General features: G+C 52.5%; 3 protein-coding genes across 3 annotated transcripts; all 3 read left to right on the top strand.

Moving 5' to 3' along the window:
• The first annotated feature begins 30,099 nt into the window (after nt 1-30,099).
• On the top strand, nt 30,100-33,831 carry KRT19 (keratin 19). The gene is made up of 6 exons (XM_068978156.1): nt 30,100-30,543; nt 32,194-32,276; nt 32,500-32,656; nt 32,960-33,121; nt 33,233-33,358; nt 33,490-33,831. Exons 1-6 carry the CDS (start codon nt 30,127-30,129, stop codon nt 33,742-33,744), a joined length of 1,200 nt encoding a protein of 399 aa, XP_068834257.1. The 5' UTR covers nt 30,100-30,126; the 3' UTR covers nt 33,745-33,831.
• A 5,727-nt stretch (nt 33,832-39,558) lies between these two features.
• Nucleotides 39,559-43,752, top strand: KRT15 (keratin 15). Its single transcript, XM_068978155.1, has 8 exons — nt 39,559-40,050; nt 40,840-40,922; nt 41,006-41,162; nt 41,648-41,809; nt 41,895-42,020; nt 42,223-42,443; nt 42,872-42,897; nt 43,658-43,752. Exons 1-8 carry the CDS (start codon nt 39,559-39,561, stop codon nt 43,750-43,752), a joined length of 1,362 nt encoding a protein of 453 aa, XP_068834256.1.
• An 8,738-nt stretch (nt 43,753-52,490) lies between these two features.
• Nucleotides 52,491-55,662, top strand: KRT13 (keratin 13). The gene is made up of 6 exons (XM_068976569.1): nt 52,491-52,973; nt 54,221-54,303; nt 54,622-54,778; nt 54,967-55,128; nt 55,218-55,343; nt 55,438-55,662. Exons 1-6 carry the CDS (start codon nt 52,491-52,493, stop codon nt 55,660-55,662), a joined length of 1,236 nt encoding a protein of 411 aa, XP_068832670.1.
• The last annotated feature ends 13,665 nt before the right edge of the window (nt 55,663-69,327 follow it).

The raw sequence follows: 69,327 nt of genomic DNA, 5'->3' as shown, positions 1-69,327 counted from the left end.
TTGTGTCTCGGCTTCAACTACTCCACATGTGCACCATTGCACCCACTGTTGGTGAGGACCCCCCCCCCCCCCCCAGCTTGCAGCTGTGCCTGAGTTGGGTCCCGTCCTCTCCCTCCAAGGTTGCGCGCCATTGGTAACAACTATAATTCTCCTGGTCACTGTCTTCTTCCTCCACCCCGTCCTCATCTCCTCATCATGATTGCAGCTGGCCCTCTTCTGTGGCAGGCCTTTCTGTAAGTCATCTACCTAATTTCCCACAACCGCTCAACTGCACGGATGGGAAACTGCGGTGCAGAGAGATGACGTAGGATCTGGGTTGGTCATGGGGTGGGAGTGCTTACAGCAATCAGCAAACGTTGTGTGCTCACCGTTGCCCACAGCTGTGCTCTATTACAGTCTCCTGCTGCCTGAAATGATCTCAAGGCACCTACTAAGTGCAGAGAGGGACACCTCCCATGAGCAGGAAATCTTTGGAAATTCTCCTCTTTGGAAGCAAGCAGCCACAAATGAACAACGAGTCCTTGTCTCAGCTATTTCTTGTCTCTGGGCCTCTGTTTCCCCACTATAGGCCTCAGTGTGCGGCACAAATGGAGCTGTGATAGAGTGCAGCTGGGTGCAGCCTTTAGCACATGGCCATTGCTGTGTTCCATTACCGCCTCCCCCTACCAGGCAATGGTTACCACCCCCAACTCCCCCAATGCCCCTTCCAGGCAACGGTTCCTATTGGACCATTAGTGGTCCTGCTCAGCTATTGGCTGGGCCTGCAGTAGGTCCTGCCCACAAGTGAGCAACTATTAATGAAGGACCACCTTAGCTGGGGATTCAGCCAAAGGTCATCAGGGGGAGAGTGAGGTAAGAGGCAGATCCCGGCCTTCTCCCTGGGGCCCTCCAGCTCACTCAGCCCTTGGCCAGCAGGTGAGCTGGAGGGAATAGGCTGAGGGCTCTGTCCTGCAGGCTCCAGAATCCTCACCAAGGCCACCCACTGGCCTTAGCTCAGGCTTTGGGCAGCGGTGAGCCTCTTCCCCTTCCGTGTCTCTGACCCAAGAGCAGTAGCTGTTGCTCCGGGTCCCAGTCGGTGGGACCTGCTCCACCCTTGTTTGGGCGGCCTGAGGAGCCTGAGGGTTGGGTGGGTTGGATGCCTGGCTCCCTCAGTGAGGACAGCTGGGCAGGGTTTAGGGGCCTGGCCCTCAGGGAGTTGCCTACTGAGATCTACTTCCTCTTAGCCAGGATCTTGACCTCAGAGGGAAAAAGTTGTGCCTTGGGACCTTGCCCTTTCTTGTGAGAAGAGAGAAAAACATTCGCTTGGCAGAGATTTACAGGGACACTGTTACCTGTGACTTGACTCCAACAACAAAGGGTCTGACACCAAGAAGTCTGCAACAGCTAACCACACCCCTCCCTCGTCTTTCCTATAAAAGGGATTTTCTGAAAACTTTCGGGGATTTTGGGGTTTTGAAGGCATTAGCCACCCATCTCCTTGCAAGGACCTGTACTAAACCTTTCTCTGTTCCACACTCTGACGCATTTGGTGATGTTTGGCCTCAGTGTGTGTTGGTCACGTGGACTTGCATTTCGGTAAGACAGTGACAATGAAGGAACGAGGGCACTGGGGTGAGTGGTCTCCACGGACTTGCTGAACCAGGGAAACCCATGATTCATAATCTCTGAAGTTTCTATGCTCCTGGGGCCTTCTAACCATCTGCGTTGCTGCTGCTCTGTCAGCCTCAGGGCCATACCATCTTCTTTCTTTCAGGTCTAAACATGAACCAAACCAAATCCCTTCCTTTGGTTCCCTTTGACATGACATGCTGGGGTTTTCCAAGAGAACTTCTGTCAGCCCTGGCAGATCTTAGATAAATACAAAGGAAACAGACAATTCAAAATTCATTGCAGATAGCATTGTCTGAAGTGCCCAAAGTATGTATGTGTGTTGGGGTGAGCTTGCTCAAAGCATCTGCTTCATAATGATTCCTAACAGGAGTCCCTTCCTAAATTCTTTGGGCCTCTCTATTGTCTAACGTATTTTTCCCCTGGGGTGTTAACAAATATAAAATATGACCCCCCCCCACCCAAAACTCTTGAGATCAAATCCAGTGGGAAACATGGAAGTAAACACTCAAATGGTTTTCTGTATTTGCAGGACTTTTTAAAGTCTTTGCTTTCTTGGAGTGCTTTGTGAGTTTCCAAGAGGAAGTGACAGTACCTAGAACCCCCTGATCAATTTGCTGAGTCCAGGGTGGGAAGAGCAGGTGATCTCTAAAGAATGCTTATGGGGTGGTTGGGGTCCTCCAAGCCACCTTCCTCAGCTGGGCAGAGGGCTTCTAGGAGGGGCCCCCACTGAAGAGGGACACAAGTCATCTCAGAGTTTCTGAGAAACTCCAGCTCTATGGCAGATGGGATGAGGGAAAACAGTTGTATCTCCACTTTAGTCTGCAGACGAGGAGCATGGGGGACGGTTGGAAGGTTCCCTGTCTCCACCACCACCTCCTGGAATCTCTCTCCTTCCAGCAACTATCAAGGCAGAGCCTTGTCATTGTTCCAACAGATGTCTGTGTCAGTTCATCACAAGATGTTTTCCTTGTTTTCACTGATGTATTCACCATCACACAAAGTAAGCCCCTGAGCTGGGGACCTTCCCTCTTGCAACATGTGCCACAAGAACCATATTACTACTAAAAACAGACAAAACTAAGTAACACTCATTGGTCGAGCTTCTGCTAGGTCCCAGCACTCTCCCAGGCAGGTTAAGTATGTTATTTCATGAATTTCCACCACGATTTGAAGAAGGTTTTGCTGTCTCAAGATCCTGAGTCTTTGAGGTTCACCAACTTGCCCACAGTCACTTAGCATATAAGTAACAAGGTCTGGCCTGGCTCCAAAGTGGCAGGGAAGACTTCCTACCAATTCTCACATGAGAGTGGCTCATATAGGTGAGTCAGCTGTGCTGGCTTCTAAACCAGCCCCCTCTCTGTGGAGAGGCTGAGGTCTGTGCTTGCTGAACACATGTGGAAGTGTGACTGGTGGAAAAATGGGGGCCAGGGCAGGGGACCCTCTGGCTCCACTGATTTATGATTCTGAAACTCATCAGTCTCAAAGAAAATCTGCATTCTTCAAGCTTTTGCCTCCCTGTGGGGGCCTCTCATCTCTCTCTCTCTCTCCAGTGTCAAGGCTCCTGGTCAGCTGCAGGGGAAACTTGTTTTAAGTTTTCTCCTAGGTCCAGACATGAACCAAAAAAACACATCTTTTCTCTTCTCTTGGCTTTCTTCCTTTTCCTGTCTCCTCTTGGTTATGTCTGAGATGCTATGGAATTTTCAGAGGAAAGGTTGGGAGGCCCAGGGAAGACTTTATGGGAATGAACAAGGAGTATTCAGAGCCTCCAAACCCAGTGAGGTGGAGTGAAGCTGTTGGGACTAAGGGTAAAGGAAAACATGAGAGGCTGTGTCCAAAGCTGCTCCCACTGGTAAATCCACACTGGGCCCTCAATCCCCTCCCCAGGACACCCATGCAGTTAGCAAATTTCCACGAGCACTGAGCCCCCAATCCCATGGACCTCACCATCCACCGGGGACATACAGGTAGAATACAGGCTGGGGAACTCAGAGCAGGGCCTCCCAGTGCAGATGTAGGGAATGATCAGGGAGAGGCTGAGGGAGACACAGGTGGAAGAGGGCAGAGTGCAAGTGCTGGTGGTGGTGGACTGCGTGGAGGCGAGGGCATATAAAGAGGCCTGGAGGGAAGGGCCAGCCTGGCACATTCAAGGAGCCAGAGTAGGACTGAAATGGTGGGCGGGAGAGAGTGATAAGGGTTGAAGGTGGAGAAGTAGGCTGGGCTGGATCACAGAGGATTTTGAAAGCCATGCTAGGGAGGGGTGATCCATGGAGATTCCTGGGTTTAGGCTGTGGAAACATTTCTTAAAAAATTCTTTTCTATTATGGTTTATTATGGGATATGGAATACAGTTTCCTGAGCTACACAATATATCCATATATACATTGTTGAGTATCCATTCTATATATAACCATTGGCATTGGCTAATCCAGAACTCCCATTTCAGCCCTCCCCTGCCCCTTCCTCCTTGGTAAGCACAAGCCTGTTCTCTATGTCTGTGAGTTTGTTTCTGTTTCATAGTTCGTTTGTGCCATATTTTAGATTCCATATATGTGATATCATATGACATTTGTCTTTGTCCGGCTTCACTTAGTATAATAATGTCTAGGTCCACTCATGTTGCTGCAAATGGCACCAGTTCATTCATTTTTATGGCCGCGTAGTATTCCAGTGTATACACGCACCACGTCTTCTTTATCCATCCCTCTACTGATGGGCATTCAGCTGGTTCCCATGTCTTGGCTATTGTAAATAGTGCTGAAGAGAAAACCGGGGTTACAATTTTGTCCAGATATATGCCCAGGAGTAGGATTACTGGCTCATATGGCAACTCTACTTTAAGATTTTTGAGTGGTTTCCATACTATGATCTCCATAGTGGCTGCATCAATTTACATTTCCACCCACAGCATAGGAGGTTAAGGCTGAGGAATGTTCTGATGTTAGATTTCTAGAGTGATCTCAGTGGCGGCTCTGAGGCTGCTCTGAACCCCTTGCCTATGTCCACATTTTCTATTTGTGCAGGGCACCTGCTGGGGGTGAGGGGAGCTCAGTGGTGCCCCCCTTCAAATACTGACCCCCACACCTACAGTGTTTCCTCCTATCAGGTGGTTCTGGGAGGGAATCAAAGTTTAGAGAGGTTTAGTGGCTTGTCTAAGGACCAACAGCTACTTGGGGACTCTCTACCCTCCTGGATTTGAGCCCACATACATGGGATTCTATCGCTGATAGGATTTCCTTTTGGGAATTTGTCTCAGCCCTTTGCAAGGAATCCAATCCCACTGAATATACGCTTCAAGTTTGCCCAGCTTTCTGTAGTTTCATCTCCTAAGAATCCTACTAAGCTCCGCACCCAATAGAACTAGGAATTGACGGGACGATCGTATTCTGGTAAGGTTGTAAATATTTGGGTTACACTGTGATTTCAGCTGGGTTTTCTAGGTGGCTCGGCTGTAAAAGAATCCGCCTGCAATGCAGGAGACGTAGCAGACGCAAGAGACCGCGGGTTCAATCCCTGGGTTGAGTAGGTTCCCTGCAGTAAGAAATCTTCTCCAGTATTCTTGCCTGGAAAATCTTATGGATAGAGGAGCGTGGCCGGCTACAGCCCATGGAGCTGCAAAGAGTCAGACACGACTGAGTATACACACGTGATTCCATCAGGGATGGTACTGGGAGGAGGATGGCTGGGCTGACCGCCCTCCGGGGCGTGGTGGGGGCGTGCAGTTCACTTGCGAAAGCGCAGGCAGTGTCCGTCAGCGCCAACTTCCTTTACAGCCGAGGCTGTAGCGGCCCCTTGTGGCCATTTTGCTCTTGAGGCAACCGAAAGGAAAGGAAATCGAAGTCGTTCTGCTGCGGCTGCTGCTAAGTCGCTTCAGTCGTGTCCGACTCTGTGCGACCCCATAGACGGCAGCCCACCAGGCTCCCCCGTCCCTGGGATTCTCCAGGCAAGAACACTGGAGTGGGTTGCCATTTCCTTCTCCAATGCATGAAAGTGAAAAATGAAAGTGAAGTCGCTCGGTCGTGTTTGACTCTTAGCAACCCCATGGACTGCAGCCTACCAGACTCCTCCGTCCATGGGATTTTCCAGACAAGAGTACTGGAGTGGGGTGCCATTAAGTTGTTCAGTCGTGTCCAACTCTTAGCGACTCCGTGGACTGTAGCCTGCTAGGCTTCTCCATCCATGGGATTTTCCAGGCAAGAATACTGGAGTGGGTTGCCATTTCCTTCTCCAAGAGATCTTCCCGACCCCGGGATCGAACCCGAGTCTACGGCATCGCAGGAAGACTCTTTACCATATGAGCCACCAGGGAAGCCAAGGAAACGGAGTGTCAGACAAATTACAGTTTCAGAACTGGGAGGAGAGGTACCTTTTCTTAGATGGCCTCCCCGACTCCTTTGTTGTCCAGAGAGGGATAGACACACGCCCAGGGTCACACAGCTAAAACCGTGGTGTTTGGATTTCCAGCCCTTCTGCGGCTCTTCTTCCTCTGCTGTTCTCAGCTCAGTGGCCGTTTGCTCTCCACAGGGAGGCCAGGGAGTAGCCTGGAGAGTCTGGCCTGCCCTTGCTCAGACAGACCTTTCCTTCCCTCTCCGAACTAAGTGCAGGGATGCAGAAAGGGGAGGGCCCTATCTGGTGACAGAGCGGCGAGTCCCCATGCGGCCTCCAGGGGGCGCTGTGACACCGAGTTGGCCTGGTCCTGGGCGTTGGCGCAGGCGGAGCCAGCTCAGCCTCCTGAGGACAAAGAGAGCTGCCCGCTCTAGGAGTTTGTTAAGTTAGCCCGGTGGCAGGCAGCCTATTTTGTAGGAAGCCAGTGGCTGGCTCCAGGGTGGACACCTCCTCCTTTTGCTGCTCAGATGCCAACTTCTGCTCTGCCTTGCAATCCCCTCTTCTCTTTGAACCTCTGCATAGCCTGGGGTAGGTGGGGAGGGGTGGGGGCGTAGTAGGTAGGATCAATGGCTCTGGTAGACAGACTGGGAAACAGAGGGGCTGAGGGATTGCCCAAGACCAGCCGGCTGCGGAAGGACAGTGCTGGGACTCCATCCAGTGCTTTGGATGTTCCATTCAGCGCCCTTTTCTACATACTTGTGACTTCCCCTGAGTTTGGCTCATGGAAGGATGTTGTGGCACCAGGCATGGGGTTTTGGAGACAGCTCCACTGCCACCTGCCTCTGTGGCCCTCAGCAAGTCTCTTCCCTCTCTGTGCCTCAGTATCTTCTGTGAAATGCGTGTAATGACCTCCCTGGGATGTTGGAGATGTGGGTGCTGCTGGGTCCAAGCTGGCACATCAGAGCCCTACTGTGTTTTGAAGCAGGAGCAACCTTCCCTGGACTCTGGGGTGCAGAGTGTGGTCCAGCGTCACTCTGGCTGCTGGAGCCAGCGCAGAGATGGAGCTGAGAAAGGCCAGGGCTGGAGGGGTCAGGGGTAGGGCAGGCTGTGAGGGATGCAGGGTGAGTCACTTAGCCCAGATGCTGGGGAGTGAAGGGGCAGGAGTGCTGGGCCAGCCAGGCCTGGTAGCACCAGGCACAAGGCCACCCTGCGGAAGGAGGCTGGGCCATGGCACTGTGCCAGCCCCACCCCACCAGCTCCCCAGGAGCAGGGGTGGAGCCCAAGGAGAAATGTGGCCTGGGACCTCTTGAAGTGTGGGAGAATGGGGGGAGTGGGGTCTGGAAACCCGACGGGGGTGAAGGTCAGTCTGCTTTCCTTCCCCTGCTGCCCACCCCCTTGTGCTAGCCCCCCTTGCTAAAGCTTTACTTCCTGCCTGTATGGCTAGGAGTGGAGGAGAATGCTCTGCGGGCCTCTCCTCCCAGGTGGGGTCACCATCTAAGACAGACAGACAGAGTCAGCGTCCACAAGAGCACCAGGCCCCTTGCAACTGACTTTCCTCTTGGGCTTCAGCCACTCCTGCACAGGTCAGGGTGCCCACAGGATACTATGGCTCTTGAGGTCAGCTGAATGGATTTTCCAGAAAGAACTATTTTCAGAGGTCTGGACAGGAACAGGGATGGAGTAGCAACCAGAGGGCAGCATGGGAGCTGGAGGGACAAGTGGAGGAGGGGGCAGTGTGATGGGAGCTGGTGGGGGGCTGCTCTTCAGAGACAGTGACCACAGCTGCCCGGTGGGGGAGTACATGCCTGGCCACTCTCTTCCCTCCTGTTCACCTCCTGCAGATGTCTCCCATTGGCTGATTCAACCTGGCAGGCAGACATCAGCCTTTGGAGCACAAGCAGGGCCAAACAGCTTGGAGAATAGATCTGGAAGGATGCAGAATCATCTCGCTGATGGGGACACAAATATTAACAGCCAGGCCCTGCCCTCAAGGAGCTCACCATCTAGTAGAGGGGATAAGAGCCCAACTACCCCTCAACAGAAGAACTATACAGAAAGATCTTAATGACCCAGATAACCAAGATGGTATGATCACTCACCTAGAGCCAGTCGTCCTGGAATGTGAAGTCAAGTGGGCCTTAGGAGACATCACTACAAACTAAGCTAGTGGAAGTGATGGAATTCCAGCTGAGCTCTTTCAAATCCTAAAAGATGATGCTATGAAAGTGCTGCACTCAATATGCCAGCAAATTTGGAAAACTCAGCAGTGGCCACAGGTCTGGAAAAGGTCAGTTTTCATTCCAATCCCAAAGAAAGGCAATGCCAAAGAATGTTCAAACTACCACACAATTGCACTCATTTCACATGCTAGCCAAGTAATGCTCAAAATCCTTCAAGCTAGGCTTCGACAGTATGTACAAGCTGGATTTTGAAAGGCTCAGGAACCAGAGATCAAATTGCCAACATCCATTGGATCATAGAAAAAGCTAGTGAATTTCAGAAAAACATCTACTTCTGCTTCATTGACTCTGCTAAAGCCCTTGACTATGTAGATCACAACAAATTGTGGAAAATTCTCAAAGAGATGGGAATACCAGACCACCTGACCTGCCTCCTCGGAAACCTGTATGCAGGTCAAGAAGCAACAGTTTTTTATTGCTTCTTGGAATAATGGACTGGTTCCAAATTGGGAAAGTAGTACGTCAAGGCTGTGTATTGTACTCTGCTTATTTAACTTATATGCAGAGTACATTATATGAAATGCCAGGCTGGATGACGCACAAGCTGGAATCAAAATTGCCAGGAGAAATATCAATAACCTCAGATATGCAGATGACACCACCATTATGGGAGAAAGTGAAGAAGAATTGAAGAGCCTCTTGATGAAGGTGAAAGAGGAGAATTGAAAAAGCTGGCTTAAAACTCAGCATTCGAAAAACGAAGATCATGGCATCTGGTCCCATCACTTCATGGAAAATAGATGGGAAAACACTGGAGACAGTGACAGACTTTATTTTTTGGGCTCCAGAATCACTGTGGACAGTGCCTGCAGCCACGAAACTAAAAGACACTTGCTCCTTGAAAGAAAAGCTATGACCAACCTAGACAGCATATTAAAAAGCAGAGACATTACTTTGCCTACAAAGGTCCATCTAGTCAAAGATATGGTTTTTCCAGTAGTCATGTACAGATATGAGAGCTGGACAATAAAAAAGGCTGAGCACCAAAGAATTTATGCCTTTGAGTTGTGGTGCTAGAGAAGACTCTTTGAGAGTCCCTTGGACTGCCAGGAGATCAAACCAGTCAGTCCTAAAGTAAATCAACCCTGAAAAATCATTAGAAGGACTGATGCTGAAGCTGAAGCTCCAGTACTTTGGCCAACTGATGTAAAGAGCTGACTCACTGGAAAAGACCCTGATGCTGAGGAAGATTGAAGGCAGGAGGAGAAGGGGATGACAGAGGATGAGATGGTTGGATGGCATCACCGACTTGACGGACATGAGTTTGAGCAAACTCTTGGAGATGGTGGACAGGGAAGCCTGGCATGGAGCAGTCCACAGGGTCAGAAAGAGTTGGATATGACTGAGTGACTGAACAACAACAACCGCTTGCCAGATGGGGAGAAGATAGCCCAGGGGAGGGTCAGATAAAGCACCAGACAGGCTCAGAGGAGGGAAGGAGTTGGGGTGGGGAGGATGCCAGGGGTCCCAGAGGCTTGAAAGAAGAAGTGGTATTTTGGTTTCCTATTGAAAAAGTTACCTCAAACTTAGTATCTTAATACAAACTCGATATCTTATAGTTCTAAAGGTGGGAAGTCTGAAATGGGTCCTATGGGCCAAAATCAAGGTGTTATCAGAACTGTGTTCATTCTGGAGGTTTTAGGGGAGGATCTGTTTCCTTGTCTTTTCTGGCTTAGAGGCTGTCTGTGTTCCTTGGCTCGTGGCCCCTTTCTCCTTCAGGGTGCATCTCTCCAACTTCTGTTTCCATGGTTACCTCTCCTGTCTCTGATTTTGACCACCTTGCTTCCCTCTTATAAGAACTCTTGTGATTGCACTGAGCCCATTTAGATGATCCGGGATACCCTGTCCATCTCCAGATCTTTAACTTAATCTCGTCTGCATGCCCCACTTTTGCAATGTGAGATGCATATTTGTAGCTCCTGGGGATTAGGACTTGCACATCTTTGGAGGGTCACAGTGGGCACTGGAGCAGGGGTAGGGTTAGATCTCTGATGGCAGAGGGTGAGGACACTGCAAGTGGAGAGACGGCCCGGCAGGGGCAGGGGCATGAGGACAAAAGCAGCTGCTGCTGGTGCCTTGTGCCTGATTGCAGAAACAGGGAGAACAGGCCTGGAAAGGCTGAAACTGCCTGCTCCGTTTCCAAACAAACATAGATGACCTCTGATTTGAAGGGGCAAAGATTGCCTCAGAGGGACGGAGGGGCTGGGGTGGGCCCTTTGGGTGCTGGTTAGCATCACTGTTAAGCATTCATTCCACTGCTTCCCTAGTGGCTCAGACAGTAAAGAATCTGTCTGTAATGTAGGAGATGCAGGTTCAGTCCCTGGGTCGGGAAGATCCCCTGGAGGAGGGTATGGCAACCCACTACAGTATTCTTGCCTGGAGAATCCCACGGACAGAGGAGGCTGGCAGGCTATGGCCCATAGGGTCAAACGGTGTTGGACACAGCTGAAGTGACATAGTACACACACATGTCCCACCGCTTCGCTGAGGGACTGCTGCTGCTGCTAAGTCTCTTCAGTCGTGTCCGGCTCTGAGCGACCCCATAGACGGCAGCCCACCAGGCTCCCCCGTCCCTGGGATTCTCCAGGCAAGAACACTGGAGTGGGGTGCCATTTCCTTCTCCAGTGCATGAAAGTGAAAAGTGAAAGTGAAGTCGTTCGGTCGTGTCCGACTCCTAGCGACCCCATGGACTGCAGCCCACCAGGCTCCTCCACCCATGGGATTTTCCAGGCAAGAGTACTGGAGTGGGGTGCCATTGCCTTCTTCGATTGAGGGGCTAGTCATGGCCAGTTTGGCCTGTATAATTGTCCCTCAGTGGCTGTTCTCAGCCCCACGGCTGAGAGCTTTAGAATCAGCAGTACTCTTTCCCCTGCAGAAGTGCAGGTCTGGGCTTGTCTTCCCTACGTGGCCTTCCCAGCCTCCACACCGCTGATTCCCTCCTTCTTTCCTCCAGCTGTACTCCCCAGCTGCACCTAACTGCTCCCAGCTCCAGAACGCCCTGCATTCACTGACAAAAATCTGCGTCGGCTGAGTGGCCTCCCATGCAGGGCTGGGGGTCATATCCCATTCCATCCTCTTACTGCTATTGTTACACCCATCAACTATAGAAGACTCTTCATGTGCCAGGCACTGTTCATTATCTTATATATGATTTTTATTTATCTCCCACAAACTCTGAGTTGGGTGCTATTAACCCCATTTCAGAGATGAGGAAACTGAGGTCCTGAAAGGTCAAGTAACTGGCCTTGGATGATGCGGCCTTAAATAGTGGATCTGGGAATCAAACCCAGGCCACATTTTATGGGAGAGGAAACTGAAGCTTGGGGAGGTGGAACAACTGGACCGGGCTAATAAGTAGCACTTAAGTCAAGGTGTGGCTCGTTTCAAAGGCCAGCTTGTCACTGTCCTGCCAGATAGTCACTGGTTAATCTTAACCGCTGCACTGCACTGCTTAGCCTCTGCCCTGGAGTATTTGCACAGAGCTTCCCTTCCCCCACCTCTACCTCGCCCACTATATGGGGAGCGGGCCAGGGAGCGGGCCTGGATCTCTTTCATCTCTGTATTCTGCAGCTGGTGCAGGGCCTGGCTCAGAGCACACACGCAGCAGATGAATAAGGCAATGAATGATGCTTTCTGGGCATGGCTCTGGACACGGGTCAGGGTGGCCACCTGCAGCCACCGAGGTCCAGAGGCGCTGCAGTCTTGAGGCCCTATGGGGCCCAGGCTTGGGTCTCAGGTCATCCAAATTTTTTAGCAGATCTGAAAGCCTAATTTTTTTTTTTTTAATGTACTTTATATGCAATTTTTGGAAGAGGTGTGTACATGTTCAGTCACTAAGTTGTGTTCAACTTTGCAACCCCATAGTACTACGTGCAAAATATAGTACACAATTTATTTTTAATTTTTAAGATATTTATTTATTTGGCCCAATATCAGGTCTTAGTTGCAGCATGTGGGATCTAGTTTCCTAACCAGGGATGGAATCTGGGCCTCCTGCATTGGGAGCGGAGAGTCTTATCCAGGGAAATCCCATACAGTACAAAACTTAAAAGTATGAGGATAGACAACAAAAACATTAGTCTTCCTGCATTCTTTGACTTCAGCCTCCCAGATCCCCTCCCAGGAAGCTTCCCTTGCTGTCCCTTTCATGGGTATTTTTCTGGAGCTGTCCTGTGCATACACAGGTATACGTGTGTCCAAGTTCTTCCCTGGAGCACGTATATCAAGGGTAGCAAATAATTTTCTTTGCTCTGCTATCTTAATTCTTTATCTAACAAAGTATTTGGAAGATCTTTCTATCAGTACCATATAGAGCTACCTCATTCTTACTCATGGTTGCACAGGTTTCTATTGTATCAAGGTATCATATAATGGGTATTTAGATGTTTCCCCTTTTACTATTATAAATAACACTGCAATGAATATGCTAGGATGTCGTGTCATTTTGCATGTGTGCAAAAATATACGCAAAAGGTAAGTACCTATAAGAGAAGTTGACAGGTCAAAGGATTATATTCAAAATTCTGATGGAAGTTGGAAATCACTGTTTATCGAGTTTATACTGATTTTCCTCCTACTAACAATGGGTGGATTTTTCAGTTCCCCATATGCCTAACAGGGCTTCCCTGGTGGCTCAGACAGTAAAGAATCTGCCTGCAATGTGGGAGACTTGGGTTCAGTTCCTGGGTTGGGAAGATCTCCTGAAGAAGGAACTGCCAAGTCACTCCAGTATTCTTGCCTGAAGAATCCTGTAGACAGAGGAGTCTGGTGGGCTACAGTCCATGGCGTTGCAAAGAGTAGGACCTGAGCAACTAGCACGTGCGCATGAAAACACACACACACACACACACACACACACACACACACACGCCTAACAAACAGGAAGTTATCCATCCTTTTCATCTTTACCAATCTGACATGTAAAAAATGAGAAATCATGATAGTCTAAATTTGTATTTGTCTTATTGGAGTGAGGTTGAATATTTTCATATGTCTAAATGCAATTTGTGTATCCTTTTCTGGGAACTGTTTGCTCACTTACTTGGCTCCATTTTTCTTCCTGGATTGCTGATCTCTTAGCTGTTTATTTGTATGAACTCTTTCAATGTCTTCAGGCTGTTGGCATGGGTTCAGGCTACAGCTCGCAAATACTTCCCCTTGGTTGTTCCCACAAGTTCTGTAGTGAAAGGCTTCCTGCTTATCAGTTTACACCTTTGACTCCAGTTATTGCCTGCTTATTTTATCTCCTCCATAATTATCCCTCATCTTCCAAGAAACTTTCACTCACATAACCAGATTTAAAGTTTATAATTTCCATGCAAAATGAAGTTTGATTTTCTCATTCGTATTGAGAGACAGTTCTCCACGGATTATTTGCGCTCATCTGCAACAGGGAGGCACTGACAGTTTTTGTTCTGGTCTGTTTTTTCAAGGGTATTTTAGTCATGAACTTTCGTCCACACACCTATGGTCAATTAATCTTTGACAAAGGAAGCAAGAATATACTGTACAGAAAAGACTCTCTCTTCAGCCAGTGGTGCTTGGAAAGCTGGATCAGTTCAGTTCAGTCACTCAGTCGTGTCCGACTCTTTGTGACCCCATGAATCATAGCACCCCAGGCCTCCCTGTCCATCACCAACTCCTGGAGTTCACTCACACTCACATCCATCGCGTTGGTGATGCCATCCAGCCGTCTCATCCTCTGTCGCCAAAGTATTGGAGTTTCAGCTTTAGCATCAGTCCTTCCAAAGAAACACCCAGGACTGATCTCCTTTAGAATGGACTGGTTGGATCTCCTTGCAGTTCAAGGGACTCTCAAAAGTCTTCTCCAACACCACAGTTCAAAAGCATCAATTCTTCAGCGCTCAGCTTTCTTCACAGTCCAACTCTCACATCCATACCTGACCACTGGAAAAACCATAGCTGGATAGCCACACTTAAATCAATGAAGTTAGAATACCCCCTCACACCACAAACAAAAATAAACTCAAGATGGTTTAAAGGCCTAAATATAAGACAAAATACATAAAACCCTTAGAAGAAGACATGGGCAAAATGTTCTCTGGCATAAATTGCAGCAGTGTTTTCTTAGGTCAGGCTCCCAAGGCAAAAGAGATGAAAACAAAAAGAAACAAACGGGACCTAAACTTAAAGGCTTTTGCACAGCAAAGGAAGCCATAAACAGAACGGAGAGACAGCTTCTGGACTGGGAGAAAATATTTGCAGTGTGGCCAACAAAGGCTTAATTTCAAAATTAAGCTCGTACAACTCAATATCGAAGAAACCAACAGCCCAATCAAAAAATGGGCAGAAGACCTATATAGACATTTCTCCAAAGAAGACAGACAGGTGGCCAACAGGCACACAGCTGTGAAACCCCAAGCTTTGGGAAACCAAACTTCTTTTAATGAGAAGATGCTCAATATTGCTAGTTACTAGAAAAATGCAAATCAAAACTACATCTCACATCTGTTAGAATGGCCGTCCTCAAAAAGTCTATAAACAATAAATGCTGGAGAGGGTGTAGAGAAAAGGGAACCCTCCTACACCCTTGGTGGGAATGTAAATTGATGCAGTCACTGTGGAAAACAGTACGGAGGTTCCCTAGAGAGCTAAAATTAAAATTGTCATATGATCCTGCAATCCCACTCTTGGGTATATATCTGGAAAGACAAAAACTCTAATTTGAAAAGATACACGCACCCCAATGTTCATAGCAGCACTATTTATCATAGTCAAAACATGGAAGCAAGCTAAGTATCTATCAGTGGATGAATGGATAAAGAAGATCAATAGATAATACATATATGAATATATATAGGTAGAAAAACAGTGAAATATTGCCATTTGTGGCAACATGGATGGACCTAGAAAATACCATACTGAGTGAAATAAGTCGTACAAAGATGAATATTATATGATATCACTTATATATCAAATGTGAAAAACATAAATGAATTCATTTACAAGGCAGAAACAGACACACAGAAAACAAACATGTTTATCAAAGGGCAGGAGTAGGGAGAGATAAATTAGGAGGATGGGATTAACAGATACATACCACTATATGTAAAATAGATCAATAGTAAGGATTTGCTAAATAGCACAGGGAACTATTGGGTTTCCCAGGTGGCTCAGTGATCAAAGAATCTGCCTGCCAATGCAGGAGATGTGGGTTCGACTCCTGGGCCTGGAAGATCCTCTGGAGGAGGAAATTGCAACCCACTCCAGTATTCTTGCCGGGAAAACCCACAGATAGAGGAGGCTGGCAGACTACAGGCCATGGGGTTGCAAAGAATCAGAAATGATTGATAGACTGAACAACACCCACCCCCACACACACACATAGAGGGAACTATATTCAATATCTTGTGATAACTTATAGTGGAAAAAAACCTGACAAAATATGTATAACTGAATCACTTTTGCTGTGCCTCTGAAACTAACTCAATATTGTAAATCTACCCTACTTCAGTTTTTTAAAAAAGCAGTAAACTTTCTTGGAAGATAGAGATAGCATTTCCGTCTTGAGCAGAGGCAAGTTTTTGTGTTTTGTTTTTTTAAAATTTAACTGCTCTGTATAAATTATTCTAGTTCCACTGGAGGAAAGATCAAATAGGTTTGCTTGTAGTTCGTTGTGAGAAGCTTGGTTTCCCAAAGCTTGGGGTTTCTCAGCTGTGATGCTAACCCATTGCATACGTAGCAGCTGGTTGGATTAAGCTTTGTGTTGTCCCCGTGGTACTTGAGATTGGGGGCAGGGCGAGAGGAATCAATGCAAACATGAAGCTTGAGTGGCTTGTTGTACTGCGAGTTATCAGGTCCTTTGTCTCTGACCTGGGAATCTCATGTCTTCTGCCAGAGTTCACAAAACTGTGGCAGGCTACCTTGTTAGATTGCAAAAAAGAGTAAATCTCAGACTCTTATGGTTCTTGACAGTTTGACAGCTGGGCAAAATGAGGCTTTGATCATCAGAGCCTCCCAAGGTCATCCAGTTAGCCAGCAGGAAAACTGGGCCTGGAACTGGGCCTCTTACTCCACACCCCAAGCTGCGGTCATGTTAGCAGAGCCTTCCTCTGCTGGCAGGTAAGTTGCCTATGGCTAGGCTTCTCCGGGCCGACTTATTTTTGTGTTTCCTGCATCTCCCAGGTCGTTTCAAAACAGGAGTTGGAGGGATCTCATTCTTGAGCTGCTGCTGCTGCTGCTGCTAAGTCGCTTCAGTCGTGTCTGACTCTGTGCGACCCCATAGACAGCAGCCCACCAGGCTCCCCCATCCCTGGGATTCTCCAGGCAAGAACACTGGAGTGGGTTGCCATTTCCTTCTCCCAGCATGAAAGTGAAAAGTGAAAGTGAAGTCGCTTAGTCGTGTCCGACTCTTACTCTTCACAATCCCATGGGCTGCAGCCTACCAGGCTCCTCCATCCATGGGATTTTCCAGGCAAGAGTGCTGGAGTGGGGTGCCATTGCCTTCTCCGCATTCTTGGGCTAGTGGTTCTCAAACTTCGGCAAGACTTAGAATTACCTGGAGGAGCATACTGAAAAAGGAGACTTATTAAAAAATGTATGGACCTATTAAATAAAAACCATATATAAAATTAAAAAAAAAAAAGAAAGTATATTCTACTGATAAAAAAAAAAAATGTATGGACTTTCCGGGTGGTCCAGTGGTTAAGAACCTGCCTTGTAATGCGGAGGACATGGGTTCAGCCCCTGACTGGGGAACTAAGATCCCACATTCCGAGCAACTGAATCTGCTGGCCACAACAACTGAGCTCTCACGCCACAACTAGACGGTCTATGTGCCGCAAAGAAAGATCCTGCAGCGAAGATCTTGTATGCCACAACGAAGACCTGATGCAGCCAGATAGATGAATAAATAAATAAAATTTAAAAAAAATGTAGGCTCACCTGTAGAGATTGGATTCAGCAACCCTGGGGCGGAAGCCAGGAATCAGTCCTTTAAAAAAGCTTCCCAGGTGATGCTGTCCCAGGGGATCTAAGAACTACTCTGAGGGTCACAGCTTTTGTTTGTGAACAGGCTGAAGGTCTGTGAGCAGTGTGACTTGATCAAAGCTGGCCTGAGACCAGTGAGCCTGGTGCTGGGCAGAGGTGCTGGCCATCCGCTCCGAGGGCAAGGCCATCGTTGTTTGGACTTGAAGGATGAGGCTAGGGTGATGGGGGCAGCAGAGGGAAGGAGTAAAGGAGGTGCTGGGACACCCACCTGGGGTGACAGCCCTGTGTTCCCAGCTTCAGGGACCCTGCTCCCAGCGGTCTGACTCATCCCTCACTTCGCGTGTGTAACCTCCTGACTCAAAAACCATTGTTGGCTTCTGCAGGAAAGAAAAAAAAAAAATCAAATTTAGTAGCCTGAGCTGCAAGGCTTTTCATTGTCTGAGTTTAGCCAGTTCTTCAGCCTCTGATTCTCTTTTGGCACAGAGGTTAGACTAGGAGGCACAAGGCCAGACCTCCTGGGTTCAAATCCCAGCTCTGCCGCTTACTAAACTTGAAGCTTAACCAAGTTGCTCTCGGTTTCCTGGTGGATGAAATGGGGATACTGCTGTTTGCAACAGTATCTACAGCCCAGGGGAGCTCTGATGGCTTAAAAAAGTCAGTGTTTGCTACATACTTGAAGAGAACCAGGCATGCAGTAAGGACTCAGTACATTTGGGCTGTTTTTACAGGCTCCTTTCTGGAACTTTCCACCCATCTGCCACCTTGGTGTCCTCACTCTATTTACCCAGGGGTTTGCTCATCCCAGGTCTCACTCAGGCTGCTCTCCTTCCCCAAGCTCCATCGGCCCTTCACACACGTCCCTCCTCTGTCCCCAGCCTGACACCTGCTCTTGTCAGGAGCCTGCAGTGTTTACCCCTGTCTTTTCCGTGAGCTCAGCTCTTCCCTGGGGGCAGACAGCCTGGATCCAGGGTAACTGCCTGCTGGTCTCAGTTTGGCGGGAAACCAGCTATGTGACCTCAGGCAGGCTGAGTCCATCTCCTGTCTTGTCTCCAGATCTGCAAACAGACAGAGTTGGGCGAAAGCGCCAGTTGTTGAGCTTTAGAAGAGGGTGAACCCTCGGCTCAAGCAAAACTTGATGGGAAGCTGAATGTGCGAAGCCAGTGAAAGCAGAGCTGCTTTGGGTGGAGGAGCGTGTGGGTAAGTGTGTCTGTATGTGTGAACACGTGAGTATGTGACTGTATGAGTTGGAGAGTATATGTACATGTGTGCACGTGTGAAGGTGTGTGCATATGTGGGTGAGTGAGTGAATGAGTGTGATAGTGAGCATGTGAGTGTGAGTGTATGTGTGAACATGTGATTGAGTGTGGAGTGTGTGAGAGCGTGTTTGAGTGTGTACGTGTGTGCCTATGTATGGGTGTGTGAGTGAGCCAGTGTGTACACACCTGTGTGACAGTAAGTGAATGGTGTATATATGTGTGTGATTGTGAGTGTGTGAGTGTGTATGGTCAGCAGCAGGTCTGCTCAGCTGGCACCTCTCATGTCAGCCTTGGAAACGAGATTTCTGCCCTCCTGTACCACTGGTGTAGGGGTTTCATCTGACTGATCTCGCCAGGCCTGTAGCAGAGATTGGCTGTATTTCTTAGAGGTCAAGATTACGGGAAAGAGCAGGTAACGGCAGGCAGGCCTGGCAGGAATGGCAAGTTCCGGATTCCGGAGCCTCCTGACTCCTCCCCCTCCCTGACTCGAATCCTTCTGAAACCCCAAGCACAGATCTGTGTGCCTGAAGATGTTGGTTTCTGTGTGCTGGGGGCCTCTCTGTGTGTTCACTGAGCTGGGACTCATATCTTCCCTGGGTGCTCTGGTCTCTATAGGCCCCTGCCCTAATCCTGGACCAAGCCTGCCGAGGAAGCCCCCACCCCCTTCCCAACCCCAGCACATTCCACTGGAGGGGGCTGGGGATCAGGCAGGGGTGCTGGGAGTGCTTCCTGGCCCTGTGGCTCCAGGGCTGATCCCCAGCCTCTCCTGGTGGCGGTTGGGAGGCCTCAGGCTGGTGTTCTGGTGCCCTGGTGAGGTCTGAGGCTGGCACCCCATAGTGCTGCCTAGAATGGCAGTGAGGTGCCCAAGGGAGCCAGTGAGGTTTTGTCCTCTGTTACTGGCCTGTGTATGTGTGTGTGTGGGGGTGTGGGTGTGGGTGTCTTTTCCACCCCAAATGACTGTCGGTTGATCAAAATGCCCCTTGGATACTAGGCTCCTGGCAGAGGATGGGGCCTCAGCTGTTTTCTCTCTGGGCAAAGGGCCTCTCCCCCAACTAACCCAGCACTCCTTCATTCCCAGCTTCTGTCTGGCAGCCCACCTTGTTATGGGATTCTCTGTGGTTTCTGTTTAATGAATGTTTATCCTGTAGCCAGCTGGAGCCAGGAAGAGCCAGGAAGAGTCCAGAGGAGGCAGGAGGGGTCAAGGCTCAGCGTTCTGTCTCCAGAGTGGCTCTCAATTCAGCTGCTCACAAGAATGTACCCCCCACCCCCAACCCACACCCTTCCACCATCCCTCCTCCAGGGAAGAAGCAGTTTTTCCAGGAACTCGGCTAACCTGGCCAACCCTCCCTCAATCTACTGGGTCCCACTTGCCAACTTGGGACTGGTGGAACCTGGAGCAAGTCAGAATTGAAAAAATAGAAACACCTCCACCCCCGATTATAGAGCTGACACACAATCTTTGTTGCTCTGTTGAAATATTGGGAAATGCATATTCTGGTTTTCCCAGAACCTCCCTACTCCCAGCCTTGACTGTGGGCTTTGTGGGGCCAGGACCAGCGTGGACACAGCCTGTCTTTCCCCTTCCGATAGTTGGCATCAGTGGGTGGTTGGTGAGTAGAACCCAATCAGAAACTAATTCCACCAGGACTTCTTCCAAAGCAGTTCCAGGGATGACCCTGGGGGCAGTGAGTGACCACTGACCTTCTGGAGAGGGGATCAGATAAGTCAGGCTCCAGACCAGTCTGCCGACTGTGGTGAAATCCCAGGCTCAGGCCCCAAGCTAGGCGCCCTCCGGGTTTCCCTTCCCTGTCTCGAGCTCCGTGTGACTCCATTAGCCCCACCTCTGGCCTCTGTCCTCAGGATACAACCCAGGTCAGACCACTTCTCACCAACCTTGCACATCTCCTGGGAACCAGCCCCCAGCTTCTCTGCCTGGCCTCTTAAGAATCTCTTATCAGATCTCCAGCTCCCTTCCTTGACTCCTGGTCTGGAGAGCCAGAGGGATCCCAGGTTTCCTCTCAACAGAGCCCCTTTACTGTCAGAATAAGAAAATAAGGATGCTCAGGGCTGGTGCACTGGGATGACCCTGAGGGAAGGGATGGGGAGGGAGGTGGGAGGAAGGGTCAGGATGGGGAACCCATGTACACCCACGGCTGACTCATGTGAATGTACGGCAAAACCCACCACGATATTCTAATTAGCCTCCAATTAAAGCAAACAAAAAAAGAAAACAGTGAAAGCGTTAGTCGTGTGCAAATCTTTGAGACCCCATGGACTGTAGCCCACCAGCCTCCTCTGTCCATGGGATTCTCCAGGCAAGAATACTGGAGTGGGTTGCCATTTTTTTCTGCAGGTTCAGAATTAAGCCCTCTTCCTGATAAGACTGCAGGCCTGTCTGCTGGCCTCTTGTGGGCCTTGCCTCCTGCATGCCAGCCCCTGGCACACGGCACATACCTCTCCACCCCGGGCATTCTTCCTCAGGGGGTCTGGCCTTGCTGTACACTCTGCCTGGTCCCCAGGGATCTGGAGGCTTCTCTGTCTCCCTCAGGTCTCTAACCACATGCCGTCTCCTCAGGGATCTTCTCTCCCCACCTTCCACGGCCCCCCCATCACCCTTCACCCCTTCCCTTCTTTGCTTCTTCCCATGAGCCCCTCACTCCTAGAATCACACTGTCTGCCCCACCCAGAATGAAACTTCAGGAGGGCAGGGAGCTTTAGACTGCTTTGTTCTAGAAGCACAGAGTCTACAGGGTAGTCCGTAATTATTGGTTGAATGAAAAAAAGAGGTCTCCCTTTTCTTCATCTTTTCCAGCAAACAATCATTAAGCATTTACTTGTGCTGGCGTCAGCCTGGGGCTAGATGCAGCCAGCAGGCTCTGTCTAGCTGCGGAGACAGAGCTGGGACATGTAATGGGGTTGAGTCCAGGGGTGAGTCCAGGGGACGAGTCTGGAGGCCAGGGGTAGGGGTGGCTGAGAAAAACTGGTCTGGCCTGAGTGCATCAGGTGGATGCCCCAGAGGAGATAATGCCCAGGCTGAGCGCTGAAAGAGGAACCAGAGTTACTGGCATCCAGGTAAAATGAGGAGGCCGGTGAGAAGGGACGACGCTCCAGGCCTGAGGAAGGGCCTGCTCCCCTCCTGGAGGGCAGGGATGTGGCCCCCACGTGTTAGCCTCTGGTGCACGGCAGTTGTTTGCTGAAAATGCCGAGATAGCTGGTGTCCAGAACCACAGCTGATTTTGGGGAAGACAGTTTCAGTTCCTGCACAGGAGTCTTGCCATGTGGAGCTCAGCTAGGGCTCTGTAGGGTTCACCTAGGGATTCTGAAATGAAAGAATCCCACCTCCCAGAGTCTCTGCCCCTAAGGAGGCAGCGCCGATTCCCTTGAGGATGTTGGTGCCAGGGAATTTAGCAGATGACCCACCCAGGAGACCACTGTGAACTCTGGGAAATCAGAGGCAATGTGGGACATTTTTCTTTCTCTCTGCCCTGTGTCTGGCTCTCCCCAGGCCCCAGTCTACATGGTACGGGCTGAGGTTTGGCACAGGGCTCCAAATGGGGCCCAGGTAGCCCAGGGCCAGGGAAGAGGCAGAGAGAAGCTAAGTGACCAGCCAGTGCCCTCCCTGTGTGGAGAGGAGCTGAACCTGGTCATGTACACTCAGCCCTGTGGGGGATGACAGGGCAGCGAGAGGCCACTCCTGTCTTCCTGAGTGTGGAATGTGGCACGTGGGGGGAGGCTGACCCTCTCCCTCCCCCACTGGCCTGGACCTCAGGCAGTTCCCTAACACTCAGCGCTCCTTGCCTTTCTCCATGCTTGGCCCTGGTTCCCGTCAGGCTGGTTTTTCCTCCCCTGGGGACTTCAAGAGGAACACCAGGGGTCATGCGGGCCCAGGCACCCATGACCCACCTTCCCTGGGTTCCCACCTGGGGGAAGTGACAGCGATGAGCTGCTGCAGACGGAGCTGGACCTGGGCTGGGGGGGAGCTCCCGCCCCCACTGTTGGCCTCAGTCCCCATGACATCAGCTACCTGGCCTGAGGAAGGCCTTGAGTTGCCCATAGTATGGCCGGTCATTTCTTGTCTCTGCGTTACTCTCCATCATCATTCCAGGATTGATGGATCTTCTTTGTCTCTAACGGGGACTATTTCAACAGGCCCTAACCTGGTCTCCCTACACTTGGCCATGCCTCGCTCATCCCACCAACCCATTCAACACACAGAACGCTTGGCAATTTCTAAAATATGAATTTGACCACATCACATCCCTGGTTAAAATGACTTTCCACTGTCTTCGGGATAAATCAACTCCCTGGCTGAGCTTACAGCACCTGGGACCTCTTCCCTGGTCTTCCCCTCCCCCGCATGTCCCCAACCAAACCAAACGACCACTGGCCCGGTAGCAGTGATCCCACTCTCCCAGGACCTCGTGCCTGACAAACACCAACAGGTGTTTCAGCCTCTTGCTCAAGGGCGGTGCCCTCTGTGAAGCATCTCACTCTCAGGCAGACATGATGGACCCCTCCCGCGGCTCCCACCTGCCCCTTCTCCAGAACAATTCTAAGCACCCATATACTCGATTATACCGATTTGTTTGAGATCCACATGCCTAGTGGCTCAACAGTTCTAGAATGGTGGCCCACATAGTGGCTGCTCACTCCAGCGCCCCTAGAAACCCCCTAGTTGTTTCAGAAAGTTGCCCCAAAATGCTTCCCATGTGCTCTCAAGGTGGCTGCTGGTTGCAGGCTCAGGTGAGGGTGGTCACTCCAGGTCCAGCCCACCTGTCCACATCACATGCAATACTCAGGGAGGCTGCCTGCTCATCGTGAGAACCTCTAGATCCCTGTCAGAGGATGACACCAGGGTGACCCTAAGGCTTCCCATCCTCGGGTACCCAGAACAGAAGGAGCTCCTTCCAGGTCCAAGCCATACCAACTGAAGAAGCCTTCCTGCACCCACACTCTTTCCAAGTCCCTCTTAAAAAGTTCTGTCTTAGGACTTCCCTGATGGTCCAGTGGATAAGACACCCAGCTTTCACTGCAGGGGGCAGGGGTTCGATTCCTGCTCAGGGAACTAAGATTCCACATGCCTCCCATTGTGGCCAAAAAAAAGAAAGAAGGAAAAGTTCTGATGCCTTCTCTTCCCTTTTCACTCCCTTGCCTCATAAAGAAGGAAAATCAAAGCAAAGGACCTGGGGTAAGGGCAGGAGCCTAGAAACCTTTTGTGAGGGGATCTCTTTTCCCCACATATGCTGTTACCCTTTCCAAAACTTCGCTCTCCTTTCCTAAGTCAAGATTAGAGTGTCACCATGCATGAGTGGGGACACAGAGGTCGGTGATGTGTGTACCGGGAGGGGAAGAGGCATTTACTATAATACATATATGTTAAGTTGCTTCAGTTGTGTCCAACTCTTTGTGACCCCATGGACTGTAGCCTGCCAGGCTCCTCTGTCCATGGGATTTCCCAGGAAAGAATACTGGGGTGGGTCGCCATGCCCTCCTCTAGGGGATCTTCCCATGCCAGGGATAAACCCATGCATCCTGTGGCCCCTGCATTGCAGGTGGAGTCTTCACTGCTGAGCCACTGGGGAAACCCACCTTACAAATACCCAGCTGTAAAAGTCCATCATGTAGTGTTTCCTAAGAAATTATTTTTCATTAGCCATTAATCATTTTAAATTAACAAATAATACATAGATACATTCTTGTTGTAAAAATTAGAATAGCAGACACAAGCTTGTGTTCCCCTGAATACTATCCTTCAATCAGCTTCTCTCCAGAGAAATCCTTGATGTCAGTCTGGTTTGTTTCCTGAGAGTTGGACCATAAAGAAAGCTGAGCACCGAAGAATTGATGCTTTTGAACTGTGGTGTTGGAGAAGACTCTGGAGAGTATCTTGGACTGCAAGGAGATCCAACCAGTCCATCCTAAAGGAGATCAGTCCTGGGTGCTCATTGGAAGGACTGATGTTGAAGCTGAAACTCCAATACTTTGGCCACCTGATGCAAAGAGCTGACTCATTGGAAAAGACCCTGATGCTGGGAAAGATTGAGGGCAGGAGGAGAAGGGGACAACAGAGGATGAGATGGTTGAATGGCATCACCGACTCAATGGACGTGGGTTTGGGTGGACTTCGGGAGTTGGTGATGGACAGGGAGGCCTGGCGTGCTGCGGTTCATGGAGTCGCAAAGAGTCAGACACGACTGAGAGACTGAACTGAACTGTTTATGTGCTTAGGTGCATACGCATATGTACCTGTAGAAATGTCCTCTTTTAAGTGCATGTCAGCGTTAATTATGTTATATGCATTGCTCTCCCGCTGCTTTTATTTTACCCAACAGCTGGTTCTTTGAGATTCTCGATATCACTAAGTATTGACATGACTCATTTGTTTAGTTTCTTCTTATACAATGTGAATGGTGCATAGTTTACTCAATGTCCCCCTACCTTTTTCTTTTTTTGGCTTTCCTTTATTATAAGCAATGCTTCAGAGCGTATCTTTCTATATACCTTCCTGAATATATGAACAAGGGGTTCTTTGGGAATATACATGGAAGAGTGGAACTGAGGCTTGCAGCGGATTTTTTTTTTTTTTAATGGAAAGTGTTAGTCACTCAGTCGTGTCCGACTCTTTGCAACCCATGGATTTCCCAGGACAGAGTGGGTTGCCATTTCCTTCTCCATCTCTTCTATTTTTTTAAATTATTTCTTTATGGTTAGCTTAACAGGGTTTTAAGAAGGAGCAAAAATTAATGTGGGTATTCAGTCTACCATATTTCATCAGAATGAATATCTCTATAATCCCCTGACAGACTGCCTTTCCCAATTTGATGACCCTTTCTCCAGACCAGTGGAAGAAAGCACCTTGACCCCCAACCCATGAGAGGGGGGACAGTGTTTGCGGTTGGGACTCTAGCTTTAGAGAGTTAAAGACTTGGGCTTAAATCCTGGGTCTGATGTAAGAGACAGATGGGCTCCAGCTTAGACATTGACAACTGGCCTCCTGTTTGCATTTCATGAGGTATGAAGAAGTGGGCTTCAGGCTGGATACTTAAAACTGTCAGCATTTCTTGAGACAATAGATAGGTGGGCTCCAGTTAAGGCATTGACAATCAGCTCCCTGTTTGCCCTCTGAAATGGAAGTAACAACAGGAACGGTAAATAGCCAGTAAACACTTTCAAGGCAATAGTCAATGGCAATAGTCAAGGTGACACTCATGGCAAGGATAGAGGGCAAAACCCTCGTTGAGTAAAGGATTAAGGGGTCTCACTCTTCCATCTTTGGGGACAAGGGAGAAACTACACATGCCGAGAAAGGCTCCTCATGAGTCAAAAGTTAAGGGATAACCCCAGGCTATAATGTGACTCCTCAGAAGCCTTTACTTCCAGATCCATCTAGGCTGAGGTGCACCCAGGGGAAAGTCCGAGGGTAGGTCAGGCACGGAAAAGAAACCAGATAACTGGCCTGAAGGAAGATAAAGACCCGGAAGAACTGCCCTATATAAATGACTTAGCTACCTTTTTACTGTGCTCCTCCTCACGGGGGGAAGGCTAACACCCTTTCTCTCTGGGTGTGCATCTCTGCCTTGCTTCTGTTTTAACTAAACAGTTTCTCTATATGCTCTCCCACTTGTTGTTATGCTACATCTCTAATAATAAATTTTAATACCTGCATGTACAGTTTCTGCCTCCGTGATAAATATATTTTTCACTGGGGGGAAAGATCAGGGGAAAAATAACTTCTAGCCTCTAGCCCTTGCTGGTCTGGTGGCTAGGATTACTGATTGTTATCCAGGCTTACCCAGGTTCAATTCCTGGGCAGGGAATTAAGATCTCATTTCATGCCACCACTCCCTGCTGCCTCACCAAGATTAGGGTCATTACTCATGTGACTGGTCAAGTTACTAACATTTTTTGAGCCTCAGTTTTCTTGGTCTGTAAAATGGGGATGATAACACTTTAATTCACAGGACTAGTTGAAATAATGTATACAAAGTGTTTAACCTAGTGGCTGGCACAGTAGACACTAGCTGTCATTGTTATCACTTTCATCATCATTAATCCTGTTGGCATTACGGTCATCGTTGTCACACCATTTCATTCTACCCAAGGACTAAGACTCTCACTTCTCTCCAGTGGTCCCAAACACTATTTTATTTCTTCAGGGATGATGAAAACTCCCCTACCTATAATTACTCCCGTCTGGGAGCTGAAATCTGCATTTGCTCCAGTGTTAGAAGCTTCTGTGTTAGTTGCTCAGTTGTGTTCAACTCTTTGCGACCCCATGGACTGTAACTGACCAGGCTCCTCTGTCCATGGAATTCTCCAGGTAAGAATGCTGGAGTGGGCTGCCATTCCCTTCTCCAGGGGATCTTTCTGACCCAGGGGTTGAACCTTTGTCTCTTCTGTCTCCTGCATTGGCAGGTGGGTTCTTTACCACTAGTGCCACCTGGGAAGCTTCCCTGGGCTCAGATGGTAAAGAATCTGCCTGGAATGCAGGAGACCTGGGTTTGATTCCTGGGTCAGGAAGATCCCATGGAGTAGGGAATGGCAACCTACTCCAGTTTCCTTGCCTGGAGAATTCCATGGACAGAGGAGCCTGGCAGACTACAGTCCATGGACTTACAGAGCTGGACTTGACTAAAGCAACTTATATAAAGAAAGCTGAGTGCCGAAGAATTGATGCTTTTGAACTGTGGTGTTGGAGAAGACTCTTGAGAGTCCCTTGGACTGTAAGGAGATCAGACCAGTCAATCCTAAAGGAAATCAGTCCCAAATATCCCTTGGAAGGACTGATGCTGAAGCTGAAACTCCAATACTTTTCCAATGAGCTGACTCATTGGAAAAGACCCTGATGCTGGGCAAGATTGAAGGCAGGAGGGGAAGGGGTCGACAGAATTAAATGGTTGGATGGCCATCACCGACTTTCTGGACATGAGTTTGAGCAAGCTCCGGGAGTTGGTGATGGACACGGAAGCCTGGAGTGCTGCAGTCCAGTGGGGGTCACAAAGAGTTGGACACAACTGAGTGATTGAACTGAACTGAAAGCAACTTAGCATGCGAGAAGCGTCTAGGGTAGGTCCAGGTAGAGAACCGTTGGCCTCAGGACTTGGACACAAGTTAGCCATGTGACCTCAGGTGAATCACTTTACTTCTCTGAGCTTCCTGGGACTAGATCATCTTTTCTTAGACCAGGGCCCTAGACCAGGGCTTGGGAAGGGATTTCGTCCAATCAGGTTCTGCAGGTTCTTGCCCTCCCACAGCCAGAGGCAGATCATGGACTCTGCTCGTGGGCAGTCTGTTTACCCAGTGGGAACTGCAGCTTGATTCCTCAGTTCCATCTCTTGGGAGGGCAGCCTTAACAGATTGTTCTCTTGAGTTCTGGATGTGCCAGAGAAATGTTTAAAAGTCACACAGCTCACAGTGGAAGGTGCTGGGCACTGTTCTGGCTAGAGAGTGGGAGCAGGGGATTCTCCCAGACTCCACTGTTCAGCTCAGACTGGGCCTGACTATCCTTGGAGTTAACCTAGGATTTTGGGGGAAAGAGATCCGAGGGAGTTGTTTTGGAGGTGGGACTTCCTTGGAAAGGAGAGCACAGCCTCAGTTGCACCCAGAAACTCAGGCCGTGGGGCAGAGGAGGGTTAAGAGGCCAGAAGCCAGAATCTGACACTCTTGGCTGCGGACCTCCTGCAAGTCATTGTCCCTCTCGAAGCGTCTGTTTCCTCATCTGTAAAATGGGGATCAGAATACCTTTTATACTGGGTGGCTGTGGGGATCCAATGAGATCTGAAAAGACTTTATAAAAGGTACTACCCTGCAGTCAATTGTTCTTATGGCTCTGGCGTAGGGGGCTGGGACTCTAAGCTCTTCTGAAGGATGGTGAACTTAATCTCTGGAGAACTCTTGGTCCCATTCTTTGTTTCCTAACGCAAAGTCCCGTCCTAAACCTTCCTATCAGGCTCAGAAGCAGAGACTTCAGCCAGGGCTTGGTATGCTAGCCACTATCTGGCCAATTTCCCCCTCCCCCGCCAGGAGCAGGCCTCCTTCTCAGGGCCAAATAGTGACTCACATCAGACCAGCTCTGGCGGCTACAACCTTTGTGAAGGCCCAGCCACACCCTGCTTTCAGGGCCGGCCTTGAGTCTTCTTTCCCCCTGGGAGCCCCAGGACCCACTTTGCAGGTCTGATTCACTGGTTTAAACAGCCTCAGACTGGCTTTCCTGGGGCTGCTCCTGGTGGGCGAGGGTGTGTACATACGTGCGCGTGTGTGTGCATGTGTATGTGTTGTTGCTACCCCTGATCTTGAATAAACTGGTGGCCAGAAGATAGTTTATCGGGGACAGGTTTCAGAGGCAGGGGACAAGTCTTCATTTACTCACAAGTGACCCAGGAGATCAAATGCAGGAGGAGGGCTAAGGTTTCACTGGAAAACGAGAGTAACTGGCCCATGTCCCTACCACCCTGTCCAAAGGGCATGGGGCCTCTGTCCTGAGACTGGGTGGCTGCTCTGGCATAAGGATGGGAAAGAACTGTGGGGACAACTGTGAGGAGGAGTGAGGTCCCTGGGGACAGGAACTGGGGTGAGGTTGCTTCAGGACCTTGCAGTGCCTGGCACGGGGGCCTCCAAGGCGACTGAAGAGGTGGGTGGAACAACTGAGCTGGGTGAACAGCGGGCTCGGGGCGGTGTGTGGGGTGGAGGGGCACCTTCCTCTATTACCCAAACTCTCCACGGTGAGCGTGAGTGCCCTCCCTGGCAATCCATCTATTCATCCGGGTACTAGGACAGGACAAACAGACCCGGGAGGATTCAGCCTTTGACACCCTGCTTGGAGATGCTCACAAGGACAGAGGGATGCTATCCTGTCTCCGGGCAGCAGGTGCTAAAAGACTCAGGAGTGTTACTTGACTCGCTTAGGCTCAGAAGGTATGCCTTTGGAGTTGGAGGTAGAGGGTTGTTCTGGTAGAGGGGTGGGTAGGAGGTGAGAGGCGCTGAATGGGGGATCAGCCCTCAGGTCGGGGGTCAGGGTAATTGTGCTTTTTTACAGTCCAGTTGCAGATACCCTCCCAACAGCTGTTCCCAGGAGCCTATTGTCACCCTGGGGCCCTGTGCAGCCATAACAGGCTGGGGTGGCTTTGTCTCAGGAGGCCTGGGAGGTTGCAGCTCAGAGTACCTCCATCTGGGGTATTTGAGGGGGGCCAGGGTGTGGGCGAGCCCCAAGGGACAGCTTCAGAGAGGTGGTAATTCCCAGGGGGATGTAGGAATCAGGAGAATGTACTTTTGGGGAGCTTAATTTTGCTCATAAGGGGCTCGGAGTATGATGGGGAGGGGTACTCTGAGTGAGTGATCTGTACTCTCAGAAGGACTGTAATTCCTGGGGGGTGTCAAACTCAGGGTGATCTTAATGGGGGGGGCAGCATGTGAACTGCGGGGATGTCCAAGGGTGAGTGTGCTAGCGGGGTGTGGAGCTGGGGCTCGGAGTGGGCTGGGGTGGGGCAGCTCTCGGGCGGGCAGGAACCTCTGGCCCCTGGGAGGGGAGAGGAAGAAGCTGAGCCGCCAGGAACTGACCAATGGGGAGAGCGCCCTTATTTGCAATCAGGAGCCTGCAAATTCCAGGGCGCTCAGATAGCCGCCTGACACCGTCCCCCCTCCCCCTCCCCCGCCCGCCCCGGGCATAAAAGGCGCCAGGTGAGGGCCTCTCGCCACTCCTCCTGCCGACCGCAGCCACTCCGACCAGTGCCGCCTCGTCCTCCTTCGCCATGACTTCCTACAGCTATCGCCAGTCCTCGTCCACCTCGTCCTTCGGGGGTATGGGCGGCGGCTCCGTGCGCTTCGGGGCTGGAGGCGCCTTCCGCGCGCCCAGCATCCATGGGGGCTCAGGTGGCCGCGGCGTGTCCGTGTCCTCCGCCCGCTTCGTGTCCTCGTCCTCCGGGGGCTACGGCGGCGGCTATGCGGGCGCCCTGGCCACGTCCGACGGGCTGCTGGCGGGCAACGAGAAGCTCACCATGCAGAACCTCAACGACCGCCTGGCCTCCTACCTGGAGAAGGTGCGCGCCCTGGAGGAGGCCAACGGCGACCTGGAGATGAAGATCCGCGACTGGTACCAGAAGCAGGGGCCCGGGCCCGCCCGCGACTACAGCCACTACTTCAAGACCATCGAGGACCTGCGGGACCAGGTGGGCGGTGGCCCGGCTGGGGGAAGTGCACCTGCCGCGGAAACCCAGCCCCGCGGGCCGGGCGAGGCCCGAGGCGGGGGCGGCGGGTGCCCGAGCCACCTCCGGGCGGGGAGGGAGCGAGCCCGTTAGGACGTGGGAGGCCGACAGGGTGGGGCTGAGCGGAGCGGGCAGGTGAGCAGGGGCAGGACAATGGGCCAGGAAGTGAAGCCTGGAGGGCGGGGCGGGTTAGTGTGGCAGGGCTGGAGGAGGAAGGCGCTCCGCTCCGCTAGGCCTGGGAAAGGGGATCGGAAGTAGCAGAAGGAGTTGGGGCACAATGTGGGCTGCCCTGAGGTCTAGGCCCGAGTCGCCGGGACAACAGGAATATGCAAGAGTTTGGCCAGGGAGAAATTCGGTCCACACCAGGCCAGCCCCGTCTCCTGCAGTCCCCGGTTGGGGCCCTCTGCATTCCTTTATTCCGGGCGGGAGCGGGGGGTCTGGTTTCCCTCACGCTCAGGCTGAAGGCCTCGTCTGCCCAGGGGGCCACCTGGGACTCTGAGGAGCTCTGGGAAGAATGGGAGAGGCCGACTCTGGGCCCTGGTCAAGGAGGGACATTCACTGTGGCCCTTGGACCGAGTGAGAGTGTAGAATGCAACCGGTGTGCGGAGGCCCAATGCTCTGTGGGTGGAGACAGGTCCCAGCTCCAGCCTCTTCCTGGGCGGTGCTCAGGGTCCTTCAGGGTAGGGCTTGATCTCCGCCCACCCTACCGGGAAGAGCAGGAGCTGGGAGCTCGTCCAGAAGAAATGTTTCAGGAGCCAGTGGGACATTTAACAGTCTCATATGCCATGCATGCTTGCGAGTATGCTCAGTTGTGCCCGACTCGTTGCGACCTCATGGACTGTAGCCCCAGGCTCCTCTGTCAATAGAATTTTCCAGGCAAGATTACTGGAGCTGGTTGCCATTTCCTTCTCCAGGGGATCTTCCCCACCCAGGGATGGAACCCAAGTTTCGTGTCTCCTGCATTGGCAGGCAGACATGTTGGATCTCCAAACACACAGCCCCCACAACATAGCCCAGGACTCATCTTGTGCCTGGCCTGGTGATGGGTGCCAGGTGCCTAGACCAGTCCCCCAGATGAGAGTTAGGATGTAAACAACTAGGGTAGTGCTTTCACACTTGTAAAACAGTGACCTACACTAGGAAATACAGTTTACCCAAAAGAGGAGGTGCGAAGTGCTGACACTTAACAGATACTCAAGAAATTCCCTTCCCTGAAGGCAGAATGTGCTTTGAGTAGGGGTGGGACAATGGGGTAACCCCTATTTTTGCTGCATCTGGTCTGCAGATCACTAGAGGCTGCCTCCCTAAGACCCTTAGGAGTTTCCCTGGGTACAGGTCTTGGAAACTTTTCCCTCTGAGGCTTACCGCTCTCCCCTGCCCCTGCCCATCTCCTGCCCCCTGGGTCAGCCTCCTTGGTAGTAATTTTCTCCTGTTCCAGCTCTCAGGCCTGGACTGATTTCAAGGCCGCCCAGAGAGCAGGCAGCCTGGGGTGGCTGGAGCTTTGGTCTCCAGGGACCCGGGGGCACGCGTGCTTCTTTGGTTCTCTGGGAAGAAAGTGGGTGGGCATTGCCCATATGCTGAACTGGTGCCAACCTCTTGCATTCTGCCTCGCAGATTCTCGGTGCCACCATTGAGAACTCCAAAATAGTCCTGCAGATCGACAATGCCCGTCTGGCTGCAGATGACTTCCGTACCAAGTGAGTGTCTCTACTTTTGGGGCTGCCGAAGCCAGAGCAGGGGAGGGGAGGCAGTCCCTTTGGGGGCTCAGAGCCATGGCGGGAAATGGATGCTTCCCTCACCTACCCTAGCTGGTCTAAAGCACTTTTCATCCCCCATGGGGCCTTGAGCCCAGGGGAGGTGGGGAAATCTTCAGAGGTGCAGAGGAAATGCTGGCCTGACTACGACTATTTCCTCTGAAAGGTTTGAGACGGAGCAAGCTTTGCGCCTGAGCGTGGAGACTGACATCAATGGCCTGCGCCGGGTGCTGGATGAGCTGACCCTGGCCAGGACTGACCTGGAGATGCAGATTGAAGGCCTGAAGGAGGAGCTGGCCTACCTGAAGAAGAACCACGAGGAGGTGGGTTTCATGCTGGGCATCCCATCCACCCTAACCCAGCTCCCCAGATAAGATTTTTAGCCTGTATCCTCTGCCTGTGGCCACATTTGCGGGCCTCTTGACCTGACCCTGAGTGTGGATTGTGGCTCTCAAGGGTTCTAACAGCAGATGGTGGTGACTCCGTCTGTCCCCCAGTGCTGGGTCCTAGGTCTGCACCTGAAAACCGGCCTCTCCCCACCATGGCCTGGGGTATCGGGGAGTGACCTGGCTCAGGCCCAGCAGGCTCTGGGCCCTGCCATGCCCATCTCTGCTGTATCTTTCCAGGAAATCAGTATGCTGAAGGGCCAGGTGGGTGGCCAGGTCAGTGTGGAGGTGGATTCTGCTCCGGGCATCGACCTAGCCAAGATCCTGAGTGACATGAGAAGCCAATATGAGGTCATGGCTGAGAAGAACCGGAAGGATGCTGAGGCCTGGTTCACCAGCAAGGTATGGAGGGGGAGGCAGGTGCTCCCTGGAGAGGTGGCAAGGAGAGGAGGCTTCATACTCCTGGGCGAGAGTCTGATTCAGTAATATTCCCTCTGCCTCCTTTCATTGCAGACTGAGGAGCTGAACAGGGAGGTCGCTGGCCACACGGAGCAGCTGCAGATCAGCAAGACGGAGGTCACTGACCTGCGGCGCACCCTCCAGGGTCTGGAGATTGAGCTGCAGTCTCAGCTCAGCATGGTAGGTGCCCTCTGCCCTGTGGGATTCACACTTATGTCCTTGTAGCCTTGGGCAGCCTGGGCGGTGCCTCTGCCTGGACCCTTCCTGGGCACCAGGCTCTGCTGAGCCCTCTTCCCTCTCTCTGCGTTCAGAAAGCTGCCCTGGAAGGCACACTGGAAGAGACAGAGGCTCGCTTCGGAGCCCAGCTGGCGCAGATCCAGGCGCTGATCAGTGGTATCGAGGCCCAGCTGAGTGATGTGCGAGCTGACACCGAGCGGCAGAACCAGGAGTACCAACACCTCATGGACATCAAGACCCGGCTGGAGCAGGAGATTGCCACCTACCGAAACCTGCTGGAGGGCCAGGATGCCTACTACAACGACCTGTCCCTTGCGAAGGCCCTCTGAGTCCGGTGGCCTCCTGGCTTTCCTGCTCTGCTGCAGAAGGAATTCCCCTGGGTAGAGGCATGGGAGGGGAGGGACCCTTACCCTTGTCTCTCCTCCTGACCTGCCAATAAAACTTTATGGCCCAAAGGAAGATGGACGTTGGGTTTCTTATTTCAGTCCATGGAGGTGGGCCTGGCCTTGGCACTGTTTAGGTTTTATTGTTTAGGTTTCATTTGAACCAGAGTACACCATGTCCCAGGAAAGGAAAGGGAGGGCTCCTACAAACTGTAGCTATTACCATAATTTCACTTTCCAGAGGTCTTCACTTATCTCACCAGTCCCCTAAAACAAGCTTGTGAAATAAGCATTGCTACCATTTTATGGAAGGATAGGGCTTCCTTGGTGACTCAGATGGTAAAGATTCCACCTGCAATGAAGGAGACCCAAGTATGATCCCCGGGTTGGGAAGATCCCTGGGTTGGGAAGATCCCCTGGAGAAGGGGATGGCTACCTACTGCAGTTTTCTTGCCTGGAGAATTCTATGCACAGAGGAACCTGGAGGGGTACAGTCCATGGGGTCACAGAGTCAGACTTGTATGTTTGTTGTGTATCTATACTGTTCTAAAGCAAGGCAAGGGTGGCAATTTGAAACTGTGGTTTTTGCTTCCAGATTTAGTGTTTTTTTTTTTCCCACTGAACTCCCCCCAAGGGTTGGTGTGTGTTTATCTGTAATTAATGTTTTTTGAGCACCTACTAAGTGCCATTTAATCAAAGTCCATAGGGTGCAAAGAGTCAGACATGACTGAAATGACTTAACAAGTTATATCCTATATAGAGCAGGAAACAGGCTCAGAGAGGTTAAATAACTTGACCAAGGCCTCACAGCAACTAATGGCAGAGCTAGGACCAGAATCCACATTTCCTGATTCTTAACCCAGGTGCCACCCCTGTACCCCTGATTCGGAGGATGATAACCCCTGTGCCATTTCCTCAATACATTCCAGTCTTGCTCTGTGTGAAGGCCTAGGACTGGGATCCCCTGAGGCAGGTCCTCCTGACACTCAAGGAGAAACAAGCTGAGACTTTGGGTCAGAGGGCAGGCATCAGCTCAGAGCCAGGCTGGAGAGGCTGCCCCGTCAAGGCGTGTACGTGCACGTGTACTGACAATATCCATCCCCTGGCAGCCTGTATAAACCTCTTACGGCCACCAGCCCATACCTGGGCCCAGAGCCTGGAATAGGACCCAGTTGTGACCTGGACCTCCCACACAGACCTCCAAAGTGGCTTGCCTGGGGTCAGTCCTGGGCCCACAAGGGAACGCACGTCCCAGCTTCCTGGTGCAACTCTGCCCTTGGGTGGGTATGGTCCTGCCCCTGTGGTTTATAGCTCAGCTGCCAAGAACAGAGGCCAATTAAAGGTAAATAAGTCACACTTTCCCCAGCCGAGAGGTTCAAGCTTAGCGGGTCTATTCAGGCCCGTGGGTCTGTCTGTAACAGCAGGCCGACCCTGTGAGGGAGGGGCCAAGTGAGGCAGGAACTCTCCTCTGGACACACTGACTCTTGCTGCTCCTTGTGCCCAGCACTGCCCTGAGGAGACCTCGGACCCCGCCACACTGGGTGTTCATCCGGAAGGAGGTGCTTTTCTTACCATTTCCCATGGGACTTGGTAGGCTCATTGCTGCTGCTAAGTCGCTTCAGTCGTGTCCAACTCTGTGCGACCCCATAGACGACAGCCCACCAGGCTCCCCCGTCCCTGGGATTCTCCAGGCAAGAACACTGGAGTGGGTTGCCATTTCCTTCTCCAATGCATGAAAGTGAAAAGTGAAAGTGAAGTCTCTCAGTCGTGTCTGACTCTTCACAATCCCATGGACTGCAGCCCACCAGGCTCCTCAGTCCATGGGATTTTCCGGGCAAGAGTACTGGAGTGGGGTGCCATTGCCTTCTCCAGGTAGTCTCATTAGCTTGCTTCAAATCACAGACTGGTGACCCCAGACCAGCACTTCCCGTCTCCCCTGCAGCAGCCAGGGGACAGGAGTCCCTTCTGCCACCTCCTCAGCTTTTCCCGCTCTGGACATCCTGGACATTGGCACCTACGGTCCCCTCCTCCCACCTCACTGTGGAGGCCTCGGAGCTAGAGACCAGAGGTCTGGCTGCACCCCGAGGCTGGGACTGCCCGGAGATATTTGTCCCCTGTTCATGAAAGCCTCTGTTGTCAGAGCTGAAACCCTCCCCTATGCCCCAGAGGCTCCAGGAATGTGGCTGTGGGGCGGGGTCTGGGCCCACGCAGGTGGGGCTGGTGACTGGGTCTCAGGTCTGGGTGACAGGAATAAAGCCTCCCTTTGTGTGTGGGGGGATGGGGTGGGGGGCACTTTCCCATCTCAGTCTGGGAGCTGAAACGAAGGGTACTGTGTTGACAGAAGAAGCTGGGGTAGAGCAGAGGGAGAGAGAGGAAGGAGGAGGGGATGTGGGGGAGGGGAGGGTCTTCCCAGCCTGCTGGTCATCACAATCACTTCAGTGTGCAAGCACTTCCGGTCCATCATCTCACTCAATCGTGAGTCAGATTGGACAGGAGTTATTTCCATTTTTCCAACTGGTAGACTGAGGCTCAGAGTGAGGAGGGTTGATTACCCACAGCCACATAACTAATAAAAGAGAAGTGAGGAATTCTCCAGGCCCCAGGGCATGCACTCTCTGTCCTGAGAATCTCCCTGGGGACCGGAGGCGGGGAGGGAGGATTCTAACGTCCATGGAGACCCCCCCACTCCCTCTGTGCCTCGAATGCTCACTGTGGATCGGTAGCTGGGGCCGGTGTTAATGAGGCGAGTGGGTTTTTTCCCTTTCTTTTTTTTATTGTTGCAAAATACTCATAACGAACTTCACCATCTCACCCATTTGTCACTGTACAGTTCTGTGGCATTAAACACACTCACATTGTTGTACAACCATCACCACCCTCCATCCTCATAACTCTTTCCATCTTGTAAAAATGAGACTTTATACCTATTAAACAGTAACACTCCGTTCTCCCTCCCCACCCCTGGCAACACCATTACACTTTCTGTCTTTATGCTTTTGACTCTTCCCTGTACCTCATGTAAGTGGGAAAATGATCCAATTTTAAGTTGTGAACCTGGCTCAGAGCTGTTTAGTCACACCCAGATGGAGTCCAGCCCAGGCTCTTTCCACTGGACTGCCCTGTCCCATTCCGAGGAGGGAAAGCTGGTTCTGGGGACTGCCTGTCTGTCTGGAGTGGGCCAAGGACAGAAACTGGCACAGCCTCCAGGGCCCCAGGCTGCAGTCTGTGCAGGAGCCAAATGGAGCTTGATCTCCACCCTCGCCTGGCCATCCCTTCCTGGTGCTAATGAGGAGGTCTCGGCTGCCCAGACCTTGAGCTCATAGGAACTGTTTGGATCGAAACAGGATTTGTGACTGGGGCAGCTCCACTCGGCCTGGGCCTGAGAGTGTGTAGAGAAAGCCCCCTTGAGGGGCTGCTGGAGGTGAGTCAGGGTGCAGAGAGAAGGTGGCTGGGGTCCAGCCCTCTCTCACCCCAGGGTGATGGCACGTAATTGTTCCCGTGGTAATTGCTGGGGCCGTCATGTCTGCAGAGGCTTTAATGAGCCATGGCTGATCTGAGTTTGATTATTTTTCTTTCAGAGGAAAAGACAATATCCTCTCATCCACGAGACAATACCACACTGTTCAGGCCCAGCACTCAGCAGCGGGCTCAGTATGATGCTGAGGAAGGAGACCCCTCCCCGTCCCCACCAGGACGTCCCCACCCCTCCATCAGCCCAGCCCAGGTGCAGGATTCTGAGGTCTGGCAGAGGAGGGGAGTACCTTCTTTTCCTGTCCCCTGTTTGACTGAAGTGTCAGAGGGTCCACTGAGTCCTGTTGATGCCCCCTTGCTAGCTGTGCCATCTTGTACAAACGGCTTCCCCTCTCTGAGCCCCGTTTTCATTCCTTCTGAAATGGGGCAGGGAATATCTTCTGAGTCATAAGGATTAGAGGAGGTATGGGTGTAGAAGTGCTTTGTAAATTATCAAGTGTGCAGTGGAAGCACACGATTACTGTTATTAGAGCAATGATGACAATGATCTGCATTGCCCCATAGGTGATGCTTATGGAAGAATATGGAAGAGTGAGATGCTCACTCACAGGCGGATCTAATGCTCAAGGGCAAAAAAAAAAAAAAAAAATGTCCCCCCAAGTGAGGGATACATGGGAGTCCTAAGTATTGGATGTGCATGCCCCTATCCGGCCCCTCAGAAGATGAGGAGCAGGATGGAGGCTCTTGGGTTTCAGGGCTTCTCCATTAGTGGGAGTTGAGAGGATCCATTGCCAGAAGGAAACTGAGACTTGAAAATTTCCAAGTCCAAGGTTCCCAAGCAGTGACGGACAGAGCCGGGCTTGAACCTGGGTTTGAGGGGTTCCAGAGCGCCGTCTGCTTCATGATGCCGCAGCTCTGGGCCAGGAAATCTCCTGGTGCTCTGGCCTGATCTGGCCCACTTCCCCACCCCTGGCTCTCTCTAAACCCCAGAGCCAAGGCCAGAGGGCCCGGCCACGCTTCCAGTGGCACTGCCCACAGGTCTCTGCGCACACAAGGCCCCCGAGCTGGTGGCAGACCAGAGGGCTCTCCTGAGCGCTAGACTACCCTTCCGGCTTCCGCAACTTGCTCTTTGAGGTGGTACTTTGACCTTCTAGATCTCAGAGGGGCCTTCCAGTCCGCGTGCCAGGCTTCCCCATCCCCGCCCTCCCGGCAGTGCTCAGGCATGTACAGCCCTCTGGGTTGAGCCCCTCCCCAGCCCCGCAGCGCTTCACAGGACAAACGGTTAATCTGGGCCCGCTGTGCAGCGACATGCCTCTCGCTGGTGAAGGCAGGGGCTTTCTGGAACTTGCTCCCATCTTATCTACAGAGGTTTGCCCCAACTCGTCCCAGGAGCAAGTAAAGGTTCAGTGACATGTAGTTGGCAGGTGGTGGGATTATCAATCAGCCCCTTGTCAGCCCTGAGCTGGCTGGCTTTTGTGGGAATGCCAGGGCAGTGGGACAGGGGGCCGGGGGGAGCTGGAGAAGTAGGAGGGGTCTGTAGATGGGGGAGGAGAGGAGGTGAAGGGTGGAGGAGAAGAGTCCATTTGTAGGGTCAGGGAGGTGACAGATGCTGGCCCCTCTGGTCACCTCAGCTGGTACCAGACTCAGGCTCCCTCTCCCGTCCTCAGTTTACGCCCATGGCCCCTACCTTCTTCCATGCACCTTGCCCACCAATCCCCAGAGCCTGGCAGGCTTAGACACAGGATCTGTGAAAGGCACCACATGCAGCAGCCCTGCGAAGTGAACTCCCAAACTGCGAGCCAGGAGCCAGCTGCCTGGGGGTGAGGGTCCCAGGCTGGAAGCAGCAGAGACGTCCAGGCGAGGGAGGAGTTGGCCTGAGCCACTAACAGGGCAGGCGGAGGCCTGGCAGACGTGATGCAAGGTTCCTACCTTCCTTCTCTTGGAGTGTAGAGATGAACCTGTAATCCAAGTGTTAAAATCATGGCCTGGGGCAAAACACCATTCATTCTGAATCATCTCCTTTGTTGCATTTAAAAGAAAAAAAAAAAGGAAGAAAAGAAAAACCCCACACCAGCCACGCTGAGGTGTGTAGGCAGCTGTGTTTGTCAGGAACGCAGAAGGAGTTGGCTTCCCTTTGGGGGAGGAGACGCAATCCCACACCCCCTGGGGAGGGATATATAAGGAGCCCCGGGGCTGGGGGTGGCAGGCGCAGCCCTCAGGTTTCAGCCCAGCCCGCGCCTCCTGCCAGCTTCTCTCGTGCTGCTGAGGCCTCAGCACTGCTGCTTGCCCATGGCCACCACGCTTTTGCAGACTTCTTCCTCCACTTTTGGGGGTGGCTCTACACGAGGGGGTTCCCTTCTGGCTGGGGGAGGAGGCTTTGGTGGGGGGAGTCTCTATGGGGGTGGTGGGAGCCGCACTATCTCAGCTTCTTCTGCCAGGTTTGTCTCCTCGGGGTCAGCAGGGGGCTATGGGGGTGGCTTTGGTGGAGGGCCCGGTAGTGGTTATGGGGGTGGCTTCGGAGGTGGCTTTGGTGGGGGTTTTGGCAGTGGCTTTGGTGACTTCGGTGGTGGAGATGGCGGCCTCCTCTCCGGCAACGAGAAGATCACCATGCAGAATCTCAACGACCGCTTGGCCTCCTACCTAGAGAAGGTGCGTGCGCTGGAGGAGGCCAACGCCGACCTGGAGGTGAAGATCCGAGACTGGTACCAGAGACAGAGCCCGACCAGCCCGGAGCGTGACTACAGCCCCTACTTCAAGACCACTTATGAACTCCGCGACAAGGTAAGGCCTCTGGTTTTAGGGAGAGGGGAGCAGGTAGCTGGTACCAGTTGCCCCGGGGGAAATCCTTTTCTGCCTAGGCAATGATGTGTAACCTTGGCAAGTGGGGAATGCGTTCCAGATGTGGATGGGGGCACACTTTGCTCAGCCTGGCAGTGCTGGGGATCCTGTGAATCTGGTCTGGACCAGTAGGGACTGAGATGAGAGCAGTGCTCACACCTGTGGGGCTCTGTCTAGAGCGTTCCTTTGCTTCTTTTGCAAGAATAAGAGTGCAGAGATGAAACTCTGGTCCTAGGAGTCCTGAACGCCAGGACTGCTTTCCTCACCCTCTGAATGTCTTGGGTGGCAAAAGCCTTAGGAGACCTGGGACTGGGCATGGACTCTGCCAGCTCCTCACTCACCCTTCACTCACTTGCACCAGTTTCCGCAGCTGCCCTCCAGGTTCCCACTGACTGGAATGTTCTATAGATGCAAGGCTGTGTTAAGGTGTGCAGGAGGCCAGCGACCATGAGTTGTCCACAGAGGAGGCTGGTGGAGCACCCCAAGAGGTCACCCTGCTCCTGGCCAGGCAGTTCCCACAGGGCATTCCCTGCCCCCCTCCTTGGTCTTTCCTGTCCCAGAGACCAGGAGGGTGGCATGGGATGGCTGGATTCTGCCTGGGGACCCTACAGCCTACTGTTGCTGGTATCCAAGGGGAGATGTCAGTGAGGGGTCCCATGTGAGGTGCACGGCAGGGGGAGCAGCAGGGAAGAGGGACGGGCCCTCTTGACACCAGCTCCCTTTATCCTGCAGATCCTGGCGGCTGCCATCGACAACTCTCGGGTCATTCTGGAGATTGACAATGCCAGGCTGGCTGCGGACGACTTCAGACTCAAGTACGCTCCTTCCGCGTTGTCCCCCAGCTCAAGTGGTCCAGACCCCTTAACCCTCCTCACTTGGGTTTCCTCTTCCTTTCCAGGTATGAGAACGAGATGGCCCTGCGCCAGAGCGTGGAGGCCGACATCAACGGCCTGCGCAGGGTGCTGGACGAGCTGACCCTGACCAAGACCGACCTGGAGATGCAGATCGAGAGCCTGAACGAGGAGCTGGCCTACCTGAAGAAGAACCATGAGGAGGTGAGGATCAGGCAGGGGGTGGGGCTGGTGGGAGGCAAAGTGGGGCCACTGGGGACTCTTCTTAGTTGGCTGAAGGGCTGAGTGGTTTTGATATGCACCCGCCAACACAGAGGTCGCCATGGAGGGAAGGATCACTGGTGACCCAGACTCCTTATCTTCTCTGATACATCGCCAGGCCAGGTGGCCGGTGGGTGCTTCTGTCCTGATCTGTTTCATGAGCTCATAGAAGGGCCCTACTGTCTGAGGTCCACCCTTGGCAGGACCAGAGACTAGAGAGGAGGAGAGACCCTCAGAGCTGAGAGGCCTGTGTGATCAAACCTCTTCATGTGGCATGGGAAACAGAGGCCAGGGTGGGTACGGGGCAGAACTGAGGTCATGTGATGTGTTAGTGATTAGTGATGGAGCCAGGATTGGCACGTGGGACCCCAGCCTTAGCTCTGGCTCCCGCCCTCTGTCTCTGAATGCCTACCCTCCCTCCCCTGAAGGAGATGAAGGAGTTCAGCAACCAGCTGGCTGGCCAGGTCAACGTGGAGATGGACGCAGCACCAGGCGTGGACCTGACCCGCGTGCTGTCAGAAATGAGGGAGCAGTACGAGGCCATGGCGGAGAAGAACCGCCGGGATGCCGAGGCCTGGTTCTTTAGCAAGGTGGGTCTGACTGGTGGGCCTCTCCTCAGCTTCCTGAGCCCCTGGGAGGCCCATGGAGCTCACTTCTCTTGTGTGTGACCTATAGACAGAGGAGCTGAATAAGGAGGTGGCCTCCAACACAGAGATGATCCAGACCAGCAAGTCGGAGATCACAGACCTGAGACGCACGATACAGGGGCTGGAGATCGAGCTGCAGTCCCAGCTCAGCATGGTCTGGCTCCCTGCTATGCCCCTCTTCCTCCTGCCAAGCCTCCCCCTCCCCACCTCTGCCATCCTTCATGGCTGCTTTAAGCATTGGAGTTCCCAAGCTCCATCCGTGGGAGGTTCCATGCAATCCATTTGGCCTGTCTCCCCAAGCCCTCGATGGCTTCCTGGCTAGCCTGATGTGGTGTCTCTGGTCTGCTGCCCACTAGAAAGCCGGGCTGGAGAGCACGCTGGCAGAGACGGAGTGCCGCTATGCCGCGCAGCTGCAGCAGATCCAGGGCCTCATCAGCAGCATCGAGGCCCAGCTGAGCGAGCTCCGCAGTGAGATGGAGGCGCAGAACCAGGAGTACAAGATGCTGCTGGACATCAAGACGCGACTGGAACAGGAGATCGCCACCTACCGCAGCCTGCTGGAGGGCCAGGATGCCAGGCAGGGGCTGGGGTGCAGAGGGGGAGTGAGGGGTTAGGGTGGAGAGTCATCTTAAGGGCACAGCAGTGTGTACAGTGAAAAGAGAGCAGAACATGGAGTCAGAGGTTCTGGACTCTGTGCTCTGGTCATCGGCTATTATCTTGGGCAGGTCATGTCACCTCTCTGGTCCTGTGTGCCTTCTGTAAATGATACAGCTGGGCTAGCTTGGATTTGATGCTGGTTCCACTTCCTAAAGGAAGTGGATGGGTGTTATTAAAGATTAGAATCTATCTGCTTAGGGGTGGCAGGTCTGGAGGGCTTGCAGGATGGCCCAGCCTTTAGAGAAGTCAGATATGGGGGTAGGGGTGGAGAAGCCTGCTTAGCTGTCTCCCTGTAGGCAGACCTGAGCTTCTGTCCTTTGCTTACATCTGCTTCCATCTCTCTTGCAGGATGGCTGGCATTGGTACCAGAGAAGGTAAGAGGCTTAACTCTTTCTGAGTTGAGCGGGGAGAGAAACTGTTGAAGTCACAAATACCCTTGGAATGGGGAGGAAGGAGAAAGAGACCAAGCATCCAAGTAGGGTGGGGAGATGCCCATTCCAATAGGTACTTCTTCCTCCAGTGGGACCTCTGTCAGTCCCTGGTAGGGCTGGGGTTGAATATTTATGGAGAATCTTCCAGGATGAGCAAACTTTATCCAGGGCATAGCCCCTGCCTAGGCCCCACCTTCATGTACTTTTGGATGCATGCACGCTAAGTCGTGTCAGTCATGTACGGCTCTTTGTGACCCTACGGACTGTAGCCCGCCAGGCTCTTCTTGTCCATAGGCAAGAATACTGGAGTGGGTTTCCATGCCCTCCTCCAAGGGATCTTCATGACCCAGGAATCAAACCCATGTCTTTTACGTCTCTTGCACTGGCAGGCATGTTCTTTACCACTAGTGCCACCTGGGAAGCCCCGTACTTGTGGATAGATGTCCATGATTGCTTCCTGTTTACGTGCAGCGTAAAAGCTCTGACATTCTTGCTCACTGCAGGGCATACCTGCCGCTGCTCCCGCCCATCTCTTTGATGAGTAATTCAGCATCAGTCGTCCTGGCAGCTCTGGAAGGATTGGCCGATGGCCATTCTCAGGGGTGCTGTCCAGTCTTCTCAGAGCTCAGACGAGGCCCTGGCCCCCTTGGGAAGGAGTACAGGGAGCGTCTCCCACTCTTAAACTTGCCCCTTCTTTCTACAGCCTCCCTGGGAGGTGGCGGTGGCGGCAAGGTCCGCATCAACGTTGAGGAGTCTGTGGACGGGAAGGTGGTTTCTTCCAGAAAGAGAGAAATCTAACACCCCAGTGCAGGGGAGATGCCCCTGCCACCCCTGCCCTCCCCAGGCTGAGCAGAAAGCTGGCCAGAGGGACCGGAAAAGCAAATTCCAGGCTCTGCCTTCAGAGGGTCTGGCCCAAGGGGTCCTTCGTTTCTTAGTTGGGTGCTTCCTGAGCTCTCCCCTGCCCCCTCCAGCTTTCCTGCCTCCAACAGAGCAGGGAGGTGCAAGAAACAGCTGTATTGTGTAACAAGCTCATGGTCTGTACCATGTCCATGCAATAAAGACTTGCTTTTCCTTTTGCAAATATCCCTCAGTAGCATGTCCAGTTTTTCTTGTTGGTGGCCTCTGAGAAAGGCCAAGGCCCACCTGCTGCCATCTCTCCCCAACTTTGACCTCTTCCCTGCACAGTCACTCTTTGGGGTGTCTGGGTTGCCTCGGACAAGCCAGGCTGATTGGATGACTTGTTGTCTGGCTGACCCCATTTTGTGATCATGGAAGCAGGAAACAGGGTTCCTTAGAGTGGTGTGGTGTACTTAACACAAAGTAAACACATGGAGACATTGATTAATCAGTTACTGGATGACTGACTGCGTAGATGGCTCTGGTTCACCACTGTATGGTTGGCACTGGGCTAGGCACACCCACTCACGGGTCTCATTTAATACAACTGCTGGTGGTCAGGCCTTATTATGCCATCTTAGAGATGAGGGAACTTAGAGTTGAGATGGGAAACTTACAAATGAGGTGGTCAGGCTGATGATTAGTCCAGTGGCCTCATGGCTGGATGGTAAGTAGTAGGGCTGGGGCTGGGCCCCACACCTGTATGACTCCAAGTTCACGGCTTATTCTCAGATCCCAGGCCCTGGTTCTTCACAGCCAATTGCCAGGACCTTCCCCCTTGCTTCCAGCTCTCACCACATATGCTCCCTAATTTCCCCTCTTTCCCAGCTGGGCACACCTGACCTCTAGAATGGCTGAGCCACTTCCCATCTCTGTCCCCCTGCAAACCTGGCCCCCATCCCTCCATAGATGCCATCTCCCTACAGGGCACTGAAAGCGCCGAGAGGGAGAGACACCAGCTCCAGGAAGCCCTCCCTGATTTCTCTAATTCCAAGTCCAAAGCAACTCCAGCCCTTACTGCCCTTCTTCATCCAAATCCTGCTCCCCTGTCCCCAGTTTCTACCTAAGGGCTCACTAGAGCAGTGGCATCCGCACACACCTGATTTGCTGCCTCTGCTCTGGGGCTGTTCCTCTGGAATCCATAGCCCCTGCTGCGCTTATGCTTAGTCACTCAGTTGTGTCTGACGCTTTGCAGCCCCATGGACTGCAACCCACCAGGCTTCTCTGTCCATGGGGATTCTCTAGGCAAGAATTCTAGAGTGGGTTGCCATCTCCTCCTCCAGGGGATCTTCCCAACCCAGGGATCGAACTCAGGTCTCCCACATTGCAGCAGATTCTTTACCATCTGAGCCACCAGGGAAGCCCAAGAATACTGGAGTGGGTAGCCTATCCCTTCTCCAGGGGATCTTCCCAACCCAGGAATCAGACCAGGGTCTCCTGCATTGCAGATGAATTCTTTACCAGCTGAGCTACCAGGGAAGCCCATAGCCCCTGACAGAGGGCAGGGAATGAGGAAGCAGAGAACTCTGGGCCCTGGTTGGACTGGGCTCAGGAGAGGATTGAGGGGAGAAGGGGAGGGGAGGGAGAACCGGTTTCTTTGTCCTGCTGGGACGATCACATGGGAGGTGCTGCTGTTCTCCTGAGAATCAGATCATTTGTGAGGAGGGCCAGGCCTTCTGAGAGGCCCCCCGTGGGTCTCACTGGGTGAAACTCCTCTTCCAGCAACCCTAGCTGGAAAGAAGGTGGCATCCACTCTTTCTGAGGGGGATTTAATCTAGAATGTGTCTCCTGAGTGCACAGATTTCCCTGGGGCTGGGGGGGAGGAAAGGGATTTTATTAGTGTCTGTACACGCCCATGGTAAGGAATCTGCTTGCAATGAAGGAAACCCCGGGTCGGATCCCTGGGTCGGGAAGATCCCCTGGAGAAGGGAATGACTACCCACTCCAGTACTCTTGCCTGGCGAATTCCATGGACAGAGGAGCCTGACGGGCTACAGTCCAGGTGGTGGCAAAGAGTCGGACGCAGCTGAGCAACTGACACTGCACCCTGCCAGGCTCTGGACAGGGCATTCAGTGGATGGTGTCTCATTTCCTCTACCAAAAGCTTTTGAAATTGAGGCCAGACTTGAGCAGCAGTTTTCAGAAGAGGAAACTGAGGCCCATGGAAGCTAAACCACAGGCATGAAGCCACAAGCTAGGGGACAGTGACGCTGGGTCTGGAGCTTTCTCTCTAATTCCAGACCCTTGCTTTTCCCTTGATGCCAGGGGGTGGGGGGTGGTGTGTGACAGAAGCTGGCGACACCTTCCTTAGAGGATGTGCTGGTCTAAAACTCATTTCTTGACCTCTAGGGGCAAACTGTTCAAGTGTCACACAGCCAATACAGTCAGAAAGATTGTCCTTACAAGGCACCTTGGTGTCTCATGCTGCGGTTCAAGCCCAGAGCACCGGGTGCCGTGTCCCTGACATCCTGGGGCTCAGCCAGGCTCCTTTGGGACACTCTCCCCTCCACTGTTGAGGCTGGTAGCTGAGCTACTGCTCTTGCATCACTGATATCCAGGTCTCTTTTGAGAGGTCTCAGGCCTAAACAGCCACAGCAGAGTCTTCTTTGCAAAAATAACCACTTCTGCAAAAGTGCAGGGCAGAATGGGGCTCAGCTGTCCCTCATCCAGTGAGCCTCCTCTAGAGACAAGACTCTGAGCTAGGGGGGAGAAGCCTGCTTCTCTCTGCTTGGAGCACCCCTGCCTGCTCTGCTGGCCTGCTCTGCTGGGATTCAGGGAAGGGCTATCAGAGAGGCCCTTGCAACTTGCCAAGTTCTGTCCCCTGCCTGACCCTGAAGTGAGATGCCCACTCCCAGGGAGAGTGCATGCCTGGCTGAGCCCTTAAATTGTCTCCGGACATAGACAGCCACCTCCTGCCTGTCCCTGGATGGAGGTTGGGCTAAGTTTCCAGCCAATCCGGGAAGCAGGCAGCAGGCCTCCCTCTGCTGCTGAGAGGGCAGCTTTGGGACTAGGGATTAGGGCTCTGGGTGTGTCCTGGGTTCAGGCTGGCCTTCCCAGAGCAGGCATGGGGCATGCCCACCTTTCTCACTGAGGACTCTGAGTCCCTGTCCCCCTCTGGGTCTCAGTCTCCCCATCTTTACATGGAAGATTCTGATTGGACGAGATGATCTTGAGGTTCTCGATGCTGAGACCTCAGGGGGGAGCCTGACCTGGGAGACCTGTGGCAGCAGGGGCAGTGTCTGCTCCATGCGCAGCTGAGTCCTCAGCGGGGCCTCTCAGTAAATATTTATTGCCTGAGTACATGACCTTTTTTCTCTTTTGCTCCTTCCTGCTATAGGCATGGCTCTGGACAGTCCCTGGTGTCTTGGGCGTGTGCCCACCTAGGGGTCACCTGTCCCTCCATGGGCAGCTGGCTGCACGAAGGAAAATAAAATGATGCCAGCTTTTCCCACGAGATTTGGAGCTGGGGTGACCTCACTGGATGCCATTTCTGCTAGACATTCCTTCTCATTTAAAGCCAGCAGACAGCGTGTCTCTGAAACAACTTTTCAGGCAGTTAGCCAGCACTGGCCTCTGCCAGGAAAGGTATTCAGAGGTATATTTGACAAAGCCCCTGTCTTCAGGGAATATAAGACTGAGTGGGGGAAATAAGACCAGAATGCCACCAGCTGTTACTTGTCTGGCTGCTGCAGGTGCCATGCTGGTGCAAGAACCAGAGAAGGAGGCGAAGCAATGAGTTGGCACAGGACGGAGGACCGAAGAATATTCTGATGGGTCATCTAACAATGAGAAGCTTGCATTTCCTCATTTGTAACAGGGAGGGGAGAGGAACCTTCCGCCTGCTGGGAGCTCCGGGGTGTCAGGTGCTTCTCAGATACTCGCTCGTCTGACGCTTGTTTTTCTGTTATGGCCACCGAGACACTGAAAGGTTGAGTAACTTTCCCAAGGTCACACAGCCAGTCTATGGCAGACGTAGGGTTGGAACTCAGGTCCACTTAATTCAAAGCCTGTACTGGCCTCTATGGGTTTCTGGAGAACTCGGGTGGTAATAACAGGGATTTTAGAAAGCTGAGTATGTAGAAATATAAAGCCCTGAGACTTTGAGGCTAATCTGAAGAAGGCTCCTGAGGACTGCTGTGTCAAGCAGGTGTCTCTGAGGATGCAGAGTGCCCAGAAAGCCTGGGTCCACCATCTGGGCAGGGGCTGCCTTTTACAAGGTGACTCTCTCCTGTCAGGGAAACTTAAGACCCGTTGGGAGGTCGTCAACCAGACTGGGGGCTTCCCAGGGGGCTCAGTGAGTAAAGAATCTGCCTGCAGTGCAGGAGACACAGGAGACACGGGTTCGATCCCTGGGTCAGGAAGATCTCCTGGAGGAGGGCGTGGCAACGCATTCCAGTATTCTTGCCTAGAGAATCCTATGGACAGAGGAGGTTGGCAGACTACAGTCCATGGGCTCACAAAGAGTCAGACGTGACTGAAGTGACTGAGCGTGCACATGCGTGCACAGCCAGTCTGGGCTCCAGACCCCTTGTGGTCCAGGGAGAGAGAGGAGGAGGCAGGAACCTGATCCGAGATTCAAGCAAGGAACCCTGGTGAGGAGCTGGAAGCAGGGTTTAGGCCTCAGATCTACAGATGAACAGTCTGGTGACTCTGGCTAAACCTTTGAGAACCAGAGCCCCAGAGGGCATTGCTGAAGGAAACTTAGAAGTCATCTCAGTGGAAGGCCCCCAGTGAATCAGGGGTCGACCTAGAAATCCATGTATTTCTCTTCCTTTCCCATTGCCCTGGGTCTCTGCATTCCAAGTCTCAGTTTCCTCCACGTGTGAAATGAGGGGGTTGAATGGGAAATTTTCTACTACCATTTAGGTTTTGACATTCTGCACTGAGTGAGAGCCCCGGAAATCCCCCGAAGTACCTGCGAAATCAGGTCAGACAGCAGACAGGCTGAGCACCCGGCCATCAGTGCACAGGCCTAACCTCTGTGGGCTGCAGGACCATCCACCAGGTGGGTCTTGGGTGAGAGGAGGCCTGAGAATGGCGAGGGCAACAGGGGCTGGTCTCTGGATGGGACGGTGCTAGCACTGGCCTGAAAAGGATTAACCAGGCAGTGGTTAAAGGTGCAGACCCTAGAGCCAGAGGTTTGAATCTTGGCTCCGACAGTCAGGTTTGGGCAATGCCGTCAGCCTGTCTGGGTCTTCATTCCTCATCTGCAAAAAGGATATGATTAAAATAGTAGAGTTGTTAAAAGGACCAAATAAAGTCATGCATGTAATGTGTTTCACAGAGTGTTCAAGATGTTAGCTAGTGTTATTTTATTGTTTTTTAACATATACGGAATGGGATACTCAGAGATCAGACACTGAGTTTGCAGCAAGGCTTGGAGACACCAACCGGTAGGGTAGTAAGAGCCAGATGCCAGCTTAAATCTTGACTTCACGGCAACCTTGGACTAGTGACTTAGTCTCCCTCAGCCGCTTCATCTATAAAATGGGGCCAAATAAAACCCCTCACCTGTTGTTGTGCAGACTCAGTGACAACTTGTCAAGACGAGCCTCTTCTGCAGGGTTACTCGTACTTGGGGCTTTCCCTCCCCGTCCCTGGAAACGTTATAGAGGAGGGGACTGAATCTGTAGTTTTGCCAGAAAGCAAAGAAGGGAGCTTTAGACCTGGGAGCAGGGCCTCAGCCCCATCACTGGGTCCTGTCCCGTCTGACCCAGGGCTGATAGAGGAGAAACAGGGTCCCCCATACGGCTCTCTGCCCAGGTCCCTCTAGGAGGGCTGGCAGGTGTCCCCGGCTCTGTGGGTCCTGGGGTTCACTTCGTGGTCAGAGGAAGGCAATCCTGTGTCAAGGCATCACATACCCTCCTCGGGAGGGGTGGGGAGGGGCTGTGCCCTGAGCCTGTGAGAGAGGCATGTTCTGGCCACCGTGGGCCTCCAGAGGACCTGTGATTATTGTTCCTCTGAGGGGCGTTGGCTGAACCTGCTCTTCAGCCCCGGGAGGATCGTCATTCCAGGCCTGGCAGGTTCCATTAATCACCTTCTTGTCTGTTTTGATCCCCACTGAGAGAGAGAGAGAGGGCTCCTGCTTTGGGCTGAATCACACCTTTTCAGCGAGAGAGCTGAGCCATCAGTTTGGAGCAGGAGAGCTGGGCAGGGTCGGGGTAAGGCTAAATCCCTGGTCTCACCAGGTTTTGGAGCACCGTGGCCCACCCTGGCTCTCTCCCTGATGCTGACACCTGCGAAGGGAGATGCAGGCCCACTCCCCCACCTGAAGAAAACAAAGGCCAAGAAAGCCCTGACTCAGAACCTTCCTTTCTGGTATTGCAGAATCAGCAAAAGGGTTTCCAGGACCACCTCAACTCACCTCTCCCCAGCCCCTGGCCTATCCCACCAAGCCCTTCAGGCTGTTGTGGGCAGAGGGCAGCTCCCAGGAGGCCATTCACGGCCACCCATGGCCTCCTTGGTAAGTGGAAACTGGAAGCCTGAGTCCTGGGTCCACCATTCTCAGCCCTGGAAACTCTATTCTGGGCTTCTGAGAGGCCAGCTCAAGGCCCTTTACTTTTGGCTCGAGAAGGAAATGGCAACCCACTCCAGTATTCTTGCCCGGAGAATCCCGTGGACAGAGGAGCCTGTTGGGCTGCAGTCCATGGGTTGGCAAAGAGTTGGACATGACCGAGTGACTAGGCATGAAGGTGAGGCCTCCTCTGGTGGGCTTCCTAAGTGGACCCTGAGTCTCAGGCACATCCCAGGCTCCTCAGCAGGGACCCTGGCCTCAGGCCCTAGGTCATATCCTCTATGTGGCCTCTTGGTCAAACATGCACAAGCTGAGTCAGGCATCACATGGTTGTGGGACTAGAAAGAGCTCAGTATTACAAGACTTCCTTTTTGGAACTGGCTATGCCTCTGAGGCTGCTGCTGTAATGAAATCATTAAATCCATGGGTCAGGCTGACCTAGGGCTTCTCAACCTGGGCACAATTGACCTTCTGGGCTGGAGGATTCTTGGTGGCAGGGGCTGTCCTGTGCACTGTAGGGTATTCAGCAGTATCTCTGGTCTCTGTCCTCCAGATACCAGTAGTATCCCTTTGGTGTGATGAACAAAATGTCTCCAGACACTATGAAGTGTCCCTTGGGAAGCAGAATAGCCCCTGGCTGAGAACCTCTAGATTCATCTATGGTGACAGAGTTGGAATTATTGTTATATTAGGGGAATGGGGGATATGGACGGCAGTTGACCAGGAAAAGGTACAATGAGATTTATAGGAAGTTGGAAATGTTCTGAGTGGTGGCTTAAAGTTTCATAGCTGAGGATCCCACATTACGAGCCCCACAACTAGATCCCACATTAAGCCTGATGCTTATAATTTGTCTATTTTGCTGTAGGAAAAAATATGCCTAAAGAATGAGCCTAGTCTGATTCAGGTCAATGTATGGCAAAAACCACTACAGTATTGTAAAGTAATTAGCCTCCAATTAAAATAAATAAATTAATTAAATTAAAAAAAATGAAAAAAAAAAAAAAAGAATGAGCCTAGCGTCAGACAGATCCAGACTTGGGTTTCAGTCCTGACTCTGCCCTTAAGGCTTAGTTTCCTTCTCTGTAAAATGAGGATAAGAGTAGGGTCAACCTTCCTGGGCCACTGCAAAGATTAAACAAGGTGTGCGTGCTTAGTTGCTCAGTCATGTCTGATTCTTTGAGAACCCATGGACTGTAGCCGAGGAGGCTCCTCTGTCCATGGGATTTCCCAGGCAAGAATACTAGAGTGGGTTGCCATCTCCTTCTCTAGGGGATCTTCCCCACCCAGGGATCGAACAGAAGTCTCCTGCATTGGCAGGAGAACGGATCCTTTACCACTGAGCCACCAGGAAAGCCCCAAGGCAGTCATTATACAATTCTTAGCCCAGTGCCTGCATATGGTGAGGGATCTGAGGGTGTTAGCTCTTACCAGGTGTGGGTCCCCTTGCCCTTTCTCCGCCTCCTGTTCCCCAGCTGTGTCAGATGGTCCCTAAGGTCCCTTTCCACCGTGACTTTATCTGATGGTCTTGGAGCCACTTTTTTTCTCAGCCTAAACACCTTCAAGGTCATTGATTCTACAGGACCTTGCTGGAAGCAATGGAGTCGATGAAGTGCCGAGAAGCACACAGAACATCTCAGTCAGACTTTTTTGAAATAGGATGAAGGGAGGCGGAGGGCCACTTTGCCCCTTCCTTCCCTCTGCAGAGGCTCCCTGGCAGGCAGGTGCAGCTCAGTCCCCGTTCTAACATTGGGTGGGGCTGATGGGAGTGAGTTCCCTAAGCGGAGAGGTGAGACAGAATTCAGTTGTCAAAGGGTAGTCTCAAGGAGAACACAGTTCCCTCTGAATCATCCCTTTTGTTAAGGATTTAAAAAAAAAAAAAAAAAAAGGCCCCTTCCCCCAGAGGCACAACCCACCCTGGAGAACGGAGGTAACTGAGCTTGTGGGAAACATACGTGCAGTTGGCACCAGTCAGAGGGTGGGGAAGGGAGGAGAGAAGAGAGTGCCACTGTCCAACCCCTTGGAAGGTGTATAAAAGGCATCCACTGCGGAGGAGAGCCACAGTCCTCGGCCAGACCAAGCCAAGCTCCTGCCGCACCTGCTCTCTGCCCATCTCACTCTCACCATGAGCTGTCGCCTGCAGAGTTCCTCCGCCAGCTATGGAGGTGGCTTCGGGGCTGGCTCTTGCCAGCTTGGAGGAGGTCGCAGTATCTCTACCTGCTCAACCCGGTTTGTCTCTGGGGGATCTGCTGGGGGCTTTGGGGGTGGTGTGAGCTGCGGCTTCGGTGGAGGGGCCGGTAGTGGCTATGGGGGTGGCTTTGGAGGCAGCTTCGGAGGTGGCTTCGGAGGTGGCTTTGGTGGGGGTTTTGGTGGAGGCTTCGGTGACTTCGGTGGTGGAGATGGCGGCCTCCTCTCTGGCAACGAGAAGATCACCATGCAGAATCTCAACGACCGCCTGGCCTCCTACCTGGAGAAGGTGCGTGCGCTGGAGGAGGCCAACGCTGACCTGGAGGTGAAGATCCGAGACTGGCACCTGAAGCAGACCCCGACCAGCCCGGAGCGTGACTACAGTCCCTACTTCAAGACCATAGATGAACTCCGGGAAAAGGTGAGCCCTTGCAGGTTGAGCAGGGTTCTCTTGCGAGCAGGGCAGAGACTCGATGGCCACGAAATGCAGGGTCTCCAGGGACCAGCAGATGCAGTGTGGATGGAGTTCTCACCCTTTCTTTGGGTGAAAATCTAGGCTTTTACTGCCTATCAAGCCTCTCTTTTGTGTTCCAACACCTCTCTGCATGGTCTTTCTCATGCTATGCATTTTCTCTCATTATTCATTTTTATTGTTCTTATTCATGCCAACTTTTTTTTTTTTTTTTTTTTTTTTTACTGCTTTCCAAACAGTTATGTTGTTAGCGACTTGATCTCTATAATCCTAACCCACTGGGTTATTTGGAAACCGTGACAGCTTTAAAAGCCACTAAGAATGGATAAAATCAACAGAGAAAGGAATACATGTTCATTCATTGGTCTGGGAACACTGGTTTGTTTTGTAGGGGCCCCCTTTAAACTGGTGTTCTCAACTGGCCTCAAGCAGGTGGGGGAGATGCAGGCAGTGCTAAGCTGAGATTCTCTCACTCTGTGAGGCCAGCTTGTTGGAACAGAAATCCACCTGCCTGGGCTGGGTCCCAGCTATGTGGGGTGGATTTTAAGTGCTTTGGAACACAAAAGTTGAGACAGGAAATTCAAATGGATGGGGATATTTATTGAAATTCCACTCTGCTCAGTGGGGAGGCCAGCTCCAGTGAAGTTATGAACTGTAGGGAGCGAGGCTGATTCTTTCCTGATTTTTAAAAATTAGGTAATTAATTAGGCTATGCAGGTCCCGGTTGCAGCACAGGGGATTTTTAAATTGTGACTTACGGGATCCAGTTCCCCGACCAGGGATTGAACCCAACTTCCCCTGGGAGCTCGGATTCCTAACCCCTGGACCACCAGGGAAGTCCCCTCTCCTGATCTTAAGGAGAAGGAAGGGGCTCACGACAGTGACCTTATCAGATTGCTAGTGTGGCTGTGGAGAATGACTAACCACAGACATCCCTGATGGGGTGGCTCCCCTGCAATGCACGTACAGATCACCATGACCAGACACAGAACGCTGGAGTGACAGAATGAACTGGGGGGACCTATCTCATCCTTCACTTTACAGAGAGGAACTGAGGCCCAAACAGAAGTGCCTTGTCCCAGCCCGCAGGGGAAGGGAGCAGGCAGAGCTGCACGGCCACCCGTCCAGCCCATGTTTTCTCAGTCCTCCTCCCTGAGCTCGTGGACCCTCCAGCGGTCACCTTCTCTATTTTGCAGATCTTGGCGGCCACCATTGACAACAACCGGATCATCCTGGAGATTGACAATGCCCGGCTGGCTGCCGATGACTTCAGGCTCAAGTGAGTTTTATTTCCCTCCTCCCGCTTTCTCAGCCGTTCTTGTTTTAGACGAATGTTCCTCTGATCAATGTAATCCTAGCATCCCAGGAGTAAAGGTCTTGGGGAAGGAGCAGAGTTCAGAGGAGGGTAGGGGTGTCTCCAATTTCATTTCTGTCCCTTTCTCTCTCTCTCCCTCTGTTTCTTTCATTTTTTTTTTTTTTTAATTTGAGCAGAGAAAGGTTTATTGCAGAGCCAAGCAAGGACTATGTGTGACTTCTGCTCAAAACCTTCAATTCCTAATACCATTTCTGTGTTGTTTTTCATTTAAAAAAATATTAGGTATGAGAACGAGCTGACCCTGCGCCAGAGTGTGGAGGCCGACATCAACGGCCTGCGCAGGGTGCTGGATGAGCTGACCCTGACCAAGACGGATCTGGAGATGCAGATTGAGAGCCTGAACGAGGAGCTGGCCTACCTGAAGAAGAACCACGAGGAGGTGAGGGGGGGAGCTGGGCCTGCTGTGGCTGAATCACCTCCAGCAAGAATGGGGAGCCCTCTGCTGAGGTCAGACTCAGCTCTCCACAGTGGAACCTCGAAGCACTTTCTGGAACATTCTGGTAGCATTCAGAGCCGAGGAAAGGCAGGCTGAGGAGTTTCACGCATCTTCCTTTCCCATCCTCACAGGAGATGAAGGAGTTCAGCAACCAGATGGTCGGCCAGGTCAACGTGGAGATGGACGCCACTCCAGGCATTGACCTGACCCGCGTGCTGGCAGAGATGAGAGAGCAGTACGAGGCCATGGCGGAGAAGAACCGCCGGGATGCCGAGGAATGGTTCCACAGCAAGGTACCTGGCTGTCTCACCCAGCCGAGCCAGAGGGTGCCTGGGCCATCCAGCTGGGCTCCTCCGTCACCTCCGTCCTGCTTGAATTCCAGAGTGCCGAGCTGAACAAGGAGGTGTCTTCCAGCACGGCCATGATCCAGACCAGCAAGACAGAGATCACCGAGCTCAGGCGCACGCTCCAGGGCCTGGAGATCGAGCTGCAGTCCCAGCTGAGCATGGTACACTGGCTGCCCTCTGCCCTGTGGCTGCCCCCTCGAGGCCCCTCCCCCAGGCCTGGCATCCCTCAGACCTTCTCCTCTGCTGTCCAACCAGAAAGCCGGGCTGGAGAGCACGTTGGCGGAGACGGAATGCCGCTACGCCCTGCAGCTGCAGCAGATCCAGGGTCTCATCAGCAGCATCGAGGCCCAGCTGAGCGAGCTCCGCAGTGAGATGGAGTGCCAGAACCAGGAGTACAAGATGCTGCTGGACATCAAGACGCGACTGGAACAGGAGATCGCCACCTACCGCAGCCTGCTGGAGGGCCAGGATGCCAAGTAGGTCCCGCAGGAAGGGAACTGGGGGACTCTGTGCTTTCAGAACAGGCAGGGTCTTAGGGATCGTGTCTGGCAGGGGAGGGCATCTGTCTGCACTCTAACAGCTTGGACCAAAATCCAAGACCAGAGCTTCTTCCTTGTCCCCTGGCATCGGACTGTGGGGGCGTTTCCCTTAACCTTCTCATCTGGGCTTCTGGATTAGACTTGGCAGGGCTAGGGACCATGGAGAAAATATCTCATGCTGGAAAAGTATGAGCTTGGATTCAGGACAGCCCAACAAATCCGTTAATCTAGAGATTGAACTGCCTTCAGACTATTTGCAGGGGCCAGGCCATCCTTGTAGGCTCAAGGGAAGGGTAGAGGGTCCAGTGAAACAAAAGGAGGACAAAATTCCCAGCAAATGCTCAATAACATCTTCTGAGGCTTCACAGACAGACAGACAGACAGGACAGGTCTGGGTTCACCTGATGCTGCTGCCCTGTGGCCTGGGGGCACAGCTGGGAAAAGAGCCCAACTCAGGGGCTCCAAGGGCTCCTGAGAGGCTCCAGGTGAGGACAGCTAAGCGGCCGCTCTTGGTTGCCTCCCGTTCACGGCTGCCTCTCTCCTCTCTCCCAGGTTGATCGGTTTCACCACAGGAGGTAAGAAGATAACCCAGTGGGAGAGGCGATCAGGCTCCTATTCATCGGCCTGGGGTGGGGGTAGGGGGGAGGCAGGAGGCAGGGCTGGGCTCCCCCGTGTAGGGAGGGGGATGGGGCTGGAGCAGCGGTGGTCACCTGCTCCTCCGTTTTCCTTGCTGCCCCACAGACGCATGGGGCTGCTGTGGAGAGAGTCCCTCAGACAGTAACAGAATCCCCATCACCTACCCCTGCCCCCGACCTCCTGACCTATTTGGAGTTTGGGGCCCTCCTGTGGGGGGCCAGGCTGGCCTGAGGTGGGTCTCCTCCAGCCTGAAGGTCTTTTGCCTCCTTCCTTTTCCAGGAACCTCCGGCAGCAACTCCGGTCGCCGGGTTCCAGAAAACAGTAGGCCTTAATTCTGCCAGGCGGTCCCTCCCTCTGTCTTCAGCACCCAGAGGAGGAGAGAGCTGGTGGCTCCCTGCAGGAGTGAGGGAGGCATTGCAAGGCGCCTCGGCCACTCTGCGCCCGGCCACTGCCCTTCCTGAGGGAGGCCGCTCCCCGCCCTGCCCTGCCCCCACCCCCAGGTCTGCTTCCTCCCCTCCCTGACCTGGCTCCTTTCTGATTCCTCTGCTTCTCCACTGAAAAGAAAAGCTAATTCAATAAAATTCCCCGGCTTCTTGCAAACGTATTTTTGATTCTGGCCTGGTTTCTGGGGGTGGCGCCTGCCAAGGCCCTGGCTGGGGATGGTGGGGCAAGGGGCCGGTGTGGTCCGGCTGAGTGGCCCACCCTGAGGAGGCTCGGCCCAGAGAGCTCTGAGCTGGGAAGGACACAAGGCACCCGGGCCGACTGTCAGCCACAGGTGGGATGCTGGCAGACACAGGGACACAGGTGGTTCGTGGATGACGGCATCCTGTAAACGTGGAGTTGCGGGGGCACTCGGGCCAGTTCAGTACCCTATAGGACATCTGGTAATAAGGAAGTGATGGGGTTCTGGTAAAGTCCGGTGATGGCGTGATGCGGGAAGAAGTACGCAGGGTTTAGGGCAGGGTGCAAGGGGCTAGGGCTGCTGTAGGGAGAAGGAGACCGAGGACAAGCACTCCAGCTCCAACCACCGCCTCCCTGCTTCCCACACAGAGAGCTCCCTTTGAGATTATGGGTGCCCAGGCCTGAAGCCCCCCCACCTCTTGGCTTGCCCCAAGTTCCTGCCATTCCAAGCCACAACTCACGGAGGGACCTCAGTCCGGCTGATACTGACCCTCCTCCCCCTGCTTCTCTGGCTGTGCCGGCTCAGACAAGCAGCCTCCCCTGGCTGCACTTAACTCCTTCCTGGCACTGGCCGCCTGGATTCTGGTGTAGGCACTCTTCTCTTTTTCGTCTTCAGCCCCCTGCCCCTTGGGGCATCTGGAGCACGTCCGCAGTCGCAGTGTGTCCTGCTGACTCTCCAGAGAGGCCCCTCCTCTCTGTTCCTGTCTCACATACCCAAATGAGTTGGCCATCGCCTCGTTGGATGCACTTGATGAAGGAGCACCCCTCCTTCTCCCAATTCTGGGCCTTTCCGCTCCTCCATCCCAGAGGACCCGGAGACCCAAACCATGTGCCTGGGAGTCCTCTTGGTTCCCTCTTTCCTTCACCTCCTTCACAAGTCCATCCCTGCTTTACTTGTAATGTTCTCCTCACCTGTCTGATCTTAACTTGCTGGGCAGGTTGCTTTGGCCTCCCTGCCTCTGGTTTGAGCTCCCCCTTCATCCATGCCCCACACACCAGCTGGGGCGATTGCTGGAAATGAAAAGCCCTCCTGGCTCAGAGATGCTGCAAGAGCTCCCCGTGGGTCACTGAGGAAAGCCTAGACTCTTCACCAGCCAAGAGGTCACCTGGCTCTGGCCTCTTCTGGCCTCTCTCTGACCTTGAAATCCACACTAGCCTCCCCCTTGTCCACCTGGAGGTCCTGCCACTCCAAACTGCTCTCAGTGACCCAGCCATGTGGCTGGACCTCTCGGGCCCTTGTTCAGTGAGGGATCTCGGTCTAATCTGATCTTCCACCTCTGTGCTCTATTATTGGAGACCAGGTGGCCCTAGTGGTAAAGAACCCCCTTGCCAGTGCAGGAGACATAAGAGACGTGGGTTCCATCCCTGGGTCAGGAAGATCCCCTGGAGAAGAGCGTGGCAACCCACTGGAGTGGGAAATTCCATGGACAGAGGAGCCTGGTGGGCTACAGTCCATAGGATCGCAAAGAGTCAGACACGACTGAAATGACTTAGCATGACAGGACCAGGTTTTTTATTCAACATTCTGATGGAGATGGCCACCCCCTCCTCTGTGGTGCAGGGAGAGAGTGGGGTGTACTCAGGTGTTTGCGCATCTGCGCCCCCCCCTCCACCCCACCCCAGAGTTGACTGTTGACTGCATGTGCCGAGGGGCAGGCTGTGTCCAGCCAACTGCTGGGGCTTGGCCAATGCTTACTGAAGGGAGAGACCAGTGAATAAACTGGGGGAATGCCTCTTAGATGCTGTCTGAGTTTTGTCGTGAGGTTGTAGGCCAGAAGGTACGGGTGCTCGGCACTCTTGCCAACTGCCTGTTCTCTGCTCCCTCTATTTTCTCCCTTGCCTCCCCTCCTCCTATAGTCACTGCTCTCATTCATCAGCGTCTTCCTCCTCCTTCACCCCGAGCCTGTCTGAGCTCCGGCCAGTTGGTTTAGTCCACAGTGGTCGTTCAGAGGTGACCTGCCCAACTTGTTAAGCCAGGGAAAGCTGTGGCTGTCCACTCATCTCAGATCCCACTCCCACCCCCCCGCCCCACCCTGTGGAATGAGGTGTGGTTCCGTTCTCTTCCACACACCCAGAGCTGTCCTAGGAGCTCAGACATCAACGAGGAAGAGGACACGACCTCCACTCCCAAAACTCGGCTACTTTTTTTTCTTAATTTATTTCATCAGCAGCTGCTTATGAAGTGCACCATGTACCAGATGCTATACTGGATCCAGCAGAGAGAAGGATACACACATATTTCCATCTTCAAAGCTTAGTTCCGGGTTCAGCTTCTGCCACAGATCTCCGCTCTTTCCCCACCACTGCCAGCCTCCCGGGTGTATCCCCAAGGCTCCCTGGACTGATGGACACCACGGTCCTTTCAGGAGAGCAGGCCGTGACGTCCACAGGCTCTGGAGCCACACTCTTCTGGCAGGCGTCCTGACTGTTGCCGGCTCCATGTGTAACCCTGGCCAAGTCACTTACCCCTGTGGGCTCACTTTCCTCCCTGCTCAGTACTCCCTCGGAAGCTATGGAAGTCAAATGCTTAGAACAGTCCCGGCAAGTAGTAAGTGCTCAATAAATTAAGCCTTTGTCATCCTCTTCCCTTCAGGGCAGGGATGGTTTCCTCCTCCTCCTTCTCCTCCTAACTAGGATGTTATAGGAGCTCAGTAAATGTGCTGGATGGAGGAATGAGGGCTGAATGAAGATAGGCTTTGGGAGATAAAGAGGTAGGCAAGCATTCTGTCCTGCAGGCATGAGGAAGGGGCTTGGACCAGATGAGATACTCAGAGCTGAGCCCCATCGCTGGTGCAGGGGCCCCTGGGGTCCATATCCCAGGTTTGCTGGGCTTGGAGCAGCCCCTCTCCCCGAGACCCAGACCGAGGATGTATGGGGGCAGCCTCCTCCTTTTCTAAGCCAGTGCTGGGTGGTCTGGTGGGGTGTGGGGCTAGTTGTCCATGTGAAACAGTGAAATGAGCTGGACGCTGGGCCTGGCAGGGGCTCTGGCCTGACCATTTCATCCAGACCCCCGGGAGGAGATTGAGCAGCTGGGCTCCATCCAAGGACCTCTGTGGCCAAATCAGAAATCCTGAGGAAGCTGAGAGGCAGGTCGGGGGAGGGGGCTTGAAGGGAGGGGGAGGGGTGTTAGTGTCAAAGCTGACTCGAGAGCCTTCCTGAACTGGACAGGGATAGTCACCCCAGGGCTCTGGCCTGAGATGGGAGAGGCTTGGGGGTGTAAGTGTGCTAAGCCCCTTCAGTTGTGTCTGAGTCTGTGACCCTGTGGACTGTAACACGCCAGGCTCCTCTGTCCATGGGGATTCTCCAGGCAAGAATCGTGGAAGGATTTGCTGTGCCTTTCTCTGGGGGATTCCTGGCCCAAGGATCGAACCTGCGCCTGTTACATCTACCTGCACTGGCAGACAGATTCTTTACCACTGAGATGTGGGAGAAGCTTGGGGGAGGGGAGGGCCATCTGCTCTTTGTATCCAGGACTCATTTCATCCCCTCAGTCATTTGCATGGGGTGACCACTCAAGGGAGGTCAGTTTTATCAGGCCTGCTTGGTCGATACTGTCCCTTCCAGGGATTAGCCAGGTGCCCACCTGTCCCATCGCTCCCCCAGGCTCACATCCTGCTTCCCAGAGCTGTGGCTGTGAGGAACAGCCCTATCCGAGGGAGCCTGACTAACCTCTTTGTCAGTGATTGGCAGTGAACACAGTTAATACAAAAGATGCCAAAACAGAGAGGATGCTAATAAAGGAGAAAGTAATAATGTGTCCAGCATTTGTCTAAGGCTCCTTTTTAACCTTTGTTTTGTTTATCTTTACAAAAACCTGAGTTGGCCCAATTGTACCCATTTTATACCTCTGCAGACTGAGGCTCATACTGGTTAAGGGACCTACTCAGCAGGGTAGCTGGGATCCATGTTCCAACATGGTTTCTGAGACTATGGCTGACCCTTTGTTAAAGTCAAGCACTCAGGTCTGGAATATGGGGCAGAAGCCAAACTCTCACCTAAGCCCCAACACTTAGGGGTCAAAGATGTCTCGTGGAATGTGCCCGTGGCATGCCAGTGCCTCAGAGCTTGGAAAGGATGCACCTCCCCATGGCGGTGATGCACAAAGGTGGCTAATTGCTGCATGACTCTAGGCTGTACAGTCACATCCCCAGCGAGAGGTGCCTCCCTCTCCCAAAGGCTCTGCCCTGGGTGGAGGGACCAGTGCACTTTTGCCCTCACTAATACCTCGCAGTCCCTAATGGGGTTGTGCATCCTGCCTGGACCCTGCAGGGGGCAGGCTCACTCCAGAAAGCTGGCCATGCCACTTTGGCCACTGGCTGGGACACAGAGTGGAGGGTCAGGGCACTTGACCTGATCCCAGCATGAGACCCTACCCATTCTCTACCCTTAGTGGAGCAGTTGGCCAGCAAGGCATGGCTGAGGGCAGCGCTGCAACCCCAAGACCCTTGGGTGCCTGTTGTCCTTCTGTTTGGGAGGGTAGCCTTGAGGCTCCACAGAAGACCCTGAATATGAGATGAGGGTGTCCAGGGCTTCCTAGTAAGGGGAATCTCACTTGAGGGAAGTGGGGGAAGAGATGTCATGGGAGGGCTGTGGTTCACGGAGTGTGATGACGCACTGTCCCAGCTTCCCCATGTCAATGACTGGTCCCTTCTTTCCTCCTGGCCTGGGTCAGTGCATCTCGGGATGGCTGGGACCTGCCACCTGCTGGAAGGTGTTCCTGGGGCTGTTGAGGGCTGGAGTGGAGAAGGGTATGCAGGCTGCCTCACTCTGAGCAGCTTGTTTCGGGGGAGGGCCTCTCACACTGCTGAGCACACATCAGGCTTTTCATCCTCCTGCAGAGCTTGGGAAGGATCAGGTGGGTGGGCACCTGTTGGTGGGGGGAGGGTTTGGGGGCGTTGGCAAATAGCTGATATTCACGCTTCTGGCCCATTTTTATGAACAACCATAATAACTCTGTGGCTTCTTTCATGTGAGGATCTCAGATGAGTTTGAAAGTAGAACCCCCAGTATAAGGCTTGGTTAATTACTGCCTGGAGCCCACAGTCTGTTTTGCAGACATGCTGTTAGCAGGAAGAGAGTGAGGCCGACTGCACATCAGCCCCTGTAAATGCAGACGCTGGAATCCAATCAAACAGGGTGTTTGAAGGATTCGCTTTGTGGTCCAGTTAAGTGGTATCTGAATCAAGGGGACGCAGGAGACTGCAGTAGCAGCATCTCTTCCATTGGGTTTGGCTCTGTGTCTCCCACAAACCACAGATTCTTTAAGGACTTCAGGGAGAGCAGTGACAGCTCTGGAATTCTCCATAAAAGCTGGGTGGGGGGAGTTAGGGACTGAGTGGATTTGAGCGAGAGGCTCTGGACTCTTCCAGACAGGAGCGGTCAGCCAGTGCAGCCGTGCGGGAAGAGCTGGCCTGTGGGCAAGATGGAAGTGGCCTGGGATGCGGAAGGCAGAGCTTGGTGTGAGAGAACTGGAGAGGTATGGCTTAAGATCTGGGTCAGGCAGACTTCTCTGAGCCTCCCACAGGGCAAGAGCAGTTTGGAGCAGACTCCTAGACAATTGTTAAAACCATATTCCAGGGCAAGAGAAAGTACTTTTGTATTTTGGGGGAGATGCAAGTTCCAATATGAGACCCTGTCCAGTCTCCAGCCCTCAGGGAGGCAGTAGGGCAGAGGGGAGTCTGAGGGCAGAGTTACAGCCCTGAGACCCCCTTGGGTGCCTTCTGTCCCTCTGTTTTGGGGGGCAGCCTTAAGGGTCCACAGAAGACCCTGAGTATGAGATGAGGGTGTCTGGGGCTGTTCCAGGGTGATTCTGGGCCTGGTAACAAGATTGGGTCCTGGCCCAGTGGGGATTCAGAATCATCCACAGAGCGGCATGTTGGGAAGTTGGGTGCCCAGGAGCCTGGCAGAGCCCTAAGTCTCGGAAGGAACCAAGAGTCACCTCGCCTGCTCGTAGCACAGGCTCCGGGCCCTGGAGAGGGGCGGCCAGGGGGTGGGGATGCCCTCCATGGTCCCTGATCCTGTGCACTGAGTCTGGTGAGGCCTGGAGACAGCAGGGGGTATGTACAAGTTTGGGGCACAGGCTGGGGGAGCAGGAACTGATCTTAGAGAGGGACTGAGCAGAGAGGGACTTGCCATATCTTGCCGAGAAAGGTCTGAGTCAGCTGGCTGAAGGCAGTTGCCATCAGGTGGAATGTCACTGAGGTGGCCACGAGGGTGAAAAGACACCTTAGCTCTCCTCTTCTGAGTCCTGCTTACCAGGCTGGTGAAGGCAAAAATGGCAGCCATTGAGATTGGGGTACAGAGGAGAGAAAGTCACGATTTTCCAGGGGAAGCTGGATATGCCTGTTCCTGAGACCAGCCAGTCATGGTGACAAGTCACAGGGGGAGGAGGGAAGGAACAGCTGTGTTTTGTTGGGTCAAAGTTCTTCACCAGTGATGCTTCCTTATGGAGGATTACCAGAGAAAATGCAGGACGCCTAGTTAAACTGGAATTGTAAATAGACATGAATAATACTTTAGTATAAGCATGTCTTAAATGTTGCATGTATTTTGATTTGCTGAATCTAGCAACCCTACCCTCAGCAGGCTTGCTAACTGCCCTGAGTCTCCCACCATCAAAACCAAAGAGGCAAGACCTTTCTCTGATTCTTTGGACAAATTAAATTGGTGGCTCAAAACGTCATAATTGAAGGTTTCCACCCCCTCTCTCATAATGCTTGCTCCAGCTTTGTGGACCTGTCCCTGCCTGTCTGTACTAGAATCTAACATCAGCTGGCAGCAGATTTGGCAGGAGCTTGTGATGTGGTTATTTGACAGAATATATAGTCTCCCTGCTTTTCAGAGGAGCCGGGAATCCTGAGTACTTGGTCGCTGGAACAAATTCTTTGTTCCAAGGAAAAAGCACTTGTGTTGAGGGGGATGAGATCAGTGGGTTGTCCCTGTTTCTGGGTGGGTTCTGGGTAGGAGTCTAAAGAGGTGAACACACGGACTGGGTCAGCCTTTTTTAGATGCCTCTTATGGTGGGAAATTTGTAGGACCTGAGTGTGTGGATGCCAAAGATGGGATAGGGAGCAGGAGAAAACCAGGAAGATGAAGCCTAGGCTACCAGGACACTCTAAGAAAGACACTGGGCTTTTCGAATGGTCTCATTGCCCCTGGCTGCCCAGTGAGTTGGCTGCCCACGTGGTCCACTGTTCTGCTCCTGCCGTTGCCGCTGGAGCATTGCTGGCCCTGGCACTTCTGACACCAGCTCAGAGGAGCAGGGCTCCTTGGGCACACTGTGGCAGGTGGTGCCTTCTCTGTCAAAGGGACAGGTCAGAGCTGGGTAGAGGAGACTCAGGCTTGAGTTCTTGCATCTCTGCCCACAGAGAACCTTAGCTTTCAAATGGAGGCTCATTTGAGGGTGGAGATCTCGTCTCACCAAAGAAGGAGCCACAGCTCAACCATTGATTTTGAACTTGGTGCTGTCCAAGGTGGGCTTGGGGAAAGTGGAGGCATTTTCTGTTCCCACAGAGGCACCTTCCCTCTTCCCCTTGCCCCCCAGACTAGGGTCATGGTGGTCAGGAGCATCCTGTTAGCTCTGTAGCCCCCAAGCTGGCATTTGTGCCTGCAGTAGTGGGTCAGGGGGCTTTTAGGAGTTTCTAGAGTAGAGGTTCCCTGATAGCTCAGCTGGTAAAGAATCTGCCTGCAATGCAGGAGACCCTAGTTCGAGTCCCTGGGTTGGGAAGATCCCCTGGAGAAGGGACAGGCTACCCACTCTAGTGTTCTTAGGCTTCCCTGGTGGCTCAGACGGTAAAGAATCCACCTGCAATGAGGGAGACCTGGGTTCAATCCCTGGGTTGGTAAGATCCCAGGAGGAGGGCATGGCAACCCACTCCAGTGTTCTTGCATGGAGAATCCCTATGGACAGAGAAGCCTGGTGGACTACATACAGTCCATGGGGTCACAAAGAGTCGGACACGACTGGGCAACTAAATACAGCACACAGAGTAGGGCTCAGAGGCCAGAGAGTCTGGCGAGAATAGGGCTCCGGTAGCTCTGGACACAGTCCCAGCCACAAGCTCTCTCTTTCTCTTTTGTTTTTTTTGGAGGCACTGTGGGGCATCCACAGATCCCTCACCAGGGATTGAAATCCTGTCGCTGGCAGTGGAAGCATGGAGTCCTAACCATTGGACCGCCAGGGAAATCCCTCAGCCCTAACCTTTTTAGGCGGCTGTCTTTCCTTGCAGAGCTGGGCTAGGCCTCTGAATCAGTATTCTATGAAACCAGAGTGAGTGGTTTGTGCCCTGGAAATAGCGTTCATCTGAGGCTCAGACCACATGGGATATAAGAAGAGTTTTGATCTTTTAAAATCCGTGAAGCGACTTCCTGTTTATCAAGCATGTTTCAATTTAGTTATCACAGTCCTGTGAATATGGCATTATGAGCGTCATTCACCTTTTAGGAAAATGGAGGCTCAAAGGAATTAAGGAGCTGGAACCATGGTCTGGCTGAGCCCAGGCCCAGGGCTGCTGCTGTCCAGCCTGACTCCCTTCTTCTGCAAAGCCAAGACTCAGTTGGCTTTGTTAGCCAGCAATGTCATTTCAGCCTGAAGATGCTGGGAGGCCTGACAAACGTCCTGGGGACCCTGCACTCTGAATGGGCCCTTCTGGCTACCATCTGGGGATGCGGGTTTGTGTTGCCTCTGCCTATGAAGGGAGGCTGGGAGGAAGCCACGCCGCTGTGCTTTCCTGGTTTTCAGGGTGGTGAAGAATGGCAGGAAGGAAAAATTCCTACCAAACTGAAAAGGCATCTTGAGACCAAAAAACGAGGCAGGCAGCTCCATGTAATCAATGGATCGGTTTATAACAGGGTAGCTTACTCACAGCATGGGATGGGGCTGACAGCCATCTGGAAGCATCTGCAGCTATATTCCATACCACTGAGGGGCCATTGGACAATTTTATAGTTTACTCAGGGCATGGGGGGCAGTGCTCAGAGACAGGATGGGCATGCATAAGTCAAGATTTATGAATGGGTAACGTCTTATGGACGCTGGGAATAGGTTTTCATCATTGAGGTCACCTGGTTCAAATGATTATTAAACAGCAGCTATTAGCTACAAAGTCCTTGACCACAGAGAAGTGATTTAGTGTCCACTACAGCCCTGGGTACGGTCAGCGGAAGGACAGGAGGAACTGTAAGGGCCCAAGATGGCATCAGTTATGTTCACAGCCATAGAGAAGACCTGGAGGCGAAGTGAGACTGAGGTCCACGCAGGCCTGCAAAGAAGAGAAAATCCAATTGTGTTATGGGCTGAACCTCTGTAACTTGTCTTTGTTCTGTGGCCAGTGACAGAGAGGGGACAGTGGTTGGTGAATGAGTCACAGACGTGTCCGGGTGATTCTTGGCTGGCTCTGTAGGAAACACTCCTCAACACCCACACTGTCTGAGACAGAATGGTCTTGAGTTCATGTTGTCCAGGCTCTTCCTGTTCAGATTGGGGCTCTGGAGCCCAGAGAGTTTGAGGCAGAGCTCAATCTGGAGTCCAGGCTCCCTGACACTTAGCCCAGTAAATTTTCAGAAACTGATTAATAATGTTGTGATAGTTTCAGGTGAACAGCAAAGGGACTCAGCCATACATACACTTGTATCCATTCTCCCCTGAACTCCCCTCCCATCCAGGCTGCCACATAACTTTGAGCAGAGTTCCATGTGCTATACAGTAGGTCCTTGTCCATTATCCATTTTAAATATAGCAGTGTGTACATGTCCATCCCAAACTCCCTAACTATCTTTTTCCTCCACCAGCAACCGTTCTCTAAGTCTGTGAGTCTGTCTCTGCTTTGTAAGTAAGTTCATTTGTATCATTTCTTTTTAGATTCCACATATCAGTTCAGTTCAGTTCAGTTGCTCAGTCGTGTCCTACTCTTCGCGACCCCATGAATCACAGCACACCAGGCCTCCCTGTCCATCACCAACTCCCAGAGTTCACCCAGACCCATGTCCATAGAGTCAGTGATGCCATCCAGCCATCTCATCCTCTGTCGTCCCCTTCTCCTCCTGCCCCCAATCCCTCCCAGCATCAGGGTCTTTTCCAATGAGTCAACTCTTCGCATGAGGTGGCCAAAGTACTGGAGTTTCAGCTTCAGCATCAGTCCTTCATAGGGGGTGTTATATGCTATTTCTTCTCTGACTTACTTTGTTCAGTATGAATCTCTAGCTGCATCCATGCTGCTGCAAATGGCCTTATTTCATTCTATTTAATTAGCCAGTGCATTTTTGATTCAGGTTGGAAAGGATAGTCTCAGAATAGAACCTTATTTTGAAATAACACTTGGTGCCGGGGCACCCCTGATGTACTTAACATTGTGCAGCTGAATTTTCTCCAGGGCTGGGCCACCATGGGAAGGGGTGAGCCGAGGTGGCTTCAGGAGATGAACAGACCTGTGAGTCCTGGCTTCTCTCCTCTGATACAGGAAGAACGTTTTTTCCAGTGGGGCATCAATCCATCCTGTGATGGTCCAGACTCCTGAGGTGAAAGAGAGCAGAGGAGTTCCTCCCATGAGACCGCTTCCACACTTCCTTCTGAGAGGTGTCCTTGTGGCTTACACCATGGAGAAAGGCAGGGGACCAAGGGCTTCCAAAAGACTTTCTCTGGGCAGCTTGTCATCCTCTCCAGGAGAGGTCCGTGCCACCCCTCGCAGCCCTGGAGACACCTGCCTGGACTCTGGCCCACAGTGGCCCTCTGGATGGGGACACAGCCAGAACAGCAGAAACATGCTCATTCAGTTGTCCTGAGAAAAACCTAGAATCAGCTTCAGATATGGATTGCACAGTGGAGGGATTAAAAAAAAGCACATGAGAACATTGACTTCAGATGTCCAGCAGACAGAGACCCCAGTCAGAGATGAGCTATGTCGGGGCAGGGGGGCAGCTGCCTTCTGGACAAGCATACTGTGTCGCAAATGAGGTGAGTTGAGTCATGTGTGCATCAAGGACCTGCCTGAACGGGCCCTACGGTGACAGCCAGACTCTGCACTCGTCATCTCAGAAGACAAAGGAGGGGCTGCCAGGAGGTCTGGTCACAGCCTCAGTCCCTATCCTAATAGTCCAGTGGGTGTCAACTGGGAGCAGTTTTTCCATCAGGAGACATTGGGCAGTGTTGGGAGAGTTTCATACTGTCACGACTGGAGGAGGAGTTGCTACTGGCATCTGCCCAGGGATGCCGGTAATACTGTATGGCGCACAAGAGGCCCCCATGCTAGGAATTATGTAGTCTACGACGTCCACAGTGCTGAGCTTGAGAAACCCTGAGACAGCCCCATCCCGGACCCTGCAGGGAAGGTGTGCAGCCCGAAGGCATCACTGCTGGGCAGTCGAGCTCTGGAGGCCTGCTGCCCCTGCTGTCTCTCCCAGGAGGGGCTGCACAGCAAGTGTACCCCCGGGAGCCCATCAGGTGGCTCTTGGGCATCCCATCTGGGTATCCACTGGACCAGGCAAGAATGTGCACCACAGCCAACCCTCCTGAGTAATTTCACAGAGAAGCTTATAAAGTGTTTTAAGAGGTTGGTAAATTACAACTTCAGACGCATATAAATGCTTCTATAAACGCCAGCCTTGCCGTGTGTGTCTGCATGGACAAAAAGTGAGCAGGTTGCTCAAGCCTTGGGAAAACCCATGTTGAGGGTGGAAGACTGAGTTTGCCTTTGTTCCTTAATCCTCAGGCTTTCCTCTTGGGTTGCTTAACTCTCTGTAGTGTCTCATCTAATCCTCTTATTCCTTCTCTTTCTTAAGGGTCTGCACGGACTGTTTCTGTACCCTGTTTAGGCACCAGTAAAGCTTAAAACTCAACATTCAGAAAACTAAGATCATGGCAGCTGGTCCCATCACTGCATGGCAAATAGATGGGAAAACAATGGAACCAGTAAGAGACTTTATTTTTGGGGGCACCAAAATCACTGCAGATGGTGACTGCAGCCATGAAATTAAGAGACACTTGCTCCTTGGAAGAAAAGCTATGAACAATCTAGATAGCATATTAAAAAGCAGAGACATTACTTTGCCAGCAAAGGCCCATCTAGTCAAAGCTATGGTTTTTCCAGTAGTCATGTATGGATGTGAGAGTTGGACTATAAAGAAAGCTGAGTGCCGAAGGATTGATGCTTTTGAACTGTGGTGTTGGAGAAGACTCTCAAGAGTCCCTTGGACTGCAAGGAGATCAAACCAGTCAATCCTAAAGGAAATCAGTCCCAAATATTCCTTGGAAGGACTGATGCTGAAGCTGAAACTCCAATACTTTGGCCACCTG

Source organism: Capricornis sumatraensis, chromosome 8 (assembly GCF_032405125.1).
Source record: "Capricornis sumatraensis isolate serow.1 chromosome 8, serow.2, whole genome shotgun sequence".
NCBI classification, from domain to species: domain Eukaryota; kingdom Metazoa; phylum Chordata; class Mammalia; order Artiodactyla; family Bovidae; genus Capricornis; species Capricornis sumatraensis.
Note: the sequence above shows the minus strand (reverse complement) of the source record. Positions and strands in the feature narration are given on the sequence as shown.

Coding starts and splice junctions, on each gene's coding strand:
- KRT19 (XM_068978156.1), top strand. CDS start 30,127: ATGACTTCCTACAGCTATCGCCAGTCCTCGTCCACCTCGTCCTTCGGG. Junction 30,544..32,193: donor TCGAGGACCTGCGGGACCAG/GTGGGCGGTGGC, acceptor TCTGCCTCGCAG/ATTCTCGGTGCCACCATTGA. Junction 32,277..32,499: donor GCAGATGACTTCCGTACCAA/GTGAGTGTCTCT, acceptor TTCCTCTGAAAG/GTTTGAGACGGAGCAAGCTT.
- KRT15 (XM_068978155.1), top strand. CDS start 39,559: ATGGCCACCACGCTTTTGCAGACTTCTTCCTCCACTTTTGGGGGTGGC. Junction 40,051..40,839: donor CTTATGAACTCCGCGACAAG/GTAAGGCCTCTG, acceptor TTTATCCTGCAG/ATCCTGGCGGCTGCCATCGA. Junction 41,163..41,647: donor TGAAGAAGAACCATGAGGAG/GTGAGGATCAGG, acceptor CCTCCCCTGAAG/GAGATGAAGGAGTTCAGCAA.
- KRT13 (XM_068976569.1), top strand. CDS start 52,491: ATGAGCTGTCGCCTGCAGAGTTCCTCCGCCAGCTATGGAGGTGGCTTC. Junction 52,974..54,220: donor TAGATGAACTCCGGGAAAAG/GTGAGCCCTTGC, acceptor TCTATTTTGCAG/ATCTTGGCGGCCACCATTGA. Junction 54,304..54,621: donor GCCGATGACTTCAGGCTCAA/GTGAGTTTTATT, acceptor AAAAAATATTAG/GTATGAGAACGAGCTGACCC.